The following is a 72,089-nucleotide window of genomic DNA, read 5'->3' as shown; positions in this document are numbered from 1 at the left end:
CACCACCACCACCACCACCACCACCACCAATAAACTTTGCCAGCCTCCCCATCTCATACCTAATGAGGTGTGACCCATGCTTAGTGATTTCCTATCTACTGACAGTGCCAACTGGCACCACTGAGATGTGACCCATGCCCTCTACCATCAGCACACTCACCAGCCCCACGTTAATGCGCCTAACATCTGCATTAAGATGAGGCCGATCATGATGCTTGAACAGTTGCACGAAATGCACATTAGTGCCACCAGTTTGAGTAGCTATCTTTACCTGGTCACCACCTACATCATATTCCTCGTCTCTGTCAAGACTGACAGCTCCAGCCACTATCGCTACCCGATCCTTGTCTGTACAATACCTACGTTACTCGCCTACGCTTTCAGTCACTTGAGCTAACCCTGCACTGAGCTTCACAATGCTGGTGACCTGGTTCTCACTCCCAACACTTGCTGCAACTGCAGGCCCACGCCTCTACCGTGTGTACCACCTAGCAGCAGAACCTTCTTTCTGTGGCTTTGCAGCTGACCTAGGCCTAACTGCTGAGGACTGCTGCATGTTCCCTACGTCTAGAGTTTCTTGTGGCTACTCTCCACTTAACTGACAGTTTTTGTGTGTTTTGGTTTGGTTTTAGGGCGCAAAACTGTTATGGTCATTAGCGCCCAGTCCGTGACTTCGGAAACAGTAAAAAACCGAAAATGGAAACCAGCAGCAATGGGAACGAAACTCAAAAAACTGGAGAAACTAAAAGCAGAAGGAAGGCTTAAAAATCCACTACAGAAAGGGGTAACTGACAATTGTTCAGATCTATTTCGTATACGCAAAGTGTAACTGTGTGAATACCTCATGTTCCTGTATGCCTTCTTGCCCACTGCCAGTTCCCATTGGGCACCACCGTTCACCCTCCTCAACCTATTTAGTTCTTCCTTTGCGCATTGTAACTGCACCTGAAGGGCACAGAGCCTACGCTCCTGATCCTCTATCAAGTTATTTCTACTACAGATTCTGCATTCCCTGGTGAGGATCTCACTAAAATGACCACTGGCTTCCCTACTGCATTCCTTCCTTCCTTTCCTCTCCCCCCCCCCCCCCAATGAAAATGAACAAATCCCAAACCGTAACCGACTACTCACAAACCTACGACAGAGCCCACACTTCTTACTCGTGATAAAATTTTGCAGTTGCTGTGAAAAACTACACGTCTACGTTACCAAAGTTCTGTTACAACAGTGGAACTATTTATAGAACTAGCAATAATAGTCTCGAAATTCTCTGCCTACTAAGAAAGCAACTACTTGTACTAATACCACACCACAGCTAATATCAATACCAACAAAACTTCACAAAATTATTAGCTGAAACCAAAAAATTCAAGCGCCCACTGGAGCACTCAGGAAGTTAGAATACTGTAAGACAATTTTACTGTTGTATTCCACTAGAAACAATAAGAGACGTGAACTGAAAACTAAAGCACGAAATTTACTGAACGACTTCAACGCATAGAAAACAAACAGCGAGCGAACGTTTCCAAAAGTTTATTAAATCGTTATTCCGCCACAAACAGAAACCTATCACCAAGCCTATGGAACAGTCACAGGGGTCCGGAGTAAAACCATGAATTCTCACTTGCTATCCAATTCCACACACACTACTCGTTAACTCTGAATCGGAATTGGTGAAGTGACCATACGTAGTATCTACAAATAGCCATGTTCTCCGTGGCCAACCCATGTTCTTGAAACATACTGACGTCCTGCACCAGATGCAATGGCCATATACGTTGACGTAGAGGAAGCCCAACACCCAAAAATTATTAGAGTTATGAAATTTTAGGAATACATTTGTTCAGGTGACGTATTTAAGTGACTAACATTGCGGAATCACAATTTAACGTAAGCACGAAATAAGCCATTGAAAATGTGAAATGCTGTTACATTAAAAACCCGTTTAACAGCCGGAATGTTGAATCCAAGCATGCAAACATGCATGCATTGTGTTGTACAGGCGTCTGATGCCAGTGTGTAGGACAGACTTAGATGCCTGTTGCACTTGGTCGGTTAATACAGGGAAGTTTAACGCTGCTTGTAGATGACTAGCTGTCTTCCGTTGATGTCCAGTATTTTATCAGTAGAAGACGGATCTGGTGATCGTCCAGGGCAAGGCAACTTATATCCTGTAGAGCACGTTGGGTTGCAACAACGGCATTTGGGCGAGCGTAGTCGTCTCGGAAAACACCCCCTATAATGCTGTTCGTGAACGGCAGCGCAACAGATAGAATCAGACTGATGTACAAATCTGAGGTCAGAGTGTCACTGTGCTTGGGCCCATGCCCATCACGGGAGTGCTCCTGCTGTCGTACGAAGCTCAACCCTAGACGGAAACTGCAGGTGTAGGTCCAGTGTGCCTAGCACACCCACAGGCTGGTCGCAGACCCTCAACTGGCCTCCTCCCAACTATCACACGGCCAGCGCTGGCACCAGGGTAGAAACATTTCATCAGGGATCGTAATAGACCACCACCCTGCCCTCCCATGAGCTCTCCCTTGACAACACTGAAGTCGCAGATGGCAATGGTTTGGTGTCAGTGGAACACCAAAGACTGGGCGGCTGGCTCGGAGCTGTCCTTTAAGTAATCATTTAGGACCAGCTCGTTGTGTCACTGCTGCTGCAAGATGCAGTACGAAGTGCCAGAGCCATACGTCGAACATGATGGCCTTCCCTCTCGGTAGCGCTACATGGTAGTCCAGAGTATGGTGCTCTCATGACCATACAGCCCCATGACCACCGCTGCTAGCAGTCGTGGACAGTGGCCACATTCCTGTCAAGTTTTTCTGCATAATCGGAAAAGGAACCTCAAACTTTCCGTAACCCTACTACACTTAGATGTGGTAAAAAACTGATGTTTTTAAGAGCGCGCCGCAGCGCGTTGTGTGAAGCAGTCGCCTTCCGTTTCTAGCGGTGGCGCCGCTGTGATAATCGCAGCTTTGGTGTCTCCATCTGGTAGGAAAGCGGAAAGGTTGCCTGTTCACGTGCATTTAAGGGGCGCTATCAGATCGGCAGGGGGTCAGTCGGAGTGAGGCTAGGTTAGCCTCACGCCATCAGTTGCTGGTCTGTCTGCATTTGTGCGGCAGTTAGTGTGTCTGTCGTCGGAGTGCTAGTATGTCTGTTTGTATCAAACTTTAAAGCCACCAAATGAAAAACTTGCCAGTCCGTTAGTAACAGAACTCAGCTAATGGTCGCCCGCTCGGGGCTGAGTTCCTGCATCTAAGTCTGCGCGTTAGGCCGCCAGTCTGCTCGAGTTGCTCGGCAACGGTCATTGGCGGTTGGATCGGTCGGTTGTGCACTGAGACACGAGATGACTTGTCCGCCTTGAGCGTCGGCGCATGTGAGGTCCCCACATGAGTCCAGTGGGGAGCGCCGTATAGGAAGGGGTAGTGGCTTCGCGGTTCACACGAGAGCAACAGGAGCTAAACCACGACATCGGGCTGGCCGGGGCGAGCTGTGACGCCGTGAGACGGGAGATCGGCGCGCCTTCCTGCGTCCGTTGAAGCGGCTGGCAGCGGACGGTTCAAATGAGCGTTGGGGGTGCTGCGCCAGGTCTTAGATAGAAAGCGCAGTTTATTAGAAGTTAAGTGATTGGTGATATGTTGTTTCATTTACTTGTTAAATTCTACTTGTTTTCTTGGTGAGTTCACCAGCCGCTTTGTTTTGGGGTCGTCCAGCCATTTTTCTCTGTTGGCCCATCCACGGGAAGGTGGTTATTTGTGAATTGGGTGGTCCGTTTTTTCTTTGTGCAATTGGGGAGGCTTAGAGCAATCGGTGGTTCGGGTTGTTTAGTAAACCCTCTCCCTCTCCCATCAATTTTCCACAAGTTAATAGCTGCCTCCTCTGTCATGTTTGTCGGATTCGGTGTTGAATTTACTGCTTAAAGGCCGAATTCTTGAAATATGTTTTTATCTTGCCTATCATCTTGCGAGGTAGTATATGTGTAATGTAGAGCATGTTTTACATTTTATGCAAGTCTGCATTTTATGGGTTTTATTTAGTCATTTTAGGTTAAATGGTTGCCACTCTTCCACCGTAAGAGTTCTTTAAGAAACTATTTGCACTTTCGGTGGCAAATAATGTGAGTTTTACCATTTCAATCCCTGTTAAGGGGTGCATAGTTTGTGTTTTTGGGTTAGTTGTTAACAAATGTTATTTGTTTGAAGTAATCTGGTGTGTTGCAGATTTGCACCAGTGTACTCTTTCAGAGGTGGTTGTGAGCGGTCATGACTACGGCCGTGTTGAAAGGGAGCTGGCAAGCTTCTCAGCCCGAAGGATCATACTGATAATATTGTTCTTTCTGCGTCTAGATAAAATTTTCTGCTTATAATTTTAAATTTGTCTTTTAAATGACTTAGGAATGAAATTCACATGTGTTAAAAGTAATTTCATTTTCCATCAGTTACTTCCTAGCAACTACTTCCACGCTCACCTAGTGTGATTAAATGCGTTAATGTTCTTGATGAATCGCTAGTAAATCAAGTAACTTCTTTAAGAAATGATTTTGGAAGTTATATTACGGTTCACACGTCCTCCTCCGAACACAGTGAGGTGTTTATAATGGCGTCTTTATCGCCTGAGAGGCATTCTTTTATAACCTCAACCTATCACGTCCAATCTGAAGTAACTGAAGCTCACGACCGTTACAGCGCCTACTTAAGCGAAACTGATTTGCATCATCACAGTGAAGCTACTAGTGACACGCGAGTGGAGCGGAATCTGAACACACATCTCTCCGATGTAGAAAGATGACTACCATCTTTTGATGATCAACAACTCTTCTTTGTTGCTGCTATTTTTCCCCCTCAGTGTAGATTAACTAATGTGAGGTAGTCTTTGTCAACTAGACAGTTGGAAGTAACATCGATTTTCCTTTCAGTGCTGAAGATAACGATTCCTTCAATTCAGCAGCTTGAAAAAAAAATGAGTACCATCCAGACTTTTGTCTATACACTGCTGATGGAAACCATAGCTTGGTCGCTACAACCGAAAATATTGTCAGGTTTCCCTCTTAGGAAATACTGTCTCACTTCGGAACAAATCAGCGGAAGTATTTTTTTATTAGGTTGTTGCGTAAGTTCGTAGCATTTTCTGAACTTTAATAAAGATAAAACGTCTACATAACGATTTAGACATTAGTAATATATTATCCTTCGCTGTTTACATCACTGCCAACGCTGGGTGTAAGTTTTCGATTCCGTAGCTGTACGAATAACGTGGTTTTTATACGAATAAGTCACCAAGCCGCGTTCGGAGCGCATTTTCATCAGCTAAGGAAATTTATCGGAGGTGGTTTTATAGAACGGAAGAGGTGAAAATCAGAGTGCGAGATCAAGTGAATAAAGTGAGTGTTTAACGACTTCGCAACCCAACTCCTGTGTAGTTTTTTTCTGTCAGTCGAACAATGTGGGCGGGCATTATCGTGGAATATTCATCACCGCGGTCTCCGTGATCGTCGTGTTTCATTGCGTCTGCAAAACGTTTCAGTTGTTGACAAATATCAGCGGTGGTGAGATCTCGGGGAAGCAATTTGTAGTACACCACGTCGTCCCTGTTCTACCAGATGCATAAATTATCTTTTGTGGAAGTGCGCATGTGTTTTGGGAGTTGCTTGTTTGTGGTCAACCATTCTTTCTATCATATTTTAGCATGAAGACACTATTTTCCGTGACCATGAACGATAGAGGATAGGAATGTTCGATGTTGTTCACGAGCAAATTTATGACGAGCAAATATATGCACATATGGTTGAAACGTCCCCTTTTTTTTGTGCTACCTGTGCCGCTGAAAAGGGCTCGCAATAATGGCTTTTTCTCCAGGCGTCTGACACAGCTGGGTGCCCGCGACGCATTACGTGCAGGTGGTCACTTAACTTTCGTACGGAAATATTTACGACAGGAGATTCTGCTACCGTGGTAGTCTCATATAAAAATATTTCACAGCCACAGAGATTATCTTACAACAAGATGCACATTTAGCGCTACAGTACACGTATTTGAGTGATTAATTTTGTACTTGAAACATTTTTAAAGATTTTTTAATTACAAAGAAAGTTTTCCGTGATACATTTCATTCCATTGCTGTAATTTGTAACACCTGAGGGCATAATTACATTTATCCTCAGGGGGGTACACGCTTACTTTGTGTACCATGTGTGTGGCAACCACAAGGAACCCTAGCTAATATGGTATTTGCTTATACAACTTTACACGTCGGTACCATATTTCTCTAACACAGAATTACACAGCTATCTGATTATTTGACAGAGAAACAAACATTCTTTTTACTACGTCAGTGACAGATGTTTACGCAATTACAGTTGGATAACTTCACACTTATGAAGCTGTATTTTGTCTGTACTTTGTGAAATGTTCATATTTTTTCGGATTCATTGTGATACTATGAGAGCTTTGAGATATTTGGTATGGGATCATGATTTTAAAGTACGTTTGAGGTAGATGACACTATTGAAATGAGCAGAGAATTTTTTTTACGTTTTGAAATTATTGGAGGAAGTTACGACGATTTTAAGATTTGACTGAAGTGTTATGATGATATTATTACGACGACGATGTGTACTATGCTGTTGAGGTATGTTTATGATAAATAAGCTGATGCTATATGAGGAATCTGATTATGCTATGTAGCTATTATGATGAAATATTGAAGACGTGTTGCTGAATATGAAGACGTATATGTGTAATAAAGTAAGGAGTAATGAATAGTGGGTAGGGACTCTTGACTTATGAAAAGGTTGTTGGAAACCAAGAATCGTACTTTAAGAGTTATGAAATGTGTGTGTATATGCATGAATGTATCACAATGCCACTGAAATTTTTTTTGGACACTGTTATATTTATAGGGTTTTGTTTCTACAGATTTGCAACGCTAATTCTTGACCTGTGAAATATTTTTATATGAGACTACCACGGTAGCAGAATCTCCTGTCGTAAATATTTCCGTACGAAAGTTAAGTGACCACCTGCACGTAATGCGTCGCGGGCACCCAGCTGTGTCAGACGCCTGGAGAAAAAGCCATTATTGCGAGCCCTTTTCAGCGGCACAGGTAGCACAAAAAAAAGGGGACGTTTCATGGTTACTCCCTTATTTTGGTTTTAAGTATGCAGTACCTACACATACAATTTTTTGATCTTTCTCCTTGCATGCTTATGTCGCACGATGGTCGAAAGATCGTAGTTCGTCACATTTGTCAATCCTCCAGTACACTGACAATCATTTGTGGATTAATGCGTTTGAACGATCTTCAATCCCCAAAGGTCTTCCAGTACCTGGTGAGTATGTCAAAACGACCCTCCTTAAAACTAGGAAACAGTTTGCTTGCCGTGCTGTGTCCAGTGGCATTATCGAGATACACGGCACTCATGTTTCTGGCTGGCGCCGATGCTGCCATTCCACTACTAACCTCAAACGGAAGAATATGTACGAAGTTTTCATTTGCCCATGTTGTTGTTGTGGTCTTCAGTCTTGAGACTGGTTTGATGCAGCTCTCCATGCTACTCTATCCTGTGTAAGCTGCTTCATCTCCCAGTACCTACTGCAACGTACATTCTTCTGAATGTGCTTAGTGTATTCATCTCTTGGTCTCCCTCTAGATTTTTACCCTCCACGCTGCCCTCCAATACTAAATTGGTGATCCCTTGATGCCTCAGAACATGTCCTACCAACTGACCCCTTCTTCTACTCAAGTTGTGCCACAAACTTCTCTTCTCCCCAATCCTATTCAATACCTCCTCATTAGTTATGTGATCTACCCATCTCATCTTCAGCATTCTTCTGTAGCACCACATTTCGAAAGCTATTCTCTTCTTGTCCAAACTATTTATCTTCCATGTTTCACTTCCATACACGGCTACACTCCATACAAATACATTTAGAAATGACTTCCTGACACGTAAATCTATACTCGATGTAAACAAATTTCTCTTCTTCAGAAACGCTTTCCTTGCCATTGCCAGTCTACATTTTATATCCTCTCTACTTCGACCATAATCAGTTATTTTGCTCCCCAAGTAGCAAAACTCCTTTACTACTTTAAGTGTCTCATTTCCTAATCTAATTCCCTCAGAATCACCCGACTTAATACTACTAAATTCCATTATCCTCGTTTTGCTTTTGTTGTTCATCTTATATACTCCTCTCAAGACACTGTCCATTCCGTTCAACTGCTCTTCCAAGTCCTTTGCTGTCTGACAATTACAATGTCATCGGCGAACCTCAAAGTTTTTATTTCTTCTCCATGAATTTTAATACCTACTCCGAATTTTTCTTTTGTTTCCTTTACTGCTTGCTCAATATACAGATTGAATAACATCGGGGACAGGATACAACCCTGTCTCACTCCCTTCCCAACCGCTGCTTCCCTTTCATGCCCCTCGACTCAAAACTGCCATCTGGTTTCTGTACAAATTGTAAATAGCCTTTCGCTCCCTGTATTTTACCCCTGCCACCTTTAGAATTTGAGAGAGTATTCCAGTCAACATTGGCAAAATCTTTCTCTAAGTCTACAAACGCTAGAAACGTAGGTTTGCCTTTCCTTAATCTAGCTTCTAAGATAGGTCGTAAGGTCAGTAGTGCCTCACGTGTTCCAATGTTTCTACGGAATCCAAACTGATCTTCCCCGAGGTTGGCTTCTTCTAGTTTTTCCATTCGTCTGTAAAGAATTCGTTTTAGAATTTTGCAACTGTGACTTGTTAAACTGATAGTTCGGTAATTTTCACATCTGTCAACACCTGCTTTCTTTGGGATTGGAATTATTATATTCTTCTTGAAGTCTGAGGGTATTTCACCTGTTTCATACATCTTGCTCACCAGATGGTAGAGTTTTGTCACGACTGGCTCTCCCAAGGCCGTCAGTAGTTCCAATGGAATGTTGTCTACTCCGGGAGCCTTGTTTCGACTCTGGTCTTTCAGTGCTCTGTCAAACTCTTCACGCAATATCATATCTCCCATTTCATCTTCATCTACATTCTCTTCCATTCCCATAATACTATCCCCAAGTACATCGCACTTGTATAGACCCTCTATATACTCCTTCCACCTTTCTGCTTTCCATTCTTTGCCTAGAACTGGGTTTCCATCTGAGCTCTTGATATTCATACAAGTTCCATATGGCGCTCCGTTTTGTAGTTCCACTGCTCCACCAAATCCCATGAAAAAAAATAAGAGAATGAAAAGATCAGCGAACTACAAACGAAGACAGATCTATGAACCCTTAGCAACTAGGATACCAACATTCAAGACAAAAACGCTGTTTGCTTGTGCACCAACCTAATATAGCCGTAATTCCTCAGTCCAGATTGAACCAAAAAAGGTCCTTGATAAATAACTGGACTGGATTCCTCCGTCTGCTGGTATCTGCAACACTTGTGTACGAGCAGTTATCACAAGGACGAACGAGCGCATGTCCTGAGAATATCGGAATATATATATATATATATATTCCAAGCCGGGACAAGAACGTGAGGATCACCACAGTGGTTTCTGAAGCGGCGGTTACAATTAGCTCATGAAATGACGCACAGCGTAGACACAGCACGGAGGCAGAAATTTATCGTCTGATTAGTTTCCATCAATTTATAAGTATCCAGAAGGAAATCTTGTTCCCTGTTCCAAAAATTACGAGCAGCGGGAGCCAGCAGTATCGCTTAGAGAACATTTTCTCCTAACACTTAAAATTGTTTTGCACCTTGTCAAAACTTCTGAAGAACCATGTCACCGAGACGACAAAACAAACAGGAGCTCGAAAATATAAAAGCAGCGACCATCTAAGACACTAAATATTAGGACATCACCCTTTAAGAGATTTGAGCGTCAGTAATGGACACGAAACCTAGTTGAGCTCCTGATTCTGTTCATATACTCCCAGAGATTCTCATCAAGTCTGGTAAATGTATTTAGAAATATTTAGCAAAATTCGTCACCTCATTGGAGACGAGAGACGTACCCTAAGAACTTAAACGAGCCAAAGTAACTGTTCTCCCAAACCCAAGTAGAGCTCGAGATCTTGCGCAAAGCTTTCGTTTCATTGCACTGCTTCGTGTGATGCAAGAACTTCTGGAACGGATACTGCTTAGCAGGACTGGTCGAAGAATACCGTAGAACAAGCCGGCATTCGCACCAAACGAAACTGTGTCATTCAAGTCCTGGCCCTCGCAATACAGATTGAAGTGGGCTTTCAGAAGATGGAAACGTCTTTGGCTTTCATCGATTTATTTCCAGCCTACGATATCGTCTGGAGACAAAGCTTCTCCATAGATTGATGAATTTAATCCAAGCGAAGAAGCTACATAGCTTCAAAACATGACTAAATATAGGACACAGTGTCCTCGTGATAGTCTCAGCAGCCAGAAATTTCTCCAGTATTACTCACCTCTAAGATCGATATTGGTCCCTCTGCTCTTTGTACTTTACACTGAGAGGCCCAGAAACAGCTTGTAAGGAATTTGGTTAACCTTAAGCCACGCAAACAAGGGACACTTTCTGAAACTATGTAGTAGGACCTGATATCTGATTTCTCTTTTGTTTTGTTGTGTTATAGAACGCAAAAAACAACTAAGGTCATACGCACCCATGTCAATTGTGGAGCACTAAGACAAGAAATATTTAAAAGTGTCTACATGTTCAGGTGTTTTGGTGAGTATTTTACTGCATTAATCATTTTCAATCATATGTTCAAGGAAATTGTAGGTATTTATCTTGTGAAAACAGACATGTACCTCGAACTCCAGGAAGGGTAGGTGAGTAGACAACAACGTAGCAGTGTTACAAAGGATCCATGTAGAAAGATTGCGTGTTGGTGAGGTAACCTATGGTGTTAACTAATAGTGCATTGCTCTAGCTAAGCTTTTCTAAACAGAAGTGTCAACACGTGTATAGATTAATGTACATTCATTTGCAAAATGAACTTTTCACTGTAAGGCAGTGAGCGTGCCATTCCTGATCTTAGTGGCAGCAATGGCGCCGCTCGCACACCCTTGAAAATTAAGCTCGTGAAGGTAAGTAATTCTATAATTACTGCGGAACCGATTGGTTTGCTTAAGGTCGTTTTAAAATACAATTATTTCACATTTAATGGGAAAATGTATGTACAGCCAGATGGTCTAGCAATGGGTAGCCCCCTCGCCGGTATTTTAGCAGAGGTTTTCATCAACGCCCTGGAAATAACGTTCTTCAATTCAAGTTCAGAATTACGCCACAAAATCCGCTATTATGCACGTTATGTTGACATTATCATTGCTTTTGATGGCACCGATCATGAGTTAGAGCATCTCTTCAATACTTTCAATGGTTTACGTGAAAAAATTTCCTTCACAAAAGAACTTCAAAATGAAAGACGAACTTAACGTCCTCGATTTAACAATTTCTATACAAGATAATTCCTTCAATTTCAATATCTTCCGCAAGGAAACATATTCAGATAATGTCATTCCTGCTGACTCAACTCAACCAAAAGCTCATAAACTGGCGTTATTTCATTCCGCCATTCACCGAATGGCAACTACTAATTTATCACCTGCGGATCAACAAAAGGAATTGAATGTCATCAAAGCGATTGCCGCTAATAATGGGTACAATCAGAATATGATCGATTACTTGCTCAGTATGAAAATTTCCCGAAATTGTTCGACTTTGAGCAATAACCTTCCCACGGATACCAAACAAACTAAAAAATTTATTTCCATCCCGTTCTTGGGTAATATATCGTATAGGATTAAACGTCTTCTAAATAAAAAATGTAACTAACGTCTCCTCTACAGATAACAGTTTAAAAAGAAATCTTGTACATTCAGTAGAGATTGCCAGTGATTGGTTTTCCATTTCAGGTGTTTTGAAACTAACCTGTAATAACTGCCCCTCATATTATATTGGTCAAACAGGCAGAGCTGTGAAAACACGATATAAAGAACATCTATTAGGTAAAAAGGAGCGAATATTCACAACTCTACTTTTTCTGAACACCTCTTGATATCCGGCCATACGCCTGAACAGTTAGAAGATACGGTTATCCTACGCAGACAAGTCATAGGGCGTAGACTAGATCTGTGGGAAGAGTTACAAATTTTTGAACATCTAGAGCTCAAAGACGGTAATATACTGAACGACCAGTTGAACCTTGCTTGTAGACAGTTTTTCGAAGGCTTTAAACCTGTACTGTTTATGGTGTAACATTAATGCTGGTAACCTCAGTAGTCTATTTTGTCAGGAAGACATAATGCACTCTCAAGTCTTTAAGCTCACTACCCTTTATATAATGTGGTTTTCTCACGATGTATGGCTGCCACTACATCGGCCCTCATGTGATTTTCTCTGACTAAAACCTTGGCTCCCTGAGAATGTGTATTAACTGGATTGTGGACCAGGGTTCGTAATTTTGTCTTAAGAGCCATTACTGATAGTTTTAAGGTTTTGACTTATATACGGTGTGCGCGCTTGAGTAATATTGTAATGTAACTTTTATATTCTGGCTATATATGCCACTGTATGTAACTCTCGGCGTAAGCGCCACCTGCCTTTTTGATGTATATATCTATGTTAATGATACCAAGGCTCCCATACTGTTATAACGGGAGTGTTAAACGCTTTCATTCTTTTTATTGTCACTTTATCTAAGGACGCTATTAATATTGATATTTTACACGTTGCTTTAGTACGCCAATCGGCACATAGTTCGCGACATGAGCGCCGTCTGCCCTGGCCGCAGTGTAACTACGCTGGCCGATTATACTCAGTCGCTTATGATCTCTGCTACATCCATGTACTAATTTTTATTCACATGACAAACCCTATTTTCAGGGCTATATTTTATTTTGGACTAGTGGATCTATGCAGATATTTGCAAAAACGACAATGATGCATCATTCCATACTAATGTAATACTGTAAGTTCCAGGCGTCCTTCTCATATTTTGTAATACAAGAGCTCTCTAACATGTGTTAAACTTTATTCTTGACTTAAGTTTCATACCTTTTAATGTAAACTGCGATGTTTATTGTCCTTAGGCCGCCTTCTGAAGAGGACAGGTTTAAATCTGTCGACACATAGGTAAAGATTACTTTATCCATTGCAACTGGTCGGCTATTTTTAGTCTTATAATAAATTCACTGAACAGTAGCTCACATGGAATTGAAGGCTTTTCTAATAGAGTACTGAAAGTTTGTTAACAAATAAGTTGTCAGCAACATCAGGGCACCTACATATTTGTTGGCCAAATACCTGACGGGAATATTAAGTCCTTATGTGGGTAAATGCCCTTATCACATCCGTAATTCCGTGGATTTTGTTAAACGCCTTGACAGCTTCAGGTTGGATGAGTCAGATATCATGGTGAGTTTTGACGTTTCCTTGTTTACGAGGGTACCCCTGCGAGAGTCACTAGAATTGATTAGTCAGAAGTTTGACGAGAAGACCACTGAACGTTTTAGGCATGTCTTGACTTCCACGTATTTTCTTTTTAATTGAGAATACTACGAACTAACGGAGGGAGTCGCCATGGGTAGCCCACTCTCACCGGTGGTAGCGAATTTGTACATGGAGAACTTCGAGGACGAAGCCCTGTCGTCATCCGTATGGAAACCTACTTGCTTTTTCCGTTACGTGGACGACACGTTCGTCATCTGGCCACATGGTATGGATAAACTCCTTGACTTCCTTACGCATCTAAACTCCATACACCCCAACATCAAATTCACTATGGAGACTGAAACGGAGGGTAAATTACCTTTCCTTGACGTCTTGGTCAAGAGAAGGGCTGACGGTACCCTAGGTCATGGGGTGTATCTGAAGACTACGCACACTGATCTGTATTTGCACGCAGACAGCTGCCACCACCCTTCACAGAGGAATGGGGTACTTAAAACTTAAGTACATAGGGCGCGCACTATCTCTGACGCAGAGAGTCTACCCCAGGAATTGGAACATCTGAGAACTGTATTTCGAAAAAATGGGTACTCAGAGTGGCAGATTCAACGTGCTCTCCGCCCAACCACTGCAGCACAACCTGTTGAGATGGATGAAGTCACGAGGGAGGAGGTAGGCACTGCATTTATTCCATACACAGGCGCACTCTCGGGGAAAATCGCCCGCATTCTGAAGAAACACCGGGTCGGAACGGTGTTTTGTCCTCCAAATAAAACTCGTGCACTGGTGGGGAGCACCAAAGATGACCTCGGTTTGAGGAAGGCCGGCGTGTACCAGATTCCGTGTCAATGTGGCAAGTCGTATATTGGTCAGACGATGCGTACCGTCGAGGATCGATGCCGTGAACACCAGAGGCACACTCGCCTGATGTACCCGAGCAAGTCGGCGGTCGCTGAACATTGTTTGTCGGAAAATCACGCCATGGAATATGACCGCACGAGGATTCTGGTACAGACGTCGAGATACTGGGACAGCGTTGTTAGAGAGGCCATCGAAATTCGCACCAATGACGACCTCATAAACCGTGACTGTGGCTATAATCTTAGCAAGGCTTGGGAACCAGCGATCGGGTTAATCAAGAGTAAATCGAGCAAAAGTATAGTTGTGACGACCACGGCGGACAGAGCCATCACTCCGACGTCATCATAGACGCCGTCGCAATCTGTTCCACCGCGCGACCGTGGCGCGGGGCGCAGACGGCAGAGGGAGCGCGCCGCGGGCGGAGGGTATTTAAATCGGCCGCCGCCGCGACCGAACCCAGTTCCCTGTGAGCAGCCATAGCGTACGGATCTCCGTGCCGGCACGTTCACAGGAGCTCAATCCGTCAGTTCACCTGATGATGGCGGCATGTATGATCGCCGAAATATTGTGCCCGTTGGACACTATAGACCGGCAGCACACCCGTGGATATTTTGACTATCAAATACGCCGGGAGAAACTCAAGAATCACAAATATTAAATGCATTGAATAACCCAACATCACCTATGTGGATAGGTGATCTCTCAAAAGGTTTTGATTGTGTGAACAATGAAATTCTTCTCGGTAACATTAAGTACAGTGATATGAGTGGGACAGTGCACAAGTGATTTAATTCATACTTAACTAGAACGCAGAAGGTTTACATTAAAAGTACAGATAGTCTGCAAAAACCGGCCGAGTCCTTTAACTGGGGATTTATGAAGAACAGTGTCGGACATAATTCAGTCTTGGGTCCTTTATTGTTCTTAATATACATTAATGACTTGCCACTTTACATTCATCAAAATGCAAAGCTAGTTCTTTTTCCTGATACCAGTATAGTAATCACACCCAGGAGCAAGAATCAGCTGAGGAAATTGCAAATGTCTTTCAGAAAATTATTAAGTGGTTCTCTGCAAATGGACTCACTAAATTATGAGGAAACACAGTTTATACAATTATGTACAGTAAATGGCATAACACCACTGATACAGACTATGAACAGAAGTCTGTTGCTAAGGCAGAATACTCGAAATTTCTGAGTGTGTGCATTGATGAGAAACTATTGGAAGAAACACACCGATGATTTGATGAAACAGTTTCAACTACTTATTTAATTTGTGTTATTGCACATTTTGGTGATAGGTATAGCAGGCTAATTTACTGATACGTTTATTTTCATTCACTGCTTTCATATGGCATCGCATTTTGGGCAATTCGTCACTAAGAGAAGAAGTATTTATTGCCCAGAAGTGTGTAATCAGTTTCTTTCGTTTTTTTTTTGGGCGGTAAACTGCTATGGTCATTAGCGCCCGGTCCATGACTTAGGAAATAGTGAAAAACCGAAAATGGGAACCAGCAGCAATGGGAACGAAAGTCATACAATTGGAGAAACTAAAAGCAGAAGGAAGGCTTAAAAATCTACTACAGAAAGGGGTTGGTTGTCCCCAAAAAAAGCTTCAAATGACTGACGTCATTTCACTGGCACTAATAAACTCGAGAACGCGATCGGCTCAGCGCGTGTCATCTGCTAAAATCTACGATATATCAGGCGACAGCTGTAGACGGGAGCGTAACGGATTAAAATAGGGGCACTCAATTAAAAGGTGTCTGACCGTCCACGGCTGAGAGCAGTGGGGACAGAGTGGGGGACGATCACCGCTTAAAAGATGTCGATGACTAAAAAGACAGTGCCCTATCCGGAGTCTAGCTAAAATTACCTCCTCCCGACGACGCGTTCGGGAGGAAGAGGTCCAAGCACAAGGAAGAGCTTTCACGTCCCGCAATTTATTACGGGGAAGTGTCGACCAATGTGCGTGTAATAAAAGAACACGACGACATAAAACGCTCCGTAGATCGGCGAAGGGAATCGATTTAATAGCTGGCCGAGTAAGAGAGACTGCAGCCTTGGCTGCTATATCGGTCGCCTCATTTCCACAAATACCAACGTGTCCCGGGAGCCAGAGGAACGCCACCGAGACGCCGCCCAGGTGGAGCAAGCGCGGACAGTCCTGAATCCGTTGGACCAGAGGGTGCACAGGGTAAAGAGCTTGGAGACTGAGGAGCGAGCTGAGAGAATGTGAGCAGATAACGTACTGTATCCGCTGGTGGCGGCGGACGCAGTGGACAGCCGGGAGAACAGCGTAAAGCTCCGCAGTATAAACCGAACACTGGTCGGGAAGCCGAAAGTGATTTTGGGTGTCGAAAAGAATATAGGCATTCCCTACACCTAACGATGTTTTCGAGCCATCGGTGTAAATAAATGTGGCTTCCGTCATTTGTGCACACAGAGCAGCGAATGCCCGACAGTAAACAAGTGTAGGGGTACCATCCTTGGGAAATCGACAAAGGTCACGGAGCAGGCAGATCCGGGGATGGAGCCAAGGCAGTGCTGTACCCCAAGTTGTCAAGAAGGTTTTAGGAAAGCGGAAGGAAAGAGAATGGAGCAGTTGACGGAAGCGGACTCCCGGGGGTAGTAGGGAGGAGGAGCAGCCTGCATACCCTACATCTAAGGAGGCGTCGAAAAAAAGGTTATGGGCTGGATTAGCAGGCATGGAAGACAGATGGCTAGCATAACGACTCAGAAGGACTGCCCGCCGATTGGACAGCAGAGGTTCAGCAGTCTCAGCATAAAGGCTTTCCACAGGGCTGGTGTAAAAAGCTCCAGACACTAAACTTAATCCACGGTGGTGGATAGAGTCGAGACGCCGAAGAATAGACGGCCGAGCAGAGGAGTAGACTATGCTTCCATAATTTCGAGCGCAGTAAGGCGCGATAGAGGCGGAGGAGGACCACTCGGTCCGCTCCCCAGGAGGTACCATTCAGGACACGGAGGGTGTTGTGGGATCGCAGACAGAGCCGAAAGGTAGGAAACGTGGGAGGCCCAGCACAGTTTTCTGTCAAACATAAGACCCAAGAATTTAGCGACGTCCGAAAACGGAAGGTTTACAGGTCCTAGATGTAAGGAGGGTGAAATAAACTCCTTACGTCGCCAAAAATTAACACAAACGGTCTTACTGGGAGAAAAACGGAAGCCAGTTTCGATGCTCCAAGAGTGGAGGCGAACGAGAAATCCTTGAAGACGTCGTTCAAGAAGGTTGGTCCGTTGAGAGCTGTAGTAGATCGCAAAATCGTCCACAAAGAGGGAGCCCGAGACATCAGGAAGGAGACAATCCATAATTGGATTTATGGCAATGGCAAACAATACAACACTCAGCACGGAGCCCTGGGGTACCCCGTTTTCATGGGAGGAAGTACGGGAGAGAGTAGTGTTCACCCGCACCCTAAATGTGCGCTCTGCCATAAAATCCCGAAGAAAAACGGGCAGCCGACCTCGAAAGCCCAAAGAGAACAGTGTGCGGAGGATGCCTGTCCTCCAACAGGTATCGTATGCTCTCTCCAGATCAAAAAATATTGCTACCGTTTGGCGTTTCCGGAGGAAATTGTTCATGATATAAGTGGAGAGAGCAACAAGATGGTCAACGGCAGAACGATGCTGTCGGAATCCGCATTGGGCTGGTGTTAAAAGACTGCGGGATTCCAGCCACCAAGCTAAACGGTATTTCACCATACGCTCCAAAACCTTACAGACACTACTCGTGAGAGAAATTTGGCGATAGCTAGAGGGGAGATGTTTGTCCTTTCCAGGTTTCGGAACAGGAACGACGATAGCTTCCCGCCATCGTCTGGGAAAAGTACTGTCGGTCCAAATTCGATTATAAAGGCGAAGGAGGTAACGCAGACTATGGGTTGATAAATGCAGCAACATTTGGACGTTGACACCATCCGGTACTGGGGCGGAGGAGCGAGAAGAAGAGAGTGCATGTTGGAGTTCCCGCATGGAGAAAACAGTATTGTAGCTTTCGCGATTTTGAGAGGAGAAAGCAGGATGTCGCACTTCCGCTGCACGTTTCTTCGGGAGAAACGCTGGCGGGTAATTTGAAGAGCTCGAAATCTCAGCAAAGTGCTGACCCAATGAGTTAGAAATTGCGACGGGGTCCACTAAGGTATCATGCGCGACAGTGAGCCCAGAGACCGGGGAGAAACTAGGCGCGCCTGAGAACCGTCGAAGCCGACTCCAAACTTCCGAGGAGGGAGTGAAGGTGTTAAATGAGCTAATAAAGAATTTCCAGCTTGCCTTCTTGCTATCGCGGATGACGCGACGGCATCGCGCACGGAACTGCTTATAGCGGATACAGTTGTCCAAAGTAGGATGGTGGCGGAAAACGCGAAGAGCACGTCGCCGCTCACGTATTGCGTCACGGCATGCCTGGTTCCACCAAGGAACTGGGGGGCGCCGGGGCAATTCAGAGGTGCGTGGTATTGAACGTTCCGCAGCTGTACGAATAACGACGGTAATATGTGTGACCTCATCGTCGAAGCTGGGAAAGTGACGGTCATCAAATGTCGCTAGAGACGAAAAAACTGTCCTATCGGCTTGGGCAAACTTCCAGCGTCGCAAGCGTATATATGGCAGTTGAGGCTGCAGTCTAAGGACACATGGAAAGTGGTCACTCGAGTGTGTATCATCAAGGGCGAACCATTCGAAGCGCCGAGCTAGCGGAACAGTACCGACCGCAAGGTACAAATGACAATTTTGTCGTGGAGGATGACAAAAATGTAGGGACCCCAGTCTTGAGGCAAACTAGATCCGCTTGGTGGGAGACGTCTAGCAATAGTGAGCCACGTAGACAAGGATGTGGAGATCCCCAAAGCGGGTGGTGGGCATTGAAGTCCCCAACCAGCAAATAGGGGGCTGGAAGCTGACCAAGAAGATGAAAGAGATCAGCTCGTGCCATTGGTGTGGACGATGGAATGTATACAGTACAAAGAGAGAACGTGTATCCAGAACGGGAAAGAGACGGCGACAGCTTGGAAAGAAGTGTTTAAGTGGATCGGGCGATAATGGAGAGTATCATGGAGAAGAATCACGAACCCTCCATGGGCTGGAGTGCCTTCAACAGAGGGGAGATCATATCGGACGGACTGAAAATGAGGGAAAACAAAGCGGTCCTGGGGACGCAGCTTTGTTTCCTGAAGACAGACCGGCGAGTAGGATCGTAAGAGGATCGACAATTCATCCCGATTGGCTCGAATACCGTGGATATTCCAGTGGATAATGGACATAGGGTGAACAGAAAATGGAGGAATGTGACCAAGGTTGCTGTCAACGACTGCTCAGAGCTTGCGACCGACAGCATGGAATGGCATTCAGCCGAAGGCGGAAGATCCTGATCCATAGGTTGTTCAGGAGCAGCTCCTGCCACCAGCGATCGGCCGGTTGATCGACCACCAGCAGTGTGCCTCGGCGAGACAGAAGACGCCGAGGGCGATTTCCGCCAGGTGGTGCTGTAGATGGGACACGCCTTGGCGGAGAAAGAGACGAACCGGGTTTCTTTGTAGCCTTCTTGGTAATATGTTTAGATGGAGGAACCGATGATTGTGAAGTTGTGGTATGTAAAAAATCTTCACGAGTATGCTCTTTTTTCGAAGTCTTGGTGTCTGACTTTTGGGCTCGAGATTTAGCAGAACCCGATGAAGTGTGAGACAGAGTGGGCAGGCGAGAGTGGTGAGGTTGAACGGGCAATCTTTGTGCTGGCCGATCTGGCGACCGTGGCACTGAAGGTGAGGTCGCAAGTCTGCGTGGCCGCCTCCTTTGTTGGCCGAGGAGAAGCTAGGACAGTGCTGTATTTTCCTGTGAGGCACGGTGGGTTGTCGACTGGCGAATAATTTTCGAGCAGGAAAGGTGGACACCTTTTCCTTCACTCTGATTTCCTGCATGAGCTTTTCGTCCTTAAAAACGGGGCAATCTCGAGAGGAAGCAGCGTGGTCACCCATACAGTTGATGCAGCGAGGGGACGGAGGTGGACAAGCACCCTTATGGGCATCCTCGCCATACGTAACACATTTGGCCGGGTTGGAACAGGACTGGCTGGTGTGATTGAACCGCTGACACCGATAGCAACGCGTAGTGTTTGGGACGTAAGGGCGAACGGAAATTATCTCATAGCCTGCTTTGATTTTCGATGGGAGTTGAACATTGTCAAATGTCAAGAAGACAGTGCGGGTTGGAATGATGTTCGTGTCAACCCTTTTCATGACTATGAACAGCCGTTACGCCCTGGTCAGACAGGTAGTGCTGAATATCTTCGTCAGGCAATCCATCGACGGAGCGTGTATAAACGACTCCACGCGAGGAATTTAAAGTGCGGTGCGCTTCAACCCGGGCAGGGAAGGTGTGGAGCAGTGAAGTACGCAGCAATTTTTGTGCCTGGAGGGCACTGAAGTAGCTTCTGTTACCTCTGTCACTTCAATAAGAGAAACGTTAGGGAATTATTTAGAAACAATAGCAGGTTTTACGAATGGGGACTCATGAATTTGCTTACGCTCTGAAAATGCTGATGCAACAAACTGCTTCACACTAACGTTCACCAATCAAAGAGCAAGTAATAAAAGATGGTAATTGCCGTACGCCACTTTACTGGGGAGGAAACTGTTCAATAGTACAGTACATGGTGGCGGGGGGTTGAAACTGGGACTTACCAGAAGTAATCTCTTGGCTTCGGATGGGTAACAAGTCAGTTTGACTTAGGTGGTGTCACGAAGCCGATTTTGTGTTTTACACTTTACTACCAAACCTACGGGAGTGTTTAGCCTCAATTTTTGTGCCATTACATTAAGTACTGTTGGATGAGCTTGCTTTTCATACTGATGCAAGTTAATGATTTGTGTGGTTTTTACTGATACAACCGGTTATCAGAATATGGTGTACAATGTGGCTCAGTTTTGTTGTTGCCGTTTAAAATTTATTCACCTTGCTTTATACACGAACTCTTGTCACAGTTTGACCATCACTACTGGTATTTCCACTTCGTGTTCAATTAGCGCTGTTCATATACGTGATTTGAAGGTTATTTTGACTTATTTAAATCATGCCCAGGCATTAAAAGAGTTCTTCGAACGTTTTTTAAATGTTAATAACTTTGGAAGCGATTATCAAGTAAATATTTTACTACTATGAAAAGCTAAAGTCTTTGCTAATTGATAACCGTATTCCTTCACAGTGATTGCACATGCAGGCCTCAATCAAACTTCGATTACACGATAAATCGGTCACATATGAAGGTCGTAAATTTAACTAAATATCTAGGAATTACAATAGGAAGAACTTAAATTGGAACGAACAGAAAATGTTGTTGAGAAGTCTGACCGAGACTGCGTATTATTGCCAGAACACTTAAATATAACAGGTCTACTAAGGAGACTGGTTACACTACGCTTTTCCGCCCTCTTTTAGAATACTGCTGTGCGGTGTGGGATCCTTACCAGATAGGATTGACGGAATACATCGAGAAAGTTCGAAAAAGTGCAGTACATTTTGTGTTATAGCGGAATAGGTGTGGGAGCGTTACTGAAATTATACAGGATTTGGGATGGACATCACAAACGATTTTCTCGTAGCAGAGGAATCTTCTCACGAAATTCTGATCAACTTTCTCCTCTGAATGTGAAAATATTTTGTCGACACCGACATACATAGAGGAACGATTTTAATGATGAAGTATGGGAAATCAGAGCTCGTTTTAAGAGGTATGTGCTGGTTCTTTCCGCGCGCTATACGAGATTGGAATTTTAGGGAATTGTGAATATCGTCCAATGAACCCTTTGCCAGGCACTTAGATGTTATTAGTAGAGTATCCACGTAGATAGATGTTCCTTCTCACATTAGGTATTTCACTTCCTAATTTTAAGTACTTACTTCCAGAAAAACTGAACTATCAACAAATTTTCATTGAATTTACTGCTGTAGTGTCTATACCGTAGGGGGACTAAAAATGTCCCATACTTTTGATTTGCGCAAACATTCAGGAATGGACACTGGTAACATATAGACATTAACACCAACAGATCTCATGGAGTGTAAGCCTGTGATCCATTATATACACAAATAATTTGCAGTCACCGTTACCAGTTCGTCCTTTTTGTAAAGGACTTTCACATTGTTTTTATAGAACTGTAACTTAATAGTCTCACAATTAAGTGACCTTATAATCTAACCAACACGTGGAAGACTGAACATAGGCGTACTTTCAAATAAAAAAACATCTGCTCCAGAGAATCACTTCTTGAAGGAAAAACAATGAGTTATTTCATCACTTCCATGCTAGTCCAAAGCGCTGACTATTCATGGAACCTCAATAGGGGCCTCGTAATGTGAGTCTGCAGCTCGTGGTCTTGCGGTAGCGTTCTCGCTTCCCGCGCATGGAGTACCGGGTTCGATTTTCGGCGGGGTCAGTGATTTTCCCTGCCTCGAGATGACTGGACCTCCGCCACGAGTAGGCATAGTCGGGCGCTGCGAATCTCCGGCATCGTCCCTTACGCACCTCTGATATGGGTCGTCGTCGTCGAAATGGGACATTGCAAGGTATATTACGCACTGTTTCACGTTAACAGTGGTATTGTTGGCACTTCAAATACAGTTTCGTGCATAAAGTACGAAAAAAAAACACTTCCTGACAGGCTGAATGTCTTCTGTGGCGATGACGTAATGCTTTCTGGTGCAATCGTGACTTATTGAAGGCCCTCTACATAGTATTCTGTACGTTGTAATTATAAATTTTAGAACTAATGAACATGTTTCTGACAGCCGTTTCCATCCTAGGCACTTAAATCCACTGTCCAACAACCTTTTGCCTCGTGGTAACTCTGGATCAAAGAATACTATCCTACCTGTCTGCTTTGACTAGTGACTTAACTGTGTGGTGTGGGGCCCATGCGAAATGCGGACCCCGTAATGAGCTTCTGACGTCGCTAATTTCCTAGCGAGGCCTATGAGAGAGAGATGCCGCTCGCTCAACTCAATAGGCCAACTAACCTGTTAACTAGGTGTGTAAGTACAAATGATAATTGTATCTTCTACTGCAAACCACTATTATGGAGCCTTACTGTTAGTCCAACGATCGGAAGGCCATAGGCCTACTTATGATTTGTTACGGCTGTACTGGGATACAACAAAATTATAATGATGCCAAAATGATTATCAGTTGCGTACGGCACTACTTGTTTGAAACGAGGATTTAAGCAGAAGAGACGAAACGCTGTAAACAAGTGTTGTACCATTTATATCCAGTGATGTTCTTAAATTTTGTTGTATTTTTAATGAGTAAGACTTCATAATAGATTCTAGCAGAAGATTTAATTCCCGTTACGTTAGTACGTACACGCCCAGCTGCGACGTAACAGGTTTAGAAACGCATTTTGTGTACTGAGCGAGTTCAGACGTCTTCGCGACGTACGCGCCGCGGCGTGTGTCTCTTAGGCCTCGCCGCGTAGCCCGCGTAAGATGCCAACGCTCGGCTCCGCGCAGACCACACGAGAAATCAATTCCAGTGGAAAGGTACCTGCCGAAGGTCTTAACTTTGCGTGTTATAAGGAGCTGTGTATTTAAACTCCGCAGTTAATGGATACTGAAGTTATCTGAAACAGGAACCCGCTCCCCGCACAAGACCGCTGCCAGCTCTTCCACTTATCACGTGCCTTGAAGTACACCACAGGGCCCGTTTATCACGTTGGCACCGGTGTGGCTTCATGGTGTCAATTGTTTGCATCGCGTCATGGTTGTGGGTGGCATGCTGTATTTGGTGGCGCACTTTGTGTTTGGAAATTATTTGTTAGCTGTCGTTGAATCATTTGATTTCATTAGCTGAGTATGCTAGGTTCTCTGGGACTTCATTTTGTATACTGATGATTAATTTGTGCTTGTGTCTGGTATTATTCAAGGCGTGTGTTTCTTGTGGTTTGCAAGTGTGTTTTTTCCATTTTGTCGGTAATGGATGTTAAGTTCGTGAGCAGGTGATTGGCTGTTGCAACGGGCGGTGATATGGTGTTACGATCATGATCTTCCCTTTATGTACAGGTCAGACATGTTTCGCCTTTTCAAAATACACTTGAGAATGGCTAAAAACCCAATATCATAACTGTGTGCAATAAACGAACAATTTACACTCAAACGGCGCAAATTTACTTTCATAAAAAACTAATACTGCGATGATGTCTGTGCAGTTATTTTGGTTGACTGTAGAATGCAGTTTCTTTTCCGTGTGTGAGTGCGTCAACTTTGATATGTTTGTCAGTGACTGGTTGGCGTTTTCTTTCTCGGCTGACTTTTTTAATCCATTACGTATGGTTTTCTTTACAATTTTACTTCGTGTGTTTCTGATTGCTGAAGTCAAAATTGAGGTTTTGGCTTTTCGAGTGGTGCGTGTTCATTGTTATCGAGGGCCATGGGTCACGTGAAAATTTCGATTCCTATGGCTGTCGCTTTTGTAGCGTTGTTGAATGTCTAGCATTTTTTGTCTGACTTTCTGTGTATTAGTTTTCGTGTTGTGCTGTGCTGTTATGGCTATTGAGTTTCAGCTTGTCCCCACTCTGAAGCCAGCACCTCTTACACTTTCCCCATCCGCTTTGATTTTATAGCTGTAGTGAAGTATTTTGTATCTTTATTCATGGGTCTGTTTCGTGGCGTTAAGATTCCCGTATTGCAGATGCTGGAAATAGAGGTGTCCATGTTCATGTGAAGGGTCCAACCACAGAGGGAGAACCTTAATTTTCGGTATTGCTCTTGGTTCAAAGTAGTACGTTCTAGATTGCTTCCTATCTTAATTTTTTTTTTTGGTAGGGTTTAAGGGCGTTCAACTGCTGAAGTCATTAGCGCCCAGTCCCTGGTGTTAGAGCAAATTGAATCTGCTAAAACTCAAGGGGATGGGGGGACACCAGAAGTACCTGACAAACATGCAGATAAAAGAAGTAAAAAGGTTAAATGTCTTTGGACAAGCCAGTTAAAGTTACAAAACGCAGAACACGAGCAGCTGCTCGAGCGTCATCAGCTAAAACATCCGGTAAGGTAGATGGCAGGGACAGGACAACACGAAATTGACTAAAACGGGGACACGACAATAAAACATGGCGCACCGTTAATGCCTGACCACAAGGGCACTGCGGGGCTGGGTCACCAGAGAGCAGGTAGCGGTGGCTAAACCGGCAATGCCCAATCCGCAACCTGGTCAGAAGGACTTCCTCGCGCCGAGATGGTCGGGAGGAAGTTGTCCAAGCAGTTGGGAGCGGTTTTACTGCCCGGAGCTTGTTTTCTTGGAGGGATGACCAAGCATCCCACCACAAGGACACAAGCCTCTTACATACATCCCCACAAACGTCAGATGACGGGACACAACGGGAGGCTGGCCGAGGCTGGAGGACTGCAGCCTTGGCTGCAGCATCCGCAGCCTCATTCCCAGGCACTCCTACATGTCCGGGGACCCACAGAAAGCTGACAGAACCGCCATTATCAGCGAAACAATGGAGGGACTGCTGTATTCGTTGAATCAAGGGATGGACCGGATAGGGAGCCCCAAGGCTCTGAAGAGCACTGAGTGAGTCAGTGCAGAGGACATACGATGAATGGCGGTGGCGGCGGGCATACTGAATGGCCTGATGGAGAGCAAAAAGCTCGGCCGTAAAGCTGGAACATTGGTCAAGGAGCCGGTATTTAAAGGTGGCGGTCCCGACGACAAAGGCACAGCCGACACCATCGTCAGTTTTGGAGCCATCGGTGTAAATAAAGGTGTGACCAGCAAGTCGAGCACGAAGTTCGACGAACCGTGAGCAATACACTGCAGCCGGAGTACCCTCCTTCGGGAGTGCGCTGAGGTCGAGATAAATACGAACCGGAGCCTGGAGCCAAGGTGGTGTCGGGCTCTCACCCTCTCTGAAGGTGGTAGGGAGGGCAAAATCCAATTGTCGAAGCAGGCGATGGAAGCGGACTCCGGGGGGCAGCAGGGCAGACACATATAACCCGTACTGACGGTCGAGAGAATCAGCGAAGAAGGACTTGTAAGAGGGGTGTTCGGGCATAGACAACAGCCGGCAGGCATACCGACACAGCAGTATGTCGCGCCGGTAGGTCAACGGTAACTCGGCAGCTTCAGCGTAAAGACTCTCGACAGGACTAGTGTAGAAGGCTCCGGTCGCAAGACGTATCCCCCGATGGTGGATGGAGTTGAGCCGGCGTAAGAGGGATGGCCGAGCGGACGAGTAGACGAAGCTCCCATAATCCAGCTTCGATCGGACTATGGACCGATACAAGCGAAGCAGGACAGTGCGATCCGCTCCCCAAGATGAACCGCTAAGAGCTCTGAGGACATTAAGGGAACGTGTACAACGGGCCGCCAAATAAGAGACATGTGGAGACCAACACAGTTTCCGGTCCAACGTGAGCCCTAGAAACTTAGTTGTGTCCACGAATGGGAGAACAATGGGACCGAGATGTAAGGATGGCGGAAGGAACGCTTTATATCTCCAAAAGTTGATACAAACCGTCTTCTCTTCAGAGAACCGGAAGCCATTTGCCACGCTCCATGAGTAGAGGCTGTCTAGACAACGCTGGAGGCAGCGCTCCAGGAGGCATGTTCTCTGGGCACTGCAGTAGATCGTGAAGTCATCGACAAAGAGAGAGCCTGAGACATTAGGTGGAATGCAATCCATAATTGGATTGATCGCGATGGCAAAAAGGGCTACGCTCAAGACGGAGCCCTGAGGCACTCCGTTCTCCTGGAGGAAGACGTCGGACAATACGGAACCCACACGTACCCTAAACTTTCGATCCGTTAAAAAGGAATCAATAAAATGGGGCAGACGACCGCGTAGGCCCCACTTGTGCATAGTGCGGAGGATACCTCCTCTCCAACAGGTATCATAAGCCTTCTCCAAGTCGAAGAACACGGCTACCGTTTGGCGCCTTCGCAAAAAGTTGTTCATGATGAATGTCGACAAGGTCACAAGGTGGTCAACAGCGGAGCGGCGGCGACGAAAGCCGCATTGGACATTAGTAAGTAGTCGTCGAGATTCAAGAATCCAAACTAACCGAGCATTAACCATGCGCTCCATCACCTTACAGACACAGCTTGTAAGGGAAATGGGGCGGTAACTAGAAGGAAGGTGTCTATCCTTCCCGGGTTTGGGTATAGGAACAACAACAGCGTCACGCCAACACATGGGGACCTGACCTTCGGTCCAGACGCGATTGTAGGTACGAAGAAGGAAGCTTTTGCCCGCCGGAGAAAGGTGGGCCAGCATCTGAACGTGAATGGCATCTGGCCCCGGAGCAGAGGACTGGGACAGTGCAAGCGCACGTTCGAGTTCCCGCATAGTAAAGGGGGCATTGTAAGTCTCCAGATTCAGCGAGTGGAAGGAAGGTCGCCGAGCCTCGTCTGCCTCTTTCCTGGGAAGGAAGGCAGGATGGTAATGGGCGGAGCTTGAAACCTCCGCGAAAAAGCGGCCAAAGGCGTTGGAGACAGCCACAGGATCAACAAGGACCTCATTACCTGAGGTCAGGCCAGGTACTGAGGAGTGGGCCTTAATGCCCGACAGCCGGCGCAGGCTACCCCAAACAACGGAAGAGGGAGTAAAACTGGTAAAGGAGCTCGTGAAAGAGGCCCAGCAAGCTTTTTTGCTGTCTTTGATGACTCTACGGCATTGCGCTCGGAGTCGTTTGTATTCAATACAATTCGCCAACGTAGGATGGCGGCGAAAGGTGCGTAAAGCACGTCGTCGAGCACGGATAGCGTCCCTACAAGCCTCGTTCCACCAGGGGACGGAAACGCGACATGAAGAAGAAGTAGTACGAGGTATGGAACGTTCGGCAGCATTGATAATAACAGCCGTGAGGTATTCGACCTGACTGTCACAACTGGAAAAATCGCGGTCCGGAAAGGTCGCCAGGGAGGAGTAAAGTCCCCAGTCAGCTTTCAGTATGTTCCAGCGCGAAGGACGTGGGGATGGGGTGTGGTGCAGGAGACGAACGACACAGGGGAAGTGGTCGCTCGAATAGGTGTCAGAAAGGACATACCACTCGAACCGACGGGCAAGAGTGGTAGAACAGATCGAGAGGTCCAAGTGGGAGTAGGTATGAGTAGAGTCCGAGAGGAAAGTCGGGGCGCCGGTATTGAGGCAGACAAGATTGAGATGGTTCAAGACATCCGCCAAGAGTGAGCCTCTTTGACAGGATGCAGGAGAGCCCCAAAGGGGATGATGGGCATTGAAGTCGCCAAACAATAAGAACGGCGAGGGAAGCTGATCGATCAGGTGCATCATGTCAGCCCGACTAACAGCAGATGACGGTGGAGTGTAGACGGTACAAACGGAAAAAGTAAAAGCAGAAAGAGTGATGCGGATAGCTATTGCTTGGAGTGGGGTGGTCAATGGGATGGGACGGTAATATACATCGTCCCGAACGAGCAACATGACCCCACCATGAGCTGGGATACCGTCCACAGGGGCGAGGTCATACCGCTCCGAGGTATAGTGGGAAAAGGCAATACGGTCAGTCGGGCGCAACTTGGTTTCCTGGAGACCAAGGACGAGCGGACAGTGCAGGCGGAGGAGCAGTTGTAATTCCTCCCGATTAGATCGAATACCCCTTATGTTCCAATGAAACAACGCCATTGCTAGTCAAAAAGTTGGGGGAACGAGACGGGGAAGAGCTGGTCACCTCGATGGCCGCGGAGGGCCAGGTTGCGAGGCAACAACGCTACAACTGACGGCAGGCGGATCCGGTTCCATCGACTCGTCGCCAGCTGCGGCCGCTGTCCCTGATTGTGTAGGAGGGGCCGCATCATTTGCCGACAAAAGGCCGGCGGAACGCCTGGCAGCAGAGCGTCCCGGCGAAACTGAGGACGGCCGGGAGCAGCGACTCACGGAGGAAGCGTCAGATGAAACGCGCCGGGGTGGAGAGGGGGATAGAGATTTCTTCTTGGAGGCCTTCTTGGAAGGCCGAGGAGGCACAGGGATGGTGGGCTGGACCCGAAGAAGGTCCTCACGCGCGGGGTCCGTTTTGGAACGCCGGACCTCGGAAGCTGGGGTCCGGAACGTTTCCCCGATGGACGCCTGAGAAGAGGATCGCTTCTCAGGTGGCGTGGGGGGAGGAGGAGGAGGAAGGGTGGCCCCTGGGGCAGGGGGGGTGGGGGCCGCGGGGGAGGAGGATTTGGAAGGGAGGGATTTGGGAGGCGGAGGCAGAGCCCCCTGACGGGCAGAGGAGGCGGAGGGGGGACAGGATAGAGGTGAGGATACAGCGGAAGGAGTGGACACAACTGAGGCAAACGAAGTGGCCAGTGACACGGGATGAAGGCGGTCATACTTCTTCCTGGCCTCAGAATAAGAGAGCCGATCCAAAGTTTTGAGTTCCTGTATCTTTTTCTCCTTCTGATAGGCGGGGCAGTCCGGGGACCTAGGCGAGTGGACGCCAGGACAATTAGGGCACCGAGGTGGTGGGGTGCAAGTATGTTCCTCACGAAGAGGACGTCCACAGTCGCCACAAAGGGGCTCAGCCTCACACCGGGACGACATGTGCCCAAAGCGCAAACACCTAAAACAGCGCATAGGAGGCGGGACGTAAGGTCGCACGTCGCACCGGTAGCACATCACCTTTACCTTCTCCAGGAGAACGTCCCCCTCGAAGGCGAGGATAAAGGCCCCGGTGTCGATGCGACGGTCCTTGGGGCCGCGCTGGACTCGCCGGACGAAATGCACGCCGCGGCGCTCCAGGTTGGCCCTGAGCTCCTCATCAGATTGTAGCAGGAGGTCACAATGAAAAATGACCCCCTGCGTCCTATTGAGTGCCAGATGTGGGACAATGGAGACTGGGATGTCCCCTAGGCGGTCGCACGCCTGGAGTGCCGCCGATTGTGTGGCAGAGGTGGTCTTGATAAGAACGGACCCTGATCTCATCTTGCTGAGAGCCTCGATTTCCCCGAAGACGTCCTCAATGTGTTGAACAAAGAACATGGGCTTGGAGGTGGCGAACGTCCCCCCATCTGTTCGAGAACAGACCAAATAGCGGGGGAAGTACTTCGCCCCAAGCCGGCGGGCCTGTCCCTCCTCCCATGGAGTGGCCAAGTGGGAAAGGGCAGGAGAACCAGAACTAGAAACGGTACCTTTTCTTTTGGAAGACTCGGCCGCAGAGCGACCTGATACATGTTGACGTTTCATGTGCGAAACGTCCGCCCCGATACCACCCACTCCGACCAGGGGCTCTCCCCACGGGCGCCACCCAGCCGCAGCAAGGGCCACCTGGCAGGATGACCATTGCCGGGAGTCCTGATGCCCCAAGGAGACGGGCATCTACTCCTTGGCCAACGTGGGGAGGGTGCAGCTCAGGTATCGGCAGTACGATCCCTGTGTTGTCAGGGGGCTACAACCTAGAGGGTACATGACGACCCCACCACAACGGGCTGGCTACCGTGCTGGATTTCTGGTGCCATGGAAAGTCCATCATGATCGCTGGTGCAGATGGAGAGGCACTATGGGCGTAACGTGGACAACCCATCAGGCGTTTAGGCCCAATTTAAGGAATAATGGGTATGGTTACAACGCCGGTGCAATGCTGAGTGCCAAGGTCTTAGTGCACTTAGGACCAGTGGTACACCATGTAAGGTGTCCTTCCCCAAAAGGCTCGTACTTCTGTAGAATTTTGAAAAATGGAGGTCAAACCCCAAGGGGGACCATCACATGGAAGGCCGAAACGGTTGAAACTCCTTTTACTCGCCTCGTACGACAAGCAGGAATACCGCGGGCCTATTCTAATCCCCGGACCCGCAGGGGGGCTTCCTATCTTAAGGACGTTGCAGGTAATACTTCAAACTGAGTAACGGTTGCTAACACAAAATGTAATACGAAGTTGAATATCACTGCCGTAATGAAGAGCAATGTAGAAAAATGAAATCGTCGTCTTCGCTTTCGTGCGTTGCACACGTCTCACATTTTGTACGTTCTTCAAAATTCTTTGCGCAATATGAGATACAAGAATGAGATGTAAAGTGAAGTCACATTTTCAATAACAGTCTACACTTAAATACAAGGCAGTTTAGAAAGGGCTGATCGAAAAATTACCCCCATTATGGGCGAGAATTCGTCAGTTTGAGAGGGGCTGGATGGTACAATCAGCCGTGATCCAGCAGCGATTGCGCAAGAGGACATTGTCACGTTGATTGTAAAGGCAACCACTGGCAATCTCTCTAAGTAGATAATTTGTTTCAGTGTTTAACACAGATATAAAAAATCTCATTTAGTAGTGTTTCAGTTATCACGCAAGAGGAAAGGGACTACCAAGTCTTAAAATCGAAAACTACGTTTCGAGAAACTCGCTTTCTCAGCAGATGTTAAAATACGTGACCGAACATGCACAATGGCCTTGAATTAAGAGCGCAAGGCGACTTTCTTTCAGTTACTTTTTTAAGTGAATGGCGAATAATGAAGGTTTCGTTGAGTGAGGTGGCGATCGGATCCCCTGAAAAGAACGGATTTGCCCGTCTGGCCTCCACTGTCTCAACGGACTACCCGCTCCAGCTGCAAATGCATCACAACTGCCTCAGCGGTTTAATCGACTAAACGGGTGAACGAAACATGGAATACCGGAAGCCAGCTTCGAACGGAATGGTCACCTGTTCGTACAGCTGTGAGCTTTTGAACTTAATGCTTCCATACCAACTCCTCGCACATGCACGTTGAAGATTTCCTGCTATGCGAATCCACCAAGTTTCAAAATGGCTCCAAGCACTATGGAACTTGACATCTGAGTTTATCAGTCCCTAGACTTGATAACTACTTGAACCTAATTAACCGAAGGACAACACACACGTCCATGCCCGACAAGCACCTAGAACCGCTCGGCCACGGCGGCCGGCAATACAACAAGGAATATGCTGCCAACGGAAGATGAGCACATGTCTTACCTTTTATTTAAAGCTTTTGTACTTTTCATGAAGGATTTTACTTAGTTCACAAGTTATTTGAATAAAGGTTAAACAACGGCATCCGCGCGATATGTGCACCAGACATCTGAACAACAGTTATCCCTTCTGTAACTTTCGTGCTGCACAGTTGCTGAGGGGTACCAGATCATGAACACTGCCCGCCAACGACTCTGATCGTTCGATTCCACAATTGATTAATCAAATTATGATTCAGGTAGAAGTCATCTGTAATAATTACTTATTATTCCTTTCCAGTTTCTGTATTTTTGCGTTTCTTTAATCACATAAATATGTAATAATTTGACGTATTAGCATCATATTACACTTTTACTGAAAATGTGGTTATAACGAGTAGTGAAATAACAGCAATGGCAAGGATGAGTTAGGAATTTCCTTTGATAACCTGAGGCAACCACAGCTCAACTAGCACACGTTTTAGCACTGGAGTAAGCTTTCTATAAAATTGTGAGAAAACTGCCGTCATGTAACACGTGCTTTAGGTAACATTGAACCACTGAACCAAAGTAACTGGCGGTTGGTCCTGTGTTGCGCATAAGAACAGTGTTTTGAAATAAAACTCTCAATTTCATGAAAAGCAAAATTTGCTAAAGAAAATTTAATCCCATTAAATGCCAAAGGAAAGTGTGTGCTCAATGGAATCTATAACACAGTATCGAAACAATATGAACGATGCAATGTTAGACTGTCCACAGAAAATGAATTACTGCTCTATTCTGGAATAAACGTACGAAACTGCAAACTCTGTTCACTGATAATTTACTTGCTAGCACGATACCTCACAATCCTGACTACACTCTGTTTCCACAGGAATGCGAGGTCGATCTTTAAATAAAATTGACTTGCCTGTTGCTCAGCATGCTGTTTTTTGTCTGGAGTACTGAAATTATCGAAAGCAAATACAAACCAGGAGATGCAGAAGCTGAAATGATCTTCTCTAAATTCTTTTTGTCAGAATATCTGTTTCTTCGTGTGGCGTAAGGTGCAATTCACACACTATAAAATTCAGAACTTTACCATGAATCATGGACATGGGTTTTTACCTTAAGGACAATTGTTACTGAGAAATCAGATAGAAAAAGACAGCACACTGACATTTCAGTCGGACCCACCTAGATTTGTACAGAACCAAAGCGTAGCACAAAATTGTTTCATTAGAAACATACCTTGGAAATTCCTCAAAAATCATGAACATAACAGGAAAGTATTACGCACCAGTTTTTTATCTTCATAGTTAAGTATTCTAGGCAGCTTATCCCAAATACACAGAAAACAGATCTCATTCATTAAGAAAAGAACTGCACACTATCGTGCCTCAATGTCTCCGCGCTGTACGACTAATTATCAAGTCAGTCGCAGATTAAACACACAGTCTTTCTCACTACACATGCAGTGCGTTCGTTTCTCTCTGTCTCAGTTCAATAAAGGTGAATTATTTACGGTAGTGGGAAACATGAGAATCTTATACCGGTCTTGCTTGTAGTTCAAGGCATCAAGCTCGTAATTAGTTTCAGCTATGATCTTGGAAGGGTTGCCCACATTAGTGGTTTAAGTATCTATTCAGATGATACTTTTAGTACTGTGCTACGTTTTGGTTATGTACAAATCTAGGTGGGTCCAACAAACCTGTCAGTGTGGATATACGACCTAGACCAATGTTTCACAGACTGCCTGAAACCTAATCTGATCTAACGAACTATAGCAGCTGGTAGGCGTAGTCCGCCAAGTATCTCATTACTCAACCAAACTATCGCTGGAAACTTCCCCTTTCTGCCTCAACTCCAGATGCAACCACGGTTTACTTGTAATGTATTCACTGTCAGCCAGTAAACGTCAGCGCAATTCCAGCCGCAGTGACGTGTGTACAGCTCACTTCCTGTGCTGCCACTAGGCAGAGAGGACAAACCTGGTCGTTCCATAGCAACGAGCTCAATTTTCGTACGACTTTCTAGTGAATCGGAGAATCGTGTTTTTCCGAAGAATTCCATTGACTAATCACTCACAAAGCTTCGTACGGCGTCTGCAAAATGATTAGTGCTAAGTTTCAACCTATTGTGTCTTGAGTAGCTATAAAACAAAGTAGCTTATTTCCATCGCAAAATTACATGTCCACTCACTCGAAAGGAGACAGTTAAAGTATTAACAGTTTGGCTGAACAAAATTTGTTACAAATCTCCAAGTATTGTACCAGTACACACACAGCAGAAATAAAGTTACAACTTCTTGATTAAAAAGAAACGGCAACTGTATTGCAGCACTTCCGTATTTTTGTAAGAGTTGGTTTCATAAAGGCAGTTAAATTTTAATCGCCCAGGCCTCCACGGCCAGCCTGTTACGAAAATTTTATGGGTGTAGTACCGCGTCATATTGTAAATAACTTTCGCTCATGGAATCAACGTTTCGGCCGCGGAACTAGTGGCCTGCTCCTGGGTGTGCTTCATATTGCTGCTCATAACTGGCGGAAGACTACGAAGATTACGACAATGCAATGAAACCTAAGACGTCGTAATGCAATATTAGAGAAGCCACCAAAATTCTCGGCATTCTATTCGCCGGTGACTACCAATCCTGGAACACACCGTAAGAGCAGCGGACTGCAGCAGACCCCCACTTCCTCTAATACAGGAAACCCACTACAGTAAGCATTCTCTCTTCCTCTAGCAACCAGAACCTTTTCTATAATTTCAGTTTGACATCACGCTCATACCATTACATCCACTTATCCACCTACCTACCTATCCATCTACCTACCTACCTACCTACACGTCAAGTTCCGTAGGACCAAATTGAGGAGCAAAACTCCAAGATCACGAAACTTGTCAGTACATGAAATTGTAACGTAAGAGTAATAAATAAAAATAACATGTCTGTGAATCCAGGAAAGTCAAGCCGTAGGTTTAAGCAAAGGCAATCAACACAGCAAGAATCAGCTTAATTTTTCAAGAACTCCTCCACAGAATAGGAGTGACCCATGAGAAAACTATTCAGTTCCGATTTGAAAGCGCGTGATTACTGCTAAGATTTTTGAATTAAAGTGGTAGCTTATTGAAAATGGATGCAGGAGTATACTGCACACCTTTCTCCACAAAAGTTAAGGAAGTCCGATGCAAATGAAGGTAGGTTTCTGCCGGGTATTAACTGAGTGAAAGCTTGGGAATAAGCTAATCTTGTTAACAATAAATGACAGTAATAATTATTGAGAGAACAATGTCAAAATACTCAAACTAGTGAACACGGGTAGACAAGACGTTCGTAAACTTACACCAGTTATTGCCGTTCATAAGAAACACCAGTAGACCCACAAGAAAGCCATTGCAACCGTAGCCTAAGAGATGGTTTCATCAATGATATTTACTATCCAACTCGCTACCATACTCACGAAACACCTGTGATGGATGGTTTGGTTTGGTTTGGTTGTTTGAGATTAAAGGGACCAAACAGCAAGGTCATCAGTCCCTTGTTTCAAATAGACTCCATTCTGCTAACGGGACATCTTAGTATAGTCAGAAAAATAAAACGGATAAAGGGGAAACGTAAAAGGGCAGTCACGTTGTCATTAGTAAAAACAAATGAGGGAAGTTGGCAAGAGAACGAACCCAACACTATGCTGAAACAGCATAGGCAAGACCACCTGTGACTTAAAAGGTACAACTGCTATAATGCAGAAAGTACGTATGGGAATAGAAAAACTAACCAAGCCTTAAAAAGAAGGGGTAAAAACAGAGTAAAAGGGAAAGAAAAGAGAATTCCGGTCAGGGAGGTGAATCGGGAATCTCTGAACACTGCCTACAGTGGGAGACACCCAAACACTCACCGCCCTGCCCCAACACCAGAGGGAGATTAAAAACTTTAAAACTGAGAATAAAAACCACTCTCCCGGAGGAAATCTAGAACCAGAGACACCATCCGGGAATCGTCAGCCAACATCAAAGGTAAAGTGTGGGGGAGTCTGTACTTAGCACGCAGAGCCAAAAGAAGGGGGCATTCAACCAAAATGTGGGCCACTGACTGGAAGGCTCCACAACCACATAGCGGGGGTGGCTCATCACGCAAAAGGAAACCATGGGTCAGCCTGGTATGGCCAATGCGGAGACGACACAGTGTGGTCGAGTCCTTGCGGGAGAGGCTAAAGGAAGAACGCCATGGGCCTGTATTCACCTTAATGGCACGAAGTTTATTAGACAGTGGAGTAGCCTCCCAAGAATTGGCCCATGACTGTGCAAAGTGGGATTTGATGTGAAGCCGTAAATCCGCTGCAGGAGGGGTTACAGAAAACGGGGGGTAAGTAACTGCTCCCCCAGCCAAACGATCAGCGAGCTCATTACCCGGGATACCCACATGGCCCGGGACCCATAGGAAGTCAATGGAACAAGCAGCACGGTGAAGATCAGCGAGATGGTCATGGATGGCAGAGACCAAGGGATGGCGCGAAAAACACCGGTCAATAGCAAGAAGGCCACTCATCGAGTCTGTACATAACAAAACGCGGTTGTGTTGGGATTGTTTAATAAAGGTAACGGCCCGGGAAATTGCCATCAATTCCGCAGTAAACACCCCACATGAGGGTGGCAGTAGATGATTTTCCGTTCCAACAAAGGACGTGAAGGCATACCCAACATGATCAGCAGATTTAGAGCCATCAGTGTAAAAAACAACAGCATCCCGAAACTCCCATAAAATTTGGCGGAAAAAGGAACGGAACACCACCGGGGGGATGGAATCTTTCGGACCGCGGCGGAGATCCATCCGAATTCGAGGCCGAGGAACTAACCAAGGAGGGGTGGAGGGGAGGGAGCGAGGAAGACAGGACAAAGAAGGAAGCCGAAAATCACGGGTAAGAGACGCAAGGCGCAGCCCAACCGGTAAACCCGCCCGAGGGCGGGAGTCAGGCGGGCGACGTCCATGGTCTGGGAATAGGATAAAATAGGAAGGATGAGCGGGAGAAGAACGGATAGTAAGGGCGTAAGACACCAGAAGCTGTGACCGCCGAACAGAAAGGGGGGGATCCCAGCTTCAACCTGTGGAGTATCAACAGGGCTAGTAGGGAAGGCACCGGTGGCCAAACGGATACCACGATGGTGGACTGGATCCAGCACGTGCAGCGTGGAAGGAGCAGCTGAACCATAAACTTGACAACCATAGTCCAAACGTGACAGAACTAGAGCACGATAAAGACGGAGGAGGAGGGAACGGTCCGCACCCCAGGAGGAGCGGGCAAGGAAGCGAAGGACATTGAGTTTACGGAAACATCCTACCTTCAGGAGTCTGATATGGGGCAGCCAAGTGAGCTTGTTGTCGAAAAGAAGCCCTAGGAAACGAAACTGTGGAACCACAGGCAATCTTTGTGCAGCGAGATAGAGCTCTGGATCAGGGTGGACCGTAGTACGGCGACAGAAGTGGACCACCCGCGATTTTAAAGGAGAGACCTGTGATGGAAGTTGAAGGCACTTCACATATTGTTAGTTGTCCGACATAAAAACTTTCTTAGTTTGTATACGTTTTCACGCCGTTCGCCGTTGGTTTCAGTGTATTGCACGTTTTAAGGGCCCTACACACTGACCAACCGAGATATCGACGGACGGACCGATAAACTGCAGGTGTGTACGCGTTTTGACCGACCGACTAACATTCCTTGTTGGGTTGTCGGGCGAGTATGCCGTATGTCTCCTCCCAACAAACTGTGCCATATGTAGTGCTGTTGTGCTGACTTTGCGACGAAAGTTGATCTTGTCGCTGACCAAGGGAGTAAATGCTATTCTTATATACATGACAGGGTGCGACGCGGTCGAAACCTTAAGGACAGTGTTTCTGGAGAAATAAAAACTGCCCATCTTTGTGGCACACGTCGTGCTAGGAGTATAGCAATATAGACGCACGGAATGAAGCGCTATTTTTTTAAAATTAATCCATAATGGTTTCGCGTGGCACAGAATAAAACTCCGTCGACCTTCTGTATTTCTGTTTTTAGGTCTCGTTTCCAATACTTATCGGAAATGAAATCTAAAACCTGGAATATCGACGTTAAATGGTCGTTAATTCGTAAAATATACACAGATATTCAAAACGGAACATTTCAAAATTTATTGCTTCCAAACTACAAAAGAAGACAATTCCAACGCTCCTGGAAACAGAACAGTTCAAATTGTTATGCATTCCATGTGAGCACCATATAGTACATGGCAAATACCAGAAAGAGGGGCTCATTTCGTACCACACATGAAGCAGCTGGTCTCTCGTTATCGATCTCTCAGCTTCAGTTGTGCGATGTCAGACACTTCAAAGAGTCAGACACGTGGGGAGTGAAGGAGATAAAAACTCCTTTTACATGACCTCACAGGTAAGTCAAGGTGTGAGGTGTCAGGACCTGGGAGGCCACCGGCAACGAAGTTCATCTGCCACTCCGAAGTCTCCAGACCTCGACTTACCTGTGTGGTATCGTTAAAGACCGCGTTTTTGCGCCCCCCCCCCCCCCCCCCCTCGTCCCTGACCTTTTGAAGTGTCCAACATCGCATTGTTGAAGTTTTGAGTTCCATAACGAGATACCAGCTGCTTCGTGTGTAGCAGGAAATGAGCCACTGTTCTGGTATTTTTCGTGTAACAAGGCGCTCACATTAAAGCATACAAATTTGAACTTTTCTCTTTCCAGGAACTGTGGAATTGGGTTGAAATCTGATCCTTTTTGGATAACCCTATACCTGCTTCATTGTCACAAATGAAGTCCACCATACCACCATATATCAAAACCTCTGCTATGAAGAGCACCGGATAGAATTTTTTTTACAGGTCTTACAATTGCCAAGTACTTCATTTCTGATGTATCTGTTGTATTACATGATGTACACCATCACCACGTGTAGTCTTTCTTGTTCGGATTTATAAAAAGTTTCTTAAACTTGCAGGTCGTTTTATGCCACGTATGTAAATAATGTTTTGCTTTAAAGCGACTTCTGACCTCAACTATCAAACAGGTTGCACGTTTCACGAATTATTTTAGTTGGTAACTGTGGTGATAGAACAGCACTGGATTTGAGGTCATCCTGACTTCTGCCAGTCGCTATAAAACGTAAAGTAGTTAACAGCCTCTAATGACTATTCTTTATCGTTAAGGGTGGTTTGATGTTCAACTCCGATTCGTCCGTTAACAGGTAACTACGAAAAATTATCGGGACCCTGCTGCTTAAGTAACAACTTGGGTTAATCTCCTTCCACGCATTAGTCTTTATCCATAGCGCTCTGCTATTTTTGGTCTCATTACCTTTACAACAGTAAAGTCGAACTACTATATTTGTGTCCGGGTGAAAAAGCGGAATCTCTTAGGACAAACACAATGAACTTAAGATATATCACACCACAACGGCGCTGTAAACTCTGGGCACAGTGTCTGCTGCAACTAAGTTGGTCGGCCTACAGATTGGTGTATATGTAGTGGTCTGTAGTGTTTTGCTTTAGGGCGCAAAAACCGAGGTATTACGCGTCCAAGTTAAACTATAGAACACGAACAAAGGAGTTAAACGACCATACATCAGTCAAAATGGACAATAGGGGACAGCTAAAGACAGGCACTTGGAAAAAGGGCTAAAAACACGATAGAAGTGGAGGTTTTAATGGTACTTGAATTACGTAACCATTACGGTACCTCACCTCAACCTCTATACCAGCAATATTCTTCTGTGTTTCTGCAGAATAGTTAACATATTTCTGTGACAACATTCAGATTTGATTTCATTGATGTAGAGGTACTTTGATACATCGATATATTTATATTGCAATGATATTCTTATGTTCTTTTGCCACGATGATCTTTGACGTACTTGTAACAGATTTTTGGGCGCGTAAGCGGTTATTACAGAGTGAAGTCTTGGTCGTCATGATGAAAAGACGCAAATTGTAGTCAGTTTATGAAATGTGAACTTCAACCGCGAGGAAAATTATTTTCAAGTATGTTTTATATTGTGAAGTGACGTTGCAACGAAAGTAATGAAATAACTTAAATTCGGAGTGCTGATTACTTACTTACATCACCATTGTACTAACTTGCAAAAGTTTAATCTTCGAGAATGATTTATGAAACACATCTATAAAACTTTTGAATATCGCAGAATAACACCTAGGCCTCTTTGCATCCGAGCTTGGAATCACCACCACCTTGATTTTTGATGATTGAGCCGTGAGTTCACAACGAGACCAGCGTGGGAAACACGAAAAGATGAGTGCCTCGTTTATCCATTATTTCAAGAAATGACTTTAATAACTGTACTCTAATGACACCTACCTCATAATATAACTGTTGTTGCCCGAAAATGCAATATTTAGCAGCGTGAGCAACACTACAATCAATTTTCGACCTTTGTTGTGGTAGGGTTGTTAGAAGGTCCTAAACTAAAAATGAAATGGCCTTCGCCATATTGTTTCGGTGGATAAAAAGTAAAACGCTGTCGACAGCCCGCGTGTCATTCGCTAAAACAGCTGAAATCAGACGGCAATTCCAGCAGGAAGTGGCGGACAGTTAAGACTTGGGCGGAATGTGTACAAAGTGGCGGGGTAGCGTCACTTGGCAAATGACGATGGCTAGAGGGGCAGTGCCCAATACGCAGCCGAGTTAAAATAATCTTGTCCCAGCGTGAGGGCCGAGAGGATTTCGTCCAGGGCGCTGAGAGAGGCTTAGTAAGCCGAAGCTTATTCCCGTGTCTTTAGGACCATTGGCGATGCCAAAGCGACACCACCTCCTGACAGGCGGCAACACAGAGATCAGAGGAGGGAATATAGGTACTCAGGGGCTGAGGTACGAGGACTGCAGCCTTGGCAGCAGTGTCAGCAGCCTCGTTTCCCGGTAGACCGACATGACCAGGGATCCACAGAAACATGGCACTGGCTCCACCAATAGTGAGCAGGTAACAGTTTCCCTGGATCCGCTGCACTAAGGGATGGGCGTTGTACAGCACACAAACTTTGAAGGGCACTGAGTGAGTCTGAGCAGAGGACATAATTGGAAAGGCTGTGTCGCCGGATGTACTCCGTGGCTTGATACAAGGCAAAGAGCTCGGCTGCAAATACCGAGAAGTGTAGTGGAACTCAGATCGTATTGTGATAAGGACAATGATCAAAATCGTGTTCATACAAAGCACATCTATGTCATTGACTTTGTTATACTTATGTACAGGGTGGTCAAAAAGTCTGAAAGGCTTAATTAGCATTAACATTAGCGTATGAGGCAGTTCCGCGCGAAAATTCACGCGTTCGGGAGAGTCGCCAAACGTGTCCTTCGGTTTATTCCTAAAACCAAAAGAAAGATTAAAAAATTGGGAGTGACAGTAAGGACCGAACCCGAGCCATAGACTGAGTAGCCGGCCGCGGTGGTCTCGCGGTTCTAGGCGCGCAGTCTGGAACCGTGCGACTGCTACGGTCGCAGGTTCGAATCCTCCCTCGGGCATGGATGTGTGTGATGTCCTTAGGTTAGTTAGGTTTAAGTAGTTCTAAGTTCTAGGGGACTGAACCACAGCAGTTGAGTCCTATAGTGCTCAGAGCCATAGACTGAGTAATCTTGTGCGCTATCATCTATGCTATGACAACGACAATTGTGCGTGGAGCGCACTCATATCTGTGCGTGCAACAGCCTGACTGCTAACTTCTTTGTTAACTAACTCAAATACGGCAACGGATCTAATTTTTTGTTGGCTATTTTTCAACAACCTACCGTGGCATTACGATTGTTTCTCTCAACGTGTATAGATGAAGTGCATGCCTTTCCTACAGGCCTATGAAGACATTCTAAGTACACCCCACCTAAAACTTGGTAATGTTTCACACCAAACGAGGTTATGTTAAAGAGAGAAAGGAGTTGTTTGCTGCACTTCTCACCCCTACACGTGGCCAATTGTCCGTTCACGCTGTATGACGCGTTAGTAAACATGGCGATAAGTAATGTCAAAGTTTTGTATTAACGTGTTTTCTCCTTTAGCAACACTACACTTTTCCCAATACTGGAAGATATTACGCACTAAGCGCACCTAATTGATTTCCGAGTAAATCTATTCTCTAGCATGAGTGAACTTTTCTGTCTTGTGTGAAACATTGCGGTTGATTAGAATAATTCTTCATAAGATATCAGTTTAATTACTTTAGGGGCTAACCTATAATCAAATTAAGATTATTTTCTACATGCTACAGATTTGATAGGCGGTTCCATTAATCTACACAATGCGAGACTAAATGAAAGTCATTTCACCTGCGCTTCAGTAACTTTTTCTAAGTCGCGGTAATTACTAACTATACTGTAATGGTAAAATACGTAGGTGTGAAGCTGAATCTCGCCATTGGAACAGAAAACCCAATACCAATGGCTTTGCGCTTAGAGGAAATTCTGATGGTAACATCCTGGAAACGGCGATTTTAGAAATATTGCGGGCACGATAGGTTAAGCAACAGAACGATCTTAGACTGTAAAATGACTGCACCTAGCTCCGAACGATATTTAAGTTAGTTATTTCAATGTGTGAGGAAAACATTCGCACCGGAACTAAATACCACAGTATTTAGGACTGACTCAGTAACAACTTACGTTCGGTTATTTGCAAAGACATTTTATTTTTAACAAGCTAATGCCCAAGCAGTATATGGAAGACTTAACTGTCTGAACTAATTTCCTGTAGAAACTCTTCAACAAACGTTTAAATTTCTTACAAATCAAAGTATTCTATTGTAATTGTACGTGAGGACGACAATTTTCCACAAATTCGTTAGTTTCAAGACAAATCCAAGCACTGTCAGTAGCTTGTCACAAACTTCATAAAAAGTCAGCGCTAAAATCATATTCGGCTCTTCAGTTACCTTCCATGTCATAATACCTTCCAGATTTCACGTGAGTGAAAAGCGAAATGTGGGATTTTTACTGTCCTAGGAGCAGCGAAATTGTTAATTTCGTATTTACCTGTTACATTTATTACGTAATGTTCGCAACCACCATGTTTATACTTACTATCAATTAAAAATGTTTTTTTAAGTTACATGTCATTTTATGCTACACACATAAATTTATTTTGCATTACCATGATTTATTTCTTTAGACAGCTATTAATCAGATTTCAGGAATCACTAATAATTCTGAGGATACAACAGCAATGAATTTGTGATCCTCCAACTTCTGCTAGTAGGTAGAAATCAATGTAGCTAACAGCCTTTCTCATGACTATCCTTTTTCGTTAAGAATGGGTTTGATTTCTGCAGCTTCGAAAAGATCGATTCATCCATTCTTACATAATTACATAGGGTAACATGAAATTTTCTGAGGGATAAAAACTGAATGATTCGATTCTGCTTGTCACGAAACTGACTTTTTCAAATGATTATTACTGTGCTGAGTTTTTTAAGACTCACTGATTATGTAACATTTTCTCTAATAGTAGCACTAATGCGATGGAGGTTACAGGTTCCTCGCACAGTGCACCGATTACGCACGTATATTGTTCGTCCCATTCATTGCTGATGAAAGTGAGATCTAAAGAATACTAAACACGCCCAGAAAATCTCTTCCCGAAGTTGTAGATAGTATCTGCAGTTTTCCAGAAATTCCCTCATTACTCCCTTCGAAACGGATTGGCAGCACGACAGCATTAACTACGGAAAAGCTACTATAGTGCTGTACACTGCGTTACTATTTATAACGGTTAGACATTAAGCATTAACAGCCTAAAGTTATCCAACTTCTGTCAGTTCAGAAGGAAGGAGCGCAGCAATCAAGTGATTCACGAACAGGGACTATAGTGCGCACATTTTAACTTGGTTGGCTTTAAATGGGGTTGCAGTGTGCAGGCCAAGCAAGTGCGGCAATGGAGGGGAAGAAGGCGTAACAAGCGTCTACTCTCGCTGTGGATAGTTAGCTTTCTTATCTGAGGAATAGTTTTGAGTAGCACTTGTGATACACTAACTCAGTTATTCATTCACACACACACACACACACACACACACACACACACACACACACACACACACACAAATATTCAACTGTAATCATTTTATACAAGTGTTCCAAGAATAGTTAGGCACTGGGGTTTTTGATAATGGAGTAGGGGGGGGGGGGGGGGGCTGCCTGCGCTAGCTAATGTCTGACTGCACTTCGGGATATTAGTCTTAGAATGGTAGGAAACCATTGGTATAAGGGTATGTATTGCGCACCATTAGTTACCTGCAATCGCGGTACACCAGATGCGCCTGTCTTACAACACCGTTTCCAACTGTGGTTCATTTTGAGTTTTCCACCCATAGACAATTGTACATTTGGTTATAGAGCGCAGCAACGATGCTAAAGTTCCCTCAGCATGTACGGTCTGAAATCCAGATTTAACGTTTGAACCGAGAAATTTTTTTTGCAACTAAGAATATATTGACGGAACTAACGTTTCAGCTTTTCTCCGAATAAGCAAGTAAAAATTCTTTCAGAAACTAGTTGAAGTGATCCGAAATCCCGCATACAAGGCATATACAGGCATCACAGCTAATACGTAGCCAATGCATAAACCGTTAGTATTTTCGAACAACTACACTGTGCACATCAGCACATGTTCCGTACTTACCAAGGACTGCGGCGATGAACAGCAAACTGCGATGAGATGAAGCCCACGACACACTGCTCGCGTAGCTAATACAGGCAACCGCTTCACCACAGTAAACCGCACGAGCGACGCCGCAAACTACCGCACTCAGCACTAGTGCAGTCAAGTGGGTACAACAGTGTGCGCAGATACTGAGATACCGCGTTGGCGACTGTAGCGCCCTCCATACGAGGAAGCGACACGGATTACTTCTCGATATCAGACAAGCTCGTAACCCACATACAGGGAGCGAATTCTCGCGACAGACTTCCCATAAACGATTGTCGATATCGGATGTGTATTTTGATACGAAGAGTCTTGGTTTCTGGTACTTAACAGCGTATTAATTTAGGACTGAGGTATTCCGCATTTATTAAATTGTTGGGCAGCGGAAAATACCTTCAGTTGACCTACGAAGGTAACTGAATTAACGCGATATTCCAGTTAAGTAAGGTAGCGGGCAGAGAAGCGTCCATTTAGGACCTAAGAAAGGAACAGCGTAGCTCTTCCTGCCTTTATTACGTATTCTTCTTTCATGACATTCTGCTTCCTGGAGTATCTTCTCGCTATGGATATATGTAATAAAAAGTATATCACATGTACTAAACTTTGCACTAGGCTTAAGAATTTATTTACTTAATTGTATAGCCCTGCACATGACATGGGAAAAAACAAAAACGACACATTTAACCAACAACCAGTTGTTACATTCTTCTCACCCAGTCGACTGAGTTTTCAAGTTTCAAAATGTGTCACATATATAGCCGCATGTTTTGAATGCACTGACTTCGAAGCTTAAATTATAAGTACAAGACACGACTTCCAACTTGAAACCTCTTCCCGATCCTGAGAAAGAGTCTTAACAGTCTTGACAGACAGACAGACGGACACAAAGCGATCTCGTAAGGGTTTCGTTTTCACCGACTGAGGTGCGGAGCCACAAGAAAAACAAGTGCAACTATTCTATAGCCTATAAAACTCCCCAAATATCTTACGGCTGTCAGCGATCGCTACACAAAAATTATATTTATTTTTGTTTTCATTTTTGACATTAACGTTCAATGTATACTGTCTTCTGTGGCATTTGGTTACACGTGCTGTTACATAACTGTAATTCTATCAAACCGCACCAGGTTTGGAAACAATTGCTCCTGGATGTGATGTGAGTCATTAAAAATTAGAATTTTGGAAGGTGCACTTATTACAGGATTTTTTTATGGTATAAGTGAAAGAACTTTTCGTGGTCCAGCTTCGGGCACTATTGGAACGTAACGTTTAGCCGTAAAACAGTTGCTGTGGCGTATGTTGTGCAGAGTCTGCTGCAGACCTTTCACCAATTACGCTGATAACGCACCACTGTAAAGAACGGAGTCTAAATTTCATATTTCTCCTACCTTTGCGTCTCGAGTTGGAACTTATCTGCAGTCTACCATTTAGAATACAGTTAACTGCCGCAGGTTTAAAAAGTAATTTGCAAGTTTATAAGTTCGCTTCAGTTAATTAACAGGTTATTAAGTTCGCAAGAAACTTTCAGAACATAAAATTATTCATCCTTGGTACGTCAGTAGGATCCGTTAATGTATATTCAGGATTTTAGTTAAAAATACGCATCGATAAATAACAGACACACATTTGGCTGTTTATACAAGATATATAAATCGAAGACACTAATACCAATTGGTCTCGAAGTTACAAAGCAAGCACGTATTTCGAGAATCTATAATTCTAAGTCGATCATCTTGTACACATGCGGTAGTGCGAACCCTTGTGAGCAGACCGATTACATTTTAGGATCCAAGGGTATAAACATACATCGTTAGCGAAAGACGTGTCAGAAGAGCTTAAAACGTGAAGACAACAATGAAACAGGTGAAAGAGAAACTTATATGACGAATTCCGCCTGAGTGATGCAGTCAGTTAAATATCTCTACATTTTGTTATCCCTAAAACAGTTTAGTATCAGTTCAATATCCCTAAAAGTTTACAGTTTACTATCTCTAAAAATTACTCAAATCTGCAGCCTTTGCATGTCTGTCAATCACGGAGTGTTGAAAACAAGTGTGAATTCACGCTGAAATTATTCTTGTGGCGTCTACAGCGAGAAATTCAAGTGATTTGCTGTGACTGCTATCGAAAGGCATCTGGACCTGACGACTTCATGGAATACATGCACTACTGTAAATAGATTATGTAACATATTTTGCCCTCTTTTTAGCGGCAGTTTATCGTAAGTCACTGAAGAAACGAACCCCTCCCAGGGATTAGAAACAGCCGCAGTTCGATCCAGTTTTCCACAAAGGTCCTCGAAGAGAGGCATGTAATTACACGACCCACGAGTATATCGCTGACGTCAGTCTGTTAGCCAAGTGGAATTACTGAATACGTTTTTCCCTCACAATTTGCGTCGGTTTTGAAGACCAACGGCCGGATTACGCATAATTATTGAGAATCTTTGCTCGCTGAGTTCCCCCATGACCTGCAGGGGGACATACGTCACGCCGTCCAGATTGATGCTGTGCTTCTCCACAAACTGAATGCCTTCGATGTAGTGCTGCACGGTTAATCAATAAACATGAAACCTAAAGTAAAAATTGAAAAAGACACGAAAAACCTCTAAAAATCAAAAATATGTGTATTTACTATAAAAACAGTCTTGATCACGATTTATTTCTCAAGGTGACCGGTTTCGACCACTACTGTGGTCATCTTCAGACCATTGAGTAGGAACCTACTGTTTACTATAAAAACAGTCTTGATAAAGATTTATTTATTAAGGTGACCGGTTTCGACCACTACTGTGGTCATCTTCAGACCATTGAGTAGGAACCTACTCATTGGTCTGAAGATGACCACAGTAGTGGTCGAAACCGGTCACCTTAATGAATAAATCGTGATCAAGACTATTTTTATAGTAAATATTTGTAACACATTGATCACTGCCACTCCCATAACGTATTCAAAAGTAATCAAAAAGATGTATATTACTCCTTTAATAAAGTCGGTAATACTTTGATCCACCGCCGTCGCGTCAGGGCACCGCTAAGTAAACAAAAAAAAAAGTTAACAGCAGCTATCCTTTTTAGAACAGCATACTCTTTACTGCTCGGTATACGCATCTTCTGTTTGACGTTATCTCTTCAGTCGTGTACTCACCGCTTCCACATCTCAAGTGAATTTATAATTACTTATTATATAAAATATGAAAACCAGCCCGTCTTTAATAAGCCTAACATTGATAAAGAATGGAATTACTTATTTTCACTCAGGTTCTGAGAAAAACAGAACACGTTGAACGGCTAGAGACAGGATGCTCATATTCAGAGGACATGTAAATTAGCATGTTCTGCAGAAATGATTAGCACTTCAGTCCCCTCGGTTCAGCATCTGTCCTGTTGCTTAGCAGGCACAGGGTCCACCAATGGGCCTGTTAAATGTTCCATGCGTGAGGGCATCGACGCGTATAAGGCGTGAATGGTGTGCTGTGGGATAACCATCCATGTAGCATTCACCTGGTTCCAAAGGTCACCCGTCGTGTTTGGCATTGGGTCACAGAGCTGTACCAGTCGTTTCACCATATCCCATACATTTTTGACTGGCGACAAGTCTGGGGGTCTCGAGGACCAGGGCAAAAGGCTCACATCCCTTTACACCAACAAGGCACGTGGTTGTGCAGCAACATGTGGTGGTGCATTGTCTTGCTGAAAAATGGCGTCTGGAGTGTTGTGCAGGAAGGGTATTGCAGTGGGTCGCAGCAGGTCATTGACGTAGGCCACATTGGTCAAGTGTCCTGGTGACGCAACAACTGTGATCTGTGGTTGTACCCAATACAAGCCTACAGCTTGACGCCTTGAGCTGGCGCTGTATGCCTTGTGCGAATGCAGCCATGTGATGCCTCTCCCCCTGTCTGCGGCCAACTAAAATGCGGCCATCATTTTCAAACAAACAAAACCTGGATTTGTCCGTAAATACTGAGGACATTCCGTCCCGTCTTTCTATACACCATTGCCATCTAGTATGTTTCTGCACGTGCGTCAAAAGTGGGCAGGGAAGTGGACAACGCGCATGTGATCCTCGCCGTAATAAAGGGTGACGGCCTGTCACTCCTGATATTGTACGATGTGTTACACTGCTCCGCTGTTGCACCAGAGCCGAGGAGGATGCAGATCTGTCCTCCAGTGCCTTGCCTTTCGGATGAGGTGTCGATCTTATCTGAAGGGGGGTTGGTGGAGGGGGGTGTTGTGGGTGTTGCGACCTGACCCATCTCGTCGTGTCCTACAGCCTTCCGCGAACCATTCTACACACACCCACTGCACTTCGTTCCACACATGCAGCAATTTCCCGGATGGATGCATCCCATTCTCTCACGCCAATAATGCGCTCTCCTTCAAACTCGCCGATTTGACAGTACGGTTTGTGCATACGTCTGAGAGGCATTCTACACGTTTAGTCAAGTCACAGTGATCCATTACCTTCAGTTTAGAGCGACAACGAGAGCCGTAGACATATTTTACTAGCAGGTGGTGTTGCGCCGCGATATCGATGTTGTCCTTGAACCCGCGGGCCGACGTGGGTTAAATGCCAATCAGTTCTGCACAACATACTAATGTACATGTCCGGTGAATATGAACATCCTGTCCCTAGTTGTTGAAGGTGTTCCGTTTTTTCTGAACATTGTGATGTTACAAAATAGAAGTGATGTTGCTATTCAATGGAAAGTTGGAAATTGAGATTTAACTAACTGTTTTATCAATCACAATTGGCGTAAGAATCATGGATTGACCATTGTCATAAAATATTGCATTATGAGATGTGAATAGTTTTTACTTGCGGTTTCGCGTGGCTTGAGGCAGTCACAACTAGCGTGCTATTGATTAAGAAGTTGCGTTATCGTCTTTCTAATTACTTCATGATCGTAGATACGATCATACCCGGTTGTGAAGTTATTGTTATGACAAAAAATATTTCCTAAGGGACCAGAAAGTTCTTAAGGGCGCAAAAACAACTGTAACATCACACAAAAGAGAAATTCAATATTAAAGCTGATGCAAGAAGACGATAAAACAGTTTTCTTTTTATCAATGTAACACGCACATTGGACTGCTGATCTTGGAGTCTGTAATATTAGCAAAATGCATAATTAAAATGAAAATAATACTGAGGAGATAATAGAAATGAGCACTGCTAAATGATTCAGTATTCCCAGAACAAATATTTATTATAACTAAACATATATCGTACCTTAAGCTTAATACTACAATGACGGTAGATTTTTATGTCCATATCATGTCCATTGAGCGCTCTTTTATATAGCCATTGTCCTCTTGAGTCGCTCGTGCTTCGTCACGGTAAGTTACAACAGTTCTTCTTCCTACACTTCACTCAAAACTCAGACGGAACACGTTTTTATTTATTTAGTAAAAATAATTAGATCAGACCGCCACAAATCTGCGTCCGTCTTACTCGAGAAAAACAGTAAAAGTCTTCTTAGCGCTGAAGGCTTCATTTGTTCTCCAGCGAACAAAATAGTGAAGGATCGCACATCTATCCGTATTTCTGTTTATACTGCCGCCCAAAGACTACGAATTACATTATTTAGAAAATTCCACCGTCGCTATGCGACGCCTCATTATACATTAATCATTATTTACAAACAAGTATTTGCCTTCTGGCTGAAAGTATTAACTACTCGTATTTGCTGTTTTAATGAAGTCAAAAATAGCGAATATCTCATTGCCTCCCATGAGGAGAGAGGGAATGCCGAAGGATTACCTCGATCCTCATGTCCTCATGAGATATTCGTGATTTTTGGTGTGACATTTACATAACGTTACTGGCGTACAAAGTACATAAATTGAAATCACATTTATAAACGTCTATCAGATATTTATCATTTTTCAAAATAAAGTTTTTCATTCTTTGTTCATCAGTCACTTCATTCCATAATACCAAGACTAACATTTATGTGCATTTTTAAGTTTGGTCCATATTTGCTTATAACAATAAGTGAACGTTCATTTCGCTCTTCAGGGGATAGAATTCAGAAATTACTTTCTCTTGAGCTTAACAACTAATACATGAGTACAGTGAGTGCTTATTTTCACTAAACTAGAGTGGACAATGTTCGAGCATCTGTTGACTCATTGTGGTTCAATTACAGTTTAATAACGTAGCACTACACTTCGTGATGCTTTCACTTTCTGTGTTAGCTGTCTACGGCGTTCATCATGCAGTACATCTGTCCTTTCCACTGTGGTGCCAGGAATTCAAGTGGCTTCCCGGGTTTTTATTTACAATATGAAACAGAAGAAGTGGAAAATTATTAGTATGACTTACAAGCTACTGGATACATTTGTTAAGGATCGGGACTGGTCTGGAGTTTAGGGTCTTCCTATAGTGCACATTCATTTTCTTTGTCCATCAAGAGACAGGATTATAATTCATTTTAGCAGTGTTCAGGAGTGCCGGTATTAATGGCTTTAAGGTCTGAGTAATCTAACAATCTACTTCTCACTCATCTTAACTTCAACTCAAGAAAATCGCTTAATTTACATATGAAGATGTAGTCACGCAAGTGTACAAATGTCTTTCCTCCAGTATGTACGATGGAATTCATGGCGGTTAGCAGTTTAAAGTTTGGATTGTTTCGTCACCCACACGTCAGCCACTCACAGCGGCTGCACAGTGTTGCGTGAGCTCCAACACTCAGTATCCGTTCGCGCTCAGGCTGTAACAGAGCTGCTGGTCGTCGAGTGCTCCTTTTTTTTTTGTGAACTTCGTATCACACGAGTGCATCGATACAAACACCTCGCGCGCGTTTTCCATCGGAGGAGCCAGACACTGAAGCTGCCTCCATACTTCTCTGTCAACTGCCTCCCATGAGGCCCACAGGTAAGTGACGACGAATGTTTTAGCTGTCGCTGCACTTAGAACAACACTGAACTTTGCGTTGCACCTGTTGTCGTAGCCTTGACTTCTTTTTACACTTGTAGTACAACACTACCACTAATATACAGTGAACAGTTACTTTTATTATGCACGTCGCACTTTAGTGTGCATCTTCACACAGCATTCGTTCTTAGTTCCTTCGCAGATGGAGTTCATTTACAAAACAATCAATTTTGCACGTTTCCTCCACTGGTATAGAAAGACTTATATTCTACTATTTACAAAATATCACTTACGAGCTAATATTTACAATTAATGGTCACTCCTTTTGTTAAGTCCAGTGAACAACTGCTTTATGAATGGACTCTTTACATCTCAAGATTTGCTTTCACTAGTGAACCTAAAAATATTCTTTCAAACTTTCTTTTAAGTGCTCATCTCCTCATTATGAAAACTACAGGTTTCGCAACACTCGTTGCATTTATTCTTTAGTGCACCCAAGATCATTTTCTACTGCCACGCAGCATATCTACTACTTAACGAGTACACATTTAACGCTGAATCTTTTTTTTTCTTTTTGTGCTTTCCTTTGTGCTTGCCAATTTTTTTTTTATATTTGAGGGCAGACTGGATAACAATAGTTCTCCCTCTTCGCTTCATGTACTCAGCAATCGTTCTCTGTTAAAAAAAAATAGGGTAACGCGTGTCTACTATTTTTTTTTTTTTTTGCATGAATGGAATTACCGACAGTTCACTGGGTTTACGCAACCGGTCCATAACAAACATTACCAAAGCTAGCGAAGTTCATCACGCTACGTGTCTCATTTCTCATAAGCACTGCTTTGCTTCCAAGCACACGTGCCTTTTACACGTCGACCCTTGGTCTGGGTTAATGAACCAGGATCAAAAGGAACGGGCACAAGGAAAATGGATTTCATAAGAGGAGTGTCTTAGGAGACATTTTTGCAATAAAATCTGCATGTAAATAAAATTATCTTAATAAACATAGGCACATATATAAACTTCAACCTCCTTCCTTACAGCACGCTTTGCTACTTCTACGTCTTACTCAGGTTATAGTCAATATTAAGTTTAAATATCACGGCATTGCTTGTTCTTTAGATTAGCCTTCAATTAGGGTATTGAATGGTCGCTAGATTACACTACAGATCTTCTGAAGATCTTTACTTGGACTTATTTATGATACAGGGGGCTTGCTGTGTGGTTATTTAGTATCTCGATTCTACTGAAATCAATTCGTCAGCTAACATTCCTCATATACTCTTTACATTGGGCTCAGATCACAGGGAAATAGTTTACTTTCATAGCAATTAGTGGCCTCGTGGAGTACTTACGCTACATTATTGATGCTTCATGGTTTGCCTCCATTTGTACTGTATTTCACCTAACTTAGTTTACTACAGCTTATTGTCTCCTTGCGTGAACACATGTGGGTTACCACTTGTTTTTCCATTTAACAGCACGCTTTAACTGAACTTTAAGCTATTTCTTCTACTCCTGTCCACTGTCTGGACTGTTTGAACATGTACCCTTTTTTTTAAGCAGGTAATTTGGGCTTTTACTACAGAACTTCAAGTACTTACATTACTAAAAATAAATCTATAAATATTCTTGTACCTTGAGAGAAGTGCTTATTTACGCATCCTCCTCCATTTCTCACCTTTACATATTTTATTTAGCTCCGGGCAATCACCTCGCAAGCACTTTTTTTCTTATTACTAACTTAAAATTAAATTGAAATTCTTGGTGCAACCTCAATTTCCTGCTTCAGCTTGTTGAAGAAATATCAGTTCATGTCCATCACTATAAACAATTTTTCCATACATAGCATTTAATACTTAAAGATGACATGGAGTAGCCGTTACCATGTAGTCAGTGCGCTGTTCAACACAATACTTATTATTAACAGTTCACACAAGGAAATTTCCAGTACGCAAGAGGCAGGAAACCAAACAGATTCTATCTGCAGTTGAGGCTGTGTCTGTAAACTAACTCTTTGTTTCAATGGACCAGTCGCTCCCGATATGGAGCAGCCCTGAATCGGCAATGATAAAACTTTTGAAACAGAAGACACCTGTCTGAAAAGACATGATGACATCACATTGATGTTTGCTCCTGTATCAACAATGGCTGTGACAGGAATGTTAGTAATAGAAATATTAATCGAAGCCTGGACCTGTTCATCATAAATGTCATTAATGTCTTGAGCTTCTAGGTCAGGTGCAAGGTCATCTCGTAAGTCGGTCTCATGGTCGTACCGTATCGCATTAACATACTCAGAATCAGAGTATTCGTTAGTACCCCCACTGGAACCGGCAGCGACCTCTAGGAGGCTGAAAGGCGCTGCCTCTAATTTTCCGCAGGATGTTTAACCTGTTTGTCATTCATGGCCTTAAGTGTTTGTTCCGTTTCATATTGGTGCTGGTTATGTGGTACAAATGCCGGTGTAAAGGGGTCAAATCCACTGGGTGCATTCACTTGTGAATAGAATACTTGAGAAGGCTGATGTCGCCCGATCTTTTGGTTGCCGGCAAACCCATTTCCTTGTGAAGGAAAGTTCGCATTTGGTGCCATTTGAAAATTGTTCCGCGGTCCTCTATCCTGTGAATAGTTGTTCTTATGTTGTGCTGGGTGGCCTCCGCCTTGCCCATGCCACTTGCTATATTTCGACCTTTAACTTTGATTGTACACTGGCCCATTTGAAAAATTACCACTAGTTTGTGGAGAATTTCCATACTGCTCAGGCGCAGAATTAAAGGGTGGGTTTCCGTACTGATGTTGTACCTGGTGGTTGTAAATTGGGTGGTATCTCTGCTGATTACTGTAATTGGTTTTCTGCTTCCGTTTAAAGTTATTGCCGTTTGCGTTTTGATAACCGCTGGCAGGTTGGTAACAGCGGTCGCAGTAGCTCGCTCTCTCCTTGGGCGCATTGTTGTCCGCGTGCGATGCATTCTGCTGGCTGCCAGGGAAGAATTTGCCGCTGCCAACCTTGGAGCGCACATCCTCGCTAATTAAATCTAAGGAATCCAGCACAGAAAGGAATACATCCGTGTCTTCTTCGGACACATTTACTAATTTCTCTCTAATAGACACAGGGAGTTTGCTTTTGAGAATCATAATTACGTCCTTGGAAGAAATCGGAGAATCCCAGAATTTAATTTTTGCTAGATACTTCTCAAAGTATCGCCGGAGACTTCCATGCTTCTCATTGAAAATTTCCGCACCATACACCTCCTTCCTTAATCTTTGCTGTACCCCATTACTCCAAAATTTTGCCAAGAACATTTTCTCAAACTCTTCATAATTCCTACACGTGTCTACCATTTCCGTTCCCCATAATGCTGCATCACCAGAAATAAAGCCAGTGACGAACTGAATACGCTGTCTGTCTGTCCAGCTCCTGGGAAATATGCCGGAAAAATTCTTTAGGAACACGATGGGGTGTATTTCTCGCTTCTGCGGATGAAAAACAGGAAAAGTGCGATGCTTAATCACACTTTCCTCTTGCATTAAACTCACGATTGTGGGCGGATCATTTATTTTCCCTACTCGGGACTCAACAGGACTGTCGTTTTGCATGTAATCAGGCGGTGAACGATAAGGAGTTGACTGACATTCGTCACCGTCTAAAGAGTTGTTCCCTATAGATTGCGTATGCGTGTGCGGATTTTCTACCCAGTTTCTCAGCATTCTGACTTCGTCCACTACTTGCTGCTTCCACTCGGGAAGATCCCGTGTAAGTGTCCTCCGAATCTGTCCCAATTCAGAAACTACTGTGTCTCCCGACTTACCAGGAGCAGCTAAGATTTCATAAGTTACATCCTTGACAGTCTCCCTAAGCTCCTCCCTGACCTTCTTTTCGATAAAAATATCTTTACCCTTTATCCATTCACTGTAGTGTTCCGACAATGCCTCCGCGTGTGCTTTCACGGTGCTCTTAACCTGTTCTTCGATATTGATTGAGTCTATCTGCCTCGACAGATCCTCTACTACACCTTCAATGTCAGATACTGCATTTCTAACTGAGTTTATTTCTTTGGTAGCTGCCTGAATTTTTGTGTTTAATGTTCCAGATACTTCAGCTATTTCACTTTTCACCTGTTTCTGCATTTTCTGAATTTGATCACTGATCTTAGTTTGCACCTCACCCAAATGGGTATTTAATTCAGCCGTAATTTCTTTATGCAGATCTGTTTTGATTGTGCCTAGCTCTGTTTTTAATGATTCGCTTACAGCATCTAGTCGGGCGTTAACAGTCTCATTTTGTGTTTTTATAGTCTCATTTTGTGTTTTTATATTCTCATTTACTGCGTCAAACTGTTGTTTCAGCATTTCCATTAACGCACCGAGGTCATTTGTAGCTGCAGCGGGACGAGTTTGGACTTCAGGGTCACCTTCCCCTGTTACAGACATGGTTAGTTCAGTTTCCACACGGGAACCTACCGTTCGCGATCGTAAAGGGTATGGAATACTATTAACGTCTTCACTCCCGTCTCCTGTTGTCACCTGTCTCTGTTTACTATCTGCCATTTTCGTCAGTAAATCAGGTGCTACGCAAGGCTTTCGTCGTTTGTCAGTGACGTGGTGAGTCCGCTAAGAGCACCACTCTCGCGTGAGCAACAAATGAAATTCTATCTGGCGAGAAGACAAGATGGAACCTAAACGTTTCAGACAAATGAATGAAGATGCTCTTCACTGCAAATTGCACACACTATCCACCATGTTGAAAATGCAATACAGCTCTACTAACAATGGAGAAAAATAATTTCTATTATCAGACTACGAAGAATTTTACTTTGAAAGATAAAATAAAGCAGATTTTCTATAGCGGGAAGGAGATAGAAAGGATGTGGATCGACTTGGAAAAGCAACGTTGCTACTGAAGCACTACACTGCGTATACAAAATTCTGACTTACTTTTTGATGGCTTGAATACCGCTATGTTGTCTCAGCAAATTCACGTCTCTTTTCTTTTCTTTTCTCTCGGTAATTAAACTGCATTATTGACCGTTATTCTCACAGAGAGACGATGTGTACATGAAACGACAGAACATTTATTAACACAAGCACATAGAAAATTTTCCAAGAATTTGAACTAATTTTTGGTCAAGTCCCTGTTCGGGCGCCAAGTGTGATGTTACAAAATAGAAGTGATGTTGCTATTCAATGGAAAGTTGGAAATTGAGATTTAACTAACTGTTTTATCAATCACAATTGGCGTAAGAATCATGGATTGACCATTGTCATAAAATATTGCATTATGAGATGTGAATAGTTTTTACTTGCGGTTTCGCGTGGCTTGAGGCAGTCACAACTAGCGTGCTATTGATTAAGAAGTTGCGTTATCGTCTTTTTAATTACTTCATGATCGTAGATACGATCATACCCGGTTGTGAAGTTATTGTTATGACAAAAAATATTTCCTAAGGGACCAGAAAGTTCTTAAGGGCGCAAAAACAACTGTAACATCACACAAAAGAGAAATTCAATATTAAAGCTGATGCAAGAAGACGATAAAACAGTTTTCTTTTTATCAATGTAACACGCACATTGGACTGCTGATCTTGGAGTCTGTAATATTAGCAAAATGCATAATTAAAATGAAAATAATACTGAGGAGATAATAGAAATGAGCACTGCTAAATGATTCAGTATTCCCAGAACAAATATTTATTATAACTAAACATATATCGTACCTTAAGCTTAATACTACAATGACGGTAGATTTTTATGTCCATATCATGTCCATTGAGCGCTCTTTTATATAGCCATTGTCCTCTTGAGTCGCTCGTGCTTCGTCACGGTAAGTTACAACAGTTCTTCTTCCTACACTTCACTCAAAACTCAGACGGGACACGTTTTTATTTATTTAGTAAAAATAATTAGATCAGACCGCCACAAATCTGCGTCCGTCTTACTCGAGAAAAACAGTAAAAGTCTTCTTAGCGCTGAAGGCTTCATTTGTTCTCCAGCGAACAAAATAGTGAAGGATCGCACATCTATCCGTATTTCTGTTTATATTGCCGCCCAAAGACGACGAATTACATTATTTAGAAAATTCCACCGTCGCTATGCGACGCCTCATTATACATTAATCATTATTTACAAACAAGTATTTGCCTTCTGGCTGAAAGTATTAACTACTCGTATTTGCTGTTTTAATGAAGTCAAAAATAGCGAATATCTCAACATGAGTGTCTTTTATATAATATTTGTACATAATTACGTACGAGCTTAGTTTTATGCATTAATCTATCTTATGGGGCCTATTTCCTGCAGTGATTTGATGATAGCGTAGTAACCCACGCATCATTAACCCTTTCATTACCAAGGGGAGGGTCGTACTTCGTGCCCAACTTTTGTAAATATTGTAATTTAAACTGGTATTTCATATATTAAAATTCTGATAAAATATTTATTGTTCTTTATTATTTTCCCTGCCAGATTTCATAAATATATAAAATTTTTCAGCTAAAGTTAATTCCTTAATTTAAGTGTAATGGCGACTGTGATAAGGTCTACCTCCTTAGTGGTAGCTGTGACTTGACATCATATGTTTTTTCCCATAAATTGTAACATTTCGGTAGTGTAGACCTCCAGAGCATTGGATTTCTCTGTGTGGGTAATAACAATGATCTCAACAATGAATCTCTTCTCTTTGGTTTCTGACCGTTTCTTGTTGCTTCTCATTCAGTACCGATTTGTCCAGTGTTAGAGACAACTGTGACTGAAAATATACCGTCGCTGTCTTGTTACTGAGAAAGAAATATTACATGTTTTAGAAGAATGTAGAGATTCTGAAATTGAATTTGGTGTTAGTGATGAAGAATGGGGGAAGTAGAAGAGGAATGGGTAGCTTAGAGAAGTGAAATAGTGAAGGCAGCAAAGGATCAACTAGGTAAAAAGAAGATGGATAGTAGAAATCCTTGGGTGACAGAGGAGATATTGAATTTAATTGGTGAAAGGAGAAAATATAAAAATGCATTAAATAAAGCAGGCAAAAAGGAATACAAATGTCTCAAAAATGAGGTCCACAGGAAGTGCAAAATGGCTAAGCAGGTTTGGCTAGAGGACAAAGGTTAGGATGTACGGGCATATATCACTAGGCATAAGATAGGTACGGCCTACAGAAAATGAAAGACACCTTTGCAGAAAAGAGAACCACTTGCATGAATATCAAGAGATCATATGCAAAACCAGTTCTAAACTAAGAAGAGAAGGCAGAAAAGCGGAAGGACAATATGGAGTGTCTATACAAGGGCGATGTACCAGAGGGCAGTATTATAGAAATGGAAGAGGACGTAGATCAAGATGAAATGGGAGATATGATACTAAGTGAGGTGTTTGACAGAGAACAGAAAGACCTAAGTCGAAACAAAGACCCGGCAGTAGACATCATTCCATTAGAATTGCTGATACCCATGGGAAAGCCAGCCCTGACAAAACTTAAGCATCTAGTGAGTAAGATGTATGAGACAGGCGAGATACCCTCGGGCTTCAAGAAGAATACACTATTGGCCATTAAAATTGCTACACCAAGAATAAATGCATATGATAAACGGGTATTCATTGGTCAATTATATTACACCAGAACTGACATGTGATTACATTTTCACGCAATTTGGGTGCATTGATCCTGAGAAATCAGTACCCAGAACAACCACCTCTGACCGCAATAACGGCATTGATACGCCTAGGCATTGAGTCAAACAGAGCTTAGATGGCGTGTAAAAGTACAGCTGCCCATGCAGCTTCAACACGATACCACAGTTCATCAAGAGTAGTGACTGGCGTATTGTGACGAGCCAGTTGCTCGGCCACCATTGACCAGAGGTTTTCAATTGCTGAGAGATGTGGAGAATGTGCTGGCCAGGGCAGCAGTCGAACATTTTCTGTATCCAGAAAGGCCCGTACAGGACCTGCAAAATGCGGTCGTGCATTATCCTACTGAAATGTAGGGTTCCGCAGGGATCGAATGAAGGGTAGAGCCACGGGTCGTAACACATCTGACATGTAACGTCCACTGTTCAAAGTGCCGTCAATGCGAACAAGAGGTGACCGAGACGTGTAACCAATGGCACCCTATACCATCACGCCGGGTGATACGCCAGTATGACGATGACCAATACACCCTTCCAATGTGCGTTCACCGCGATGTCGCCAAACACGGATGCGACCATCATGATGCTGTAAACAGATCCTGGATTCATCCGAAAAACTAACGTTTTGCCATTCGTGCACTCAGGTTCGTCGCTGAGTACACCATCGCAGGAGCCCCTGTCTGTGATGCAGCGTCAAGGGTAACCGCAGCCATGGTCTCCGAGCTGATAGTCCATGCTACTGCAAACGTCATCGAACTATTCGTGCAGATGGTTGTTGTCTGGCAAACGTCCCCATCTGTTGAAGCAGGGATCTAGACGTGGCTGCACGATCCGTTACAGGCACGCGGATAAGATGCCTGTCATCTCGACTGCTAGTGATACGAGGCCGTTGGGATCCAGCACGGCGTTCCGTATTACACTCCTGACCCCACCGATTCCATATTCTGATAACAGTTGTTGGATCTCGACCAAAGCGAGCAGCAATGTCGCGATACGATAAACCGCAATCGCGATAGGCTACAATCCGATATTTATCAAAGTTGGAAACGCGATGGTACGCATTTCTGCTCCTTACACGAGGCATCACAACAACGTTTCACCGGGCAACACCGGTCAACTTCTGTTTGTGTATGAGAAATCGGTTGGAAACTTTCCTCATGTCAGTACGTTGTAGGTATCGCCACCGACGCCAACCTTGTGTGAATGCTCTGAAAGGCTAATCATTTGCATATCACAGCATCTTCTTCCTGTTGATTAAATTTCCCGTCTGTAGCACGTCATCTTCGTGGTGTAGCAATTTTAATGGCCAGTAGTCTATAATAATTCCATTACCAAAGAAAACAGGTGCTGAAAGGTGTGAAAGTTACCGAACTATCAGTTTAATAAGTGACAGCTGCAGCTCCGTGCTGCGGCGCAGCTGGACCCCAGTAGCGCTTATCGCACCAGAACTTCCGGTCGCCACGCGCTAGCACAGCGCCAGCGCGCCTTATCACTCCCGAGTGCCGCGACCGGAAGTTATTATTCTGCAACACGGGCCTAGTTGACCGGCAGCCACAGCAATGCCTCTGCGACGCGCATGGGTAGATAAGGTAACTAATGAGGAGGTACTGAAAAGAATTGGGAGAAGAGGAATTTGTGGCACAGCCTGACTAGAAGAAGGGATATGCTGGTAGGACACGTTCGGCGGCATCAAGGGATCTTCAGTTTAGTATTGGAGGGAGCACGGAGGGTAAAAATCGTAGAGTGAGAACAAGGCTTGAATAAACTAAACGGATTAAGAAGGCTGGAGGTTGTAGTTACTCGGCGATGAAGACGTTTGTGCAGGATAGAGTAGCACGGTGAGCTGCATCAAACCAGTCTCTGGACTGAAGACCACAACATCAGCAAGTGGTCCCAGAAACTATGTAATGAAAACTGCTGTATTTACTTTTATTTAGTCTTATTTTATTCAGCAGTATTTCTTTGCCTTGGTAGTTCACCAAGTTGTTGAATCCGTTAGTTTTTTTTTTTTTTAACCTTCGACCCAAACAGGAATTAACGTCTGTACCTGTGTTTCTGTCTGCGCCATCTTAGCTCCCAAACTGAAGGAGCAATTTGAGTACAGTTTTTTTCTTCACTATGTTGGGTGAAAGTCTCTTCAGCCGTTTAAACTTCATCAGCTAAATTAAGTAAAAATGTTTTCCGCCAGGGCGCTTTCTTGATATACCATACGTAACACACACGAGGTACATCGAGTTACATAGTATCATTTTGTAGAGCTCAAAAAGATCTAAATGAAAGTTCGGGAGAATATGTCTTTATCTTTTACGGTTGACTAAAAAAGATGATTTTTGTCCTCTGAAGTCGCGCGTTTTAGCACCTGCGAAACAGAATAACAAGGAACCGAGCGAGGTGGCTCAGTGGTCAGCACACTGGACTCGCATTCGGGAGGACGACGGTTCAATCCCACGTCCGGCCATCCTGATTTAGGTTTTCCGTGATTTCCTTAAATCGCTTCAAGTTAATTCCGGGATGGTTCCCTTGAAAGGGCACTACCAGCTTCCTTTCCCGTCCTTCCCTAATCCGATGAGACTGATGACCTCGCTGTCTGGTCTCCTCCCCCAAACAACTCAACCCAGAAACAGAATGATCGTGACTCACAAGTAAGAGATAGAGATGTGCTCTTGCAGACATTTCTATGGTTCTTTCTGAGGTCTATAATTCAGTACTAATCAAATTATTTTGCCCTAAAAGTGTAGGCAGTCTATTGCAAGAGAGCGCAATGGCAACCCACTTTTTTCCGACTTGATTTAGAATTATCGCCATTGCTTATTGCTTATGTTACCTAAATTAGCTAAGTATATACCGAAACATATTCAATGGATATATGAGTTAATTACAAAAGAAGAACATAAATCGCACAAGTGAAAAAGATCTCATGTCGCAGTTTCGTGTTTCGCCTCGTAAAGAATTTGTGTCGGTGTGATGGCAGAGTGTCAATCATACCGTGTCTACTAGAAAAATGCAAATTTTAAAAAGCATGACCTACAACTTAAATTTAAAATTTAAAAAGACACAAAAAGCCTCTAAAAAGTGATAAATAATATTTATTGCCCTTTTTAGTTTAATATAAGGAGTACTATTTTGGTCGAACGGTCATCGCGCTGGGGGACTGCTAAGTAAATACATAAAAATCAAAATACATCTAAAAATGACAAAATATGAAATTTAAATACAAGTATGTTACTTAGACAACGTAGGTAAATATCAAAACAACATTATCAAGTCGTTGAGATAAGTCTTAATTAAATCGCAATATTTTCCAACGATGCCCGCCCTCACGGAACTGCCCGTTTGGGTCGCTGCATCTTTGCTCACCTCACGCCGCGCGCGCCGCGAAGCGCCCACCGCGCGACTCGCGATCGCGGCTGAACCTTCATAATACCGACGTAATTTTCATAACGGGCAGTACCAAGAGGTGGGAGGGTTTATAATTAAAATTCCTTTAATTTTTATTGATCTTTATTTTCAAGATATTGTGTAAAGAGCTATGCATGTCTAATGATGGTCCACAAACTATAAACTTCCTCCAGCACTCTTCACGGAAAATACATTACATTTTACCAAATACACAAACATTGACTAACATTGTACGGACTTGTGGTATTCACCACCATTAAATCTCCGCACCGAGCAACACCGCGCTTCGTTACGCGCGGCCTAGAAACTCATCGTTGGCCGAAGTTATCCATGCGCTTCCCGCTGTTAGCATCGCTTTCAAACCACAGCGATTCGCCACCCGAACGCCGCCGCCGACGTCTACAAGCCAGTTCCCATCGTGCTACGCTGCAGTGGAGAGCTTCATCTCTTGGAGTGGTGGACCTGCTGCTCGATGTTGACTTGCCTGCGCTCTGAACTTAGTATCTGGCTGCCGTACTGCAACTTGGGCTTCAACGTTCTTTACTAGCCTTAGTATGTCAACGGACTTGTGATTTTCGCTGGAATTCCGTGCTCTGTTTGTACATCTTGGACATTAGTATAAGACAATCAGTTTCTATTTTTTTCGTGAAGAGTTTGCCTACCACTTAGCGCTTGGTGGCAGAGTTGTTAGTATCAGTGTTAATAAACTATAGAACTGTGATATATTTATTGTATTATTCCTAGTTATAACAGTAGTGTGACAGACTTTTTTAATAAGTTGACGTGTCTGCAAATGCGTTATTATGTGCATAGTGCCTCCTACATTTAACTACGTCCCATATCCTTGCAGTTGCACCGCATTCTCGACACTGAACTCAACCCCATTTCTAATTTTGTTTGAAATTGCCTCCCTTCCTCAAAATTACTTTTCAGTAAGCCACACTTAACCTTGGAGCTGCAGGGTAATTTTCCCCCTCGTAATACTCACAAGCAGACACGTTTAGATTATTCCACTTTGCGTTTGGCTTCCTGCTTTACGACTACTGTGATAGCCATTCCATCTTCAGTCTACACTTACGTTCAGAAACAAAACAAAACACGTCCAACGACGAAACGTAGGACGTTCATATTCACAGAACATGTACACTAAGATGTTCGGCAGAAATGATTAGCACTTCAGTCATCTCGGTTCAGCATATGTTTTGTTGCCTAGTAGGCACAGGGTCCGCCATGGGCCCTGATAACTTGTTCCATGCGTGATGACACAGACGCTTATAAGGCGCTAACGGCGTCCTGTGGTACAGTCATCCATGCTGCATTCACCTGGTTCCAAGGTTGCCTGTGGTTGCTAACATTAAGTCACAGTACTGCACCTGACGTCCCACCGTATCCCACGCATATTTGATTGGCGACAAGCCTCGAGATCTGGCAAGCAGGGGCAAAAAGCTGACATACTTTTACACCAACAACGCACGTCTTCCAACAGCAACATGTGGTCATGCACCGCCTTGGTGAAGAGTGGCGTCTGGAGTGTTCTGCAGAAAGGGTTTGGCTGTGTGTCGCAGGATGTCAGTGACGTAGGCCACACTTGACAAGTGACCTGGATACCTACCAACTGCGATTTGTGGCTGTACCCAATAGAAGCCCACACCATAAGGTCTTGAGCTGGTGCTGTATGTCTTGTGCTAATGTAGTCACTTTGATGCTGCTGCCCTTGGCTGCGACGAACCAAAATGCGGCCACCATTCTCAAACAAATAGAATTTGGATTCGTCGCGCATCACTGTCTGATGCCATTCCTGTCCCCAGACATGTCGTTCCGTACACTATTGCCGTCTAGCATGTTTACGCACTTGCGTAAAAGATAGAGATTTGGGTGCAGGTCGTCGGTCACTTAAGTTCTTATGCTTATTGCGTCGCTCTGTCCAGAGGAGCTTCTTAATTTTTCGTTCCTCGTTAAATTTCCACCTGCCTTCCTTCCCCTCCCGGAATCAAGCCTCAATATCGCGAAAATAGGAAGGTTTCAACTATAAAACATTTACTACATTTTACCAATTTAAACTCTATTGCAAGTTTAGTTCACCCCAGACATAATATTACAGCGCAGTTTGAAGGTACGCCCTTTGAGATTGTCGGGGTTAGTTTCCATTAGATCAAAGGCTTCAATGTTTGGGAAATTGTCAACAACTCCAAATATATAATATTATGAAAGGAACGCTTCCACTGCTCTAAAAAGGCCATGATGCGAAGCACGATAGGACGTAGGTGGGGGGACGGTTTGCTACGAAAGACACAATACCGAAAACTTCGAGTACTCTCCTCTGAACCAGTGTCAAGTGTAGAACAGGGAGCATCACGCCCTGCACGACGCCAAAAGAGGAATTCTGTGTGAACACTGCGTTCACTTTGTCTGACATTCCACTAGAAATTAGCCGAGGAGTCATTGAGCTCCTACAGCGGAGAAACGAAACAGCCACGTGTTTAGTTGTCCTTGCGAGAACTGAGAGGGCGTTGAAGTATACACGCTGCTCCATCTATACACGTGTATATCGCCATATTTTCCAGACTTGGGATGAGTGCATGTTTTCTCGCGTAACGAGAAAGATAGGGCAGATTTTAATTAGCTCTTTATATGATTTTCACAGAGCGAGAGCAGCCATGCAGCCGACAACACGTCGCTACTAAAGGTAAATGCCGCTGGAAGAGGCGTAAAGTTATTTGAACGCCATCTCGCACCCACTGTGAACACGAGCAACCTCGAGTAATCTTTTGCGTATCTTGTCACAAAAACTAACCATCCTCTGTAGACTTGGTTATCATCCTAAATGTACCGAACTTAGAACCAGAATCGGATGATTTGACGTAAGACTGGCCAACTCAGACAGTGCTTCACTGCCTAGATATAAGAAAAAGTTTGTAGATAACGTTCTATTTAAATTTGATGTTGTTGTGTTCAGTGCTATTTCTGCTAATCAGGACGTAATATGTTATCTTGAAGATTGTCCTTAAATTGTCATTTCACAGTCTATGTAAACCAGTGTTCTTCATTGACAACAATACAGAAATTGAACCAGTTTTTTATAGCTAAACAGCTATGTGCTCTGTCATAGAATAAGGGTCCACTCCTATCCCCAGTAATTTATTCTAGTGATGATAATGCACTCACAGGGTGTTTTTCCTGATGTCTGATGAAGATGAAAAGGAGTGGAGTGTCAGAAAATGGTGAACCTGCCAGGATGCCAACTAGTCAAACTGGAGGGAGTAATTAAAATTGGTATTAAGAACTCAAAAAAAATATTTTTTGGAAAATAATGTATGTGTCTGCATAGTGGTCAGATTTCCGTAAATGTATGATCCACAGAGGAGAAAACGTTGTATTAACGAACAAAGAAATTTTTTTTTGTGTTTTTGATTAAAAGTAGCTTATGCATGAGCTTTCTGGCAGGCGCGAAGTTATTTACGGCGTTGTTGAGTTGGTTTGATTTCCCACAAACTGTGAACGTCGTTGATAATTATGTGCTAATGTCACAAGAGACATTCTATGATATTTTGGAGACGTGTCAGGTCGTATAACTTCATGCTGCACACGCAAATCGTGAACGACAGATGTCAGTTACACGGTCTGAGATGGCAGACGGATGTAGGTCATCGCGTTAGGGCAAACTCAATATCTTGAAAGGATAGAAAATGACATATAACAAAAGGTATCGAACGCGGGTCTCGAAACCGAACGAAGTAACAATGCAGAGGGAATGGAGGCAGTTTCGCAATCGGCATCTCAGGCTGAGACCGTACAAAACCGGGCAGATAGCAGATCTAGTGGTTCAGATACAGAATCAGAGGACGTACAACTTCGATACGTTGAACCAAATGTAGTAATTCTGTATCAAACAGGACAGTTTCCTACGGAAATAATGAGTGTATGTGCGTCAGCACTATGCACAGAAGTCTGTGAAACGTCACGTGAGAGACTCGAGCGGCAAAATGTACACCAAATGGTGTCAGGTGACGATGGCGAAGCGTCTGATAGTTTGTTCGCAATGGAGAACCAACTCACTATTGTTGTCCAGCAAACAAGTGAGGCGATGACCGCAGGGTTAGTAGACTTAAAAACAGGAACAAATGCGGGTTTAGCGGCCACAAATGCTGCTTCAAATGTTCTCAAAACTAAAACCAGTGCTGGGTTCGATAAAGTTCGCGAAGATCAGCAAAAGATGCCAACGGAAGTTAATGAACAGTTTATTGGAGTCCGGAAAGAGGCGAGAGACTCGCGCTAAATAATTGAATCGCTTATGGCCGATCAGTAAAAGATCCGTACTGACATTGACCAGGTGCAGGATGCAGTGTCTAACGTCAACCAAAGAGCTGATAATTTAGCACGTAAGGCAACGGGTAAGAAGCAACAAATCGTGGAAGAATTTAATGTCAGGAAACGTGACACGTGATCCGCCTTAAGAAGATGCGATACACGCACTGTAAATATCACCTCGGAAAATAAGTAGCAGCATGAAGAGTTTCGTACAGAACTGAAGCAGTGAATTGAGTACCTCACAGAAAGAAGTAGTGGAGCGACGGAATCGGAAGTATCATCTGACGTAGTGGTGGAAAAAGTCCATAAGTAACCAAACCCGCTGTGCAACATCCGTGTCAGTTGCGGAAACGCAAAGAAGTCATGAGATTCCACTTATATGTCCACAAGATGTCAGTATTTTCCGATCCGAAAAAGAAACAAATGGCATAAGTACCCATGAGACAGGCGAGCGAAGCAGATAATGTGCGTTCACAGCAGACAATGGTGCGAGAAGCGGTAACTGCGCGCATTCTAACAGAGCGGCAGACGACCCTCCGAACGTACTCGAATGACGCGATAACATAGCAATTTAGGACGACACATGAACCAAATTCTCAATTTGTGAGTTACAGTACAACAGGCCAGATACCGCAGGTCAGAATGAAACAAGTACAAAGACAAAACACTGATCCAGTAACGGGAAATTTGAACGTATCTTTCAGTCCGATACACGAGTAACGGTACGGTGTAGATAACTTCAGACCATTGCGTAGATGCGGTGCTAGATGGGGCTCAAATACGAGGGAAAGTCAATTATTATCCGCAATTTAGTTACATTTTTGTTTGTTTTGGTAGTATTGTCGTTTTACGTTGATGACGCATGCTTTGTTTATTTGTTGTTATACCTTTGCAATTTTCAGGCTGCTAGACTAGTTTCGTTATCGCTGGCGTGCTTTTAATCATGGCTGCTCCGCTGTCTATTTGCACCAAAGAAGAGCAACGTTCAGTGATCCGTTTTTTGTGATCGGAAGGCTTATCAGGGGCCGAAATTCATCGAAGACTTTCGGTACAGTACGGGAACAGTGTTGTGCCACAACGGAGTGTCTACGAATGGATTGAAAAACTCCGAAATGGTCACACATGAAGGAGCTGAACGATCTTTCACCGCCACAAATGAAGAAACCATTGAGCGTCCACGTGAAATGATTCTCTTAGACACACGATTAACTATTGATGAAGTGGCACATCGTCTGCAAATTAGTCACGGATCTGCCTACGAAATCATCCACAACAGACTTGGGTTTCATAAAGTTTGTGCTATATGGGTTCCAAAACAACTCACGCAGTTGCATAAACAAATGCCTTTCGAGATCTGCGAAAAACATTTGGATCGCTATGGTAACGAAGGGGACAACTTCTTAGACAGGATCATTACCGGTGACGAAACATGGATCCATCATTAGGAGCCGGAGAGTATACGGCAGAGTATGGAATGGAAACATCCAAATTCGCCGTGCAAGGAAAAGTTCAAGACCCAGGAAAACTGATGCTTACGGTTTTTTGGGACGCACAAGGTCCAGTAGTGGGACATTGTGAGGAAAAGGTCACAACAATAAACAGCGTACGTTACAGTGAGATGCTTACTGCCAGGCTAAAGCCTGCAATTCGAAGCAAACGCCGAGGATTGCTGTCAAAAGGTGGTGCGTTGCTGCACTACAATGCCCTTCCGCATACTGCTGCCCACACTTCTGAAACGCTCCAGAAACTCAAATTTGAAGTACTGGATCATCCTCCATATAGTCCCGATCTTGCCTCTTCTATCACTTGTTTGGTCCTCTCAAACAGGCATTAAGGGGCCGTCGATTTGCCTCGGACGAACCAGCGAAGGAAGCGGTGCATTCCTAGCTCGCAGCTCAACCGAGAACCTTCTTTTATGAGGGCATCAGGAAGCTTGTACAACGATGGACCAAGTGCGTTGAAACGCAAGGAGACTATGTCGAAAAATATTGTTCTTGTAAGTTTCCTATTTGATTACAATAAAATTTTATAATTACGTTGAGGATAATAATTGACTTTCCCTTGAATGTCGTCTCAGGATCCAAATGTGGTAGTACGAATAAAGGAAAGTGTGACCCAAATTAAGGGAAAAGAAAATGTTGCGAAAACACAAATGTCATATGGTGCAACAGCAAAATTTGACAATTATCATTTTTTTACAGTCAGAAAATTCCAACATTACAAAGAAGACGGAAACGGCCTACACCCCCGTACATTTATCCATCAATTCCATATCGGTTTACCAGAACATTGGCCACTTAGAATAAACTTGATTTCATATGTTGTCATATGGAAGGCGCAGTAGCGGAAACGATGCAATGAGTCGCTGCAAACTGTCAGTTCTATGAACAATTAGTGTGTGCATTCTTGGAGCGATACTGGTTCACGGAAACCCAAAATAGGATAAAATATGTTACAAAAGTGGTCATTTAAAATTTGGAAGTAAAGAAGCCAGTTAGATTTTCTGAAGAAATGGCGAAAAACAGTGTTTAGAAAATCCATACAGTGATGGAGAACTATACGTATGAGCACAATGAAGTTACCCTTGCGTTATCAGTAGTCGTCGGTTGGCAGAACATTTAACGGGATGTTAAGAGAACTTCAGGGAATATGACGCGAAAAAACGACGTGCAGTGAGAGAAACTAATGGTATGGGGAATAATAGCAACCGAGTGGCCTTTAATAATGCTTACAATGGCAAGTAGTGTTGGGAAAGGTAATCATTTTGGGAACAATAGTAATCGCCCATGGAATTGGCAACTCACAGAGGTCAAAAAATGGTTATGGTTTTGGTGAGCCGCGGAATTACAATAATGGGTTTGGTTCTAGAAATTAGGGTGGTAACTATAAAACGCGATATGATCACGGTGCAAATGAAGCAGGGAGGTTTAGAAGTTCTCCAACACAAAGCCCAAATTATTCGGGTGGAACTAAAATACCTAGAATACAGAAAGGTTGGGAGAATCAGACTTCAGCAGGACAACGCACACCATATGAAAAGGTACAGGAAGTCGAGTTGAGGCCATCAAACCCTGGTAAGAAACAGAACTGACGAGATGAACGGTATGAAGACCAGTCGCAAGAGATTCAATCGCCAAATGGTGTTGATTTTTTAGTTAAATGTGTTAGTAGACTTAACTTTGATCAATTAGATTATGAACTACGTTTATAAGTTGATCAGATACAAATGCCACCATGGTGAGAAACAAATGGCTGGGGATCGTCCGATGCTGAGGAACAAAAGTTGTCAACAGTTAATGTATGCAGGTGTACAAAAACTAATGATGAACGAATTGTTGAGGATCTAGTTCATTTAAACGAAACGAGAGAGAAAGGAGATGCTAAGGAGATAATGCACCATTGGCAACACCAGTATTGATACACAAGTCTGATGATGTATATAGGACAGGGGATCATAGATGCTTATAATAAAAAATATGGGCATATAACCCCATCCCAGAACATTCAGATCATCAACGTCTAGTAAAATTGGCACTGAGCAATTTGAAGGCTGCAGCTTTAAATAGAAAGAACCAGGCAGCAAACGGCAAATTCAGGAGGGTTTTCAATAGGACAAAAAGTACTTGTGAAAACCCACTATCTCTCTAGCAAGAAGAAACATCAAAGCCATAAATTCTTTTCGGCATATAAAACCCCTATGGAATTAGGTAAGGTGGTTCATAATAATGGAGTCGAATTGGTTAACTCATAAACAGGAAAACCATTGGGTTTGCACCATGTTAGTCACTTGAAAGTTTGCAAAGGGTAAAAAAGTAAATACTAACTCCCCAAGAAAAATTAGATGTATCAGATATCCAAATTCCAATGAGAGTAAAATTTAGAAGTCAAAGACTATGGAAGTTAAGAAAATGCATACAAATAAAAAAAATTACTTTGTACTTATCTCATTACTAGTATATCAAAAAGATATTTGTGAAGGAAGAACAATAAAGTAAGCATGTTATGGGGAATGATGAGAAAGAAAGGAAAAAGTCAGAGATTAGCATGTGGATAATTTGACGAAGTAGTAGTATATTCTCTCTTATAATATAGTTTAAAGTAGGAAGAAGTTGATTTTTTTTTTGTTTTTTTTGGGGGGGGGGGAGAAGGGAAGCCAAGACTTATGTGTATAATGAATTGTGTATGATGGAATTATTTATTTGTGGTTTGTTCCATTGTGGACGATGAACATTTTCTTGAGGAGACATTTTTGGGAATATGAGAAGCTTTATGATTTTTGGAAGTTACCACAAGTTGAAACTAAGAGGAGACGACAGGGAAATGGATGTAAAAAGTTTTTAAGAGATAAGAATTAGGAGAGAGAATTGAATTACTAAGGAAAGCAAGAATCACGTTATTTCTTTGAAATACATAGATAGAGGGACATGAGTATACACAGGGATGACTTCAATAAGAAAGAGTAAGATAGAGGGAGAAATAATATAAAAGTTTATCGTTCATAAGAAGGATATAGGGATAACTATACCTAATAAAAGTACCAACACTAGAACATTGGATTTGAACAGTGGAGAAAGTTTTTAAAAGGGAGACAAGAAGTAGAGATATAATGAAATTTGAAGTTCTGTCACAAATGATGTCGAAAATAAGAGATTGCAGAGAAAAAGACTCCGGAGTTGGAGTCAAAGTGTGGAGTTTTTATATGATGAACCTGTAGTTAGAAAAAAAAGGGACATACTACTACACTAATCTTCATCACCATCAATTTTCCTCTTACTATTCTTCGTGATGAAGATGAGGTAACTATTATTTTTATACTAATAGTGGAAATAAAAAAGGAAGTGTACATATAGAATGAGGATAAAAGATTTTGATCTGTTAAAATAGAAGCAAAGTCATGAAGAGTTTTACTAAAGAGATTCTTATGTATAGTTTTTAATACAGAATTTTTGTAAAGTCTCTTAGTAATTAAGTATTTGTAAAGTTTGTAATCTATCTTATGGGAGATGGGTTTCTGATAATCATTTTTGCT

Source organism: Schistocerca serialis, chromosome 2 (assembly GCF_023864345.2).
Source record: "Schistocerca serialis cubense isolate TAMUIC-IGC-003099 chromosome 2, iqSchSeri2.2, whole genome shotgun sequence".
Taxonomy (NCBI): domain Eukaryota; kingdom Metazoa; phylum Arthropoda; class Insecta; order Orthoptera; family Acrididae; genus Schistocerca; species Schistocerca serialis.
This window is presented reverse-complemented; position numbering follows the sequence as displayed.